The sequence below is a fragment of the Malania oleifera genome, chromosome 10 (genome assembly GCF_029873635.1).
Source record: "Malania oleifera isolate guangnan ecotype guangnan chromosome 10, ASM2987363v1, whole genome shotgun sequence".
Classification (NCBI taxonomy): domain Eukaryota; kingdom Viridiplantae; phylum Streptophyta; class Magnoliopsida; order Santalales; family Ximeniaceae; genus Malania; species Malania oleifera.
The window spans coordinates 71,852,146-71,924,234 of record NC_080426.1 but is presented as its reverse complement, the minus strand read 5'-3'; the positions used below and the strand labels follow the sequence as shown (position 1 = coordinate 71,924,234).

At 35.1% G+C, this 72,089-nt stretch overlaps 1 protein-coding gene and 1 pseudogene across 8 annotated transcripts; one reads left to right on the top strand and one right to left on the bottom strand.

Annotated features, from left to right (window-relative positions):
- The first annotated feature begins 36,086 nt into the window (after positions 1–36,086).
- LOC131166021 (uncharacterized) lies at positions 36,087–69,146 on the top strand. 8 transcript variants are annotated; one of them, XR_009139711.1, is made up of 3 exons: positions 36,087–36,711; positions 37,751–37,852; positions 68,833–69,146. XR_009139711.1 is itself a non-coding variant. In XM_058124240.1 (2 exons), the coding sequence occupies exon 1, from the start codon at positions 36,164–36,166 to the stop codon at positions 36,695–36,697; it is 534 nt and encodes a 177-aa protein (XP_057980223.1). In that variant the 5' UTR covers positions 36,087–36,163; the 3' UTR covers positions 36,698–36,711; positions 52,434–52,789. The 8 variants fall into 8 exon arrangements, 2 of the variants coding, with proteins under 2 accessions (XP_057980223.1, XP_057980222.1); XR_009139712.1 differs by having other exon boundaries at positions 68,811–69,146; XR_009139715.1 differs by having other exon boundaries at positions 37,737–37,852.
- LOC131166727 (uncharacterized) lies at positions 55,972–63,770 on the bottom strand (annotated as a pseudogene).
- Positions 69,147–72,089: the final 2,943 nt, after the last annotated feature.

Genomic DNA, 72,089 nt, shown 5'->3' with positions numbered 1-72,089 from the left:
GGCAAGCCTTTAACTAAATTCTTTTTAGAGTGCTTGGGTATAAGATCCATATTTGCATGTCCTAACCTCCTATGCCAAAGCCAACTATTCTCCCTTATGGCTACTAAGCAACTTATGTCTTGAGAGGTTAAGCTATCAAGGTTTATGCAATATACATTGTTCATTCTAAGTGCAGTGAATAATGTCTTTTGATCCTTAGAATTTCAAATTATGCATTTGTCTCTCTTAAACACTATTTCAAGTCCTTTGTCACTAAGTTGACTAATGCTTAGTAAATTATGCTTTAGACCATCTACTAACAAGACATCATCTATAGTAAGCGAAGATTCTTTACTGATTTTACCTATTCCGATGATCTTGTCTTTTGCATTGTCACCGAAGGTAACAAATCCTCCATCCTTTTGAGTAAGAGAGGTGAACTTAGATTTATCTCCTGTCATATGCCTTGAACATCTACTGTCCAAGTACCATTTATCCTTAAACAGTGTGGTCCTAAAGCAAACCTACAAGAAAGGATTTAAGTTGATACTTTTGGAAACCAAACCTTCTTAACTTTCTTTAAATCTGTTCTAGTCTTGGCATTTATCTTCCACTTATCTTTTACTTTAATGTACATTTTCCTAAGTGAACAATTAAACATTATGTGTCCTTTATTTTTACACATCCAACAAGTGGTGTGCTCATGAATATTTGTTGATGAAGTGCTTGCATAATGTCTAGATTGATTTACAAAATATCCCATAAACAAGTTTTTCTCTCTTTTGTTTGGTGCTCCATTATAACCAATTCCCTCTTTTTTTGTTTGCCATTCTTTGTTGTCCTACTATCTTTTTGAAGTTATCCTTACCTTTGGTAAAGTTGTAGATGACCTTTTCTTTTTCTTGAATTTGATTCTTAAGATCATTTATTTCTTACACTTTCTTACTATCTTCATTTACTTGAGACTTAGTTAATTATTAAGATAAGTTATCTACTTTCTTCTCAAGTTCTTTAATCTTTAAGTCTTTTTCTTCTTCAACAAGTTTTGAAGATTCAAGTTGATTTCTAAGTGCTTCATTTTGTTGTTTCAAGCTAGTGTTCCTCTTTGAGACTTTAATAAATTTGTTATGTAGAAAGAGTAATTCAGCTTGAAGTTCTTTGTAAGATGGCATACTTTCACACGAATTACTACAAGATTCATTACATGAATCTTCAGAGAGAGAATAATAAGAGTTTACCTCTTCGTTATGTGCCATGAAGCACATGTTTGCTACTTCTCAATCACTTGGCTCACTCTCCAATTCACTCAAACTAGTGTCATCCCAAGTTGCCTTCATTGCAGACTTCTTTTCCTTATTTTCCTTCTTGAGTTGTGGGCATTCCGATTTGATGTGCCCGACCTTTTTACAATGATAGCAAATGGGAGGATCATTTTTGTTTTTGTATTCTTTTTTATTGCTTTCTCCTTTTTCAACTTTTGATCCTTTAAATTTTCTAGTGAACTTTTTGTTTCTTCTTAAGAATTTTCCAAGTCTTTTAGTTATGAAAGCTAACTCCTCATCTTCTAATTCACTAGATTCATTATCTTCCTCACTTGAATATTCTTTCAAAGCTTTTAGGGCTATGGACTTCTTATTTTTGTTTTCAGTGCTTCTTTCTTTTAATATCATTTCATAGGTTAGAAGAGATCCTATAAGTTCATCTAAGGAAGTTGTTTTAAGATTTCTTCCTTCTATAATGGCTGTGGCTTTTGGTTCCCAAATAGGTGGAAGTGATCTTAGAATTTTACGGATCATCTCATGGGTGGAATAAGTTTTTCCTAAGGCACTTAGTTAGTTTATGATATAGGTGAACCTAGTGTAGATGCTTGTTATACTTTCATCGGAGTTCATCCTAAAAGCTTCATATTCACTGGTTAACATATTGATTCTACTTTCCCTAACATCTACCGTACCTTCATAGGTTACTTCCAATTTATCCCAAACCTCTTTGGTTGTTTTACGCGCCATTACTCTATTAAATTCATTTGCATCAAGTGCATAGTATAAGGCATTTATTGCAATTGAATTAATTTGCAACATTTTGTAATCTAAGTCATTTAGTTCTTTACCTTCTTTAGGTATATCTTTTCCATCAACTAGCTTAGTGGGAATTAAATTTCCATTTGTGACAACATTCCAAGCCTTCCAGTCCATCGTTTGAAGGTAGATTCTCATTCGTTGCTTCCAAAAGGTGTAGTTTAATTCTCAAAAAATGGGTGGCCTAGTTGAGGATTGACCCTCACCAAAGGGAGCTACTCCTATTTGTGCCATTTTGATCTTTGTATAACAACTTGTTAGGTTTTGCTATAACCGGGCTCTGATACCAATTGAAACCTAAGGTGTAGTCCCAAGAGGGGGGTGAATTGGGTTATTTAAAAATTTCTTTGATTCTTTTTTTAGAACTCTTGTCTCTTTTCACAATCTCTTAAGGATTACTTGTATTTTTGTTAATGAGGCAATCCACACAGACTTGTATTTTCTCTAATCAATCTACAATCAACAAATACAATCAATTAATTTATTATTCAAACACAACAAAAATCAATTGGAATATTTAGAGTCCCCGTATATGAATATACAACTCCTATTGCTATCTTTTGAATTTGAATATTACAATGACATCTAAACACTTTTTCAATATTAGAACTTAATTAAACCTTCAGCTAATAAGTTTTTGGATGTTAACCAATCAACGTACTTCCTTTCGATTTCCGCAAAAGATTGATTAACCAACGTACTCCCTTTAGGTTTCCGCAAGCCCAAGAACAATATAGTTTTTGGGTTTACTTAATTTCTAATATGTGTTTGCTTTATAATTAAAAGTATTAAAACATTCATGTAGGTTATATTGTTGCTGAAATTAAAAGAGAGTAAGGAAAAGAGAGTGACACTTTTACGAGGTTCGGCTTATACCCAGCCTACATCCTCGCCTTAGGTCAACCACCTAAGGAGTTTACAATATCTTGTTCCTTCTAGGTGGAACAAAAACCTTACACAATTTACCCTTTTTTTTAGGAAGAGAAACCTCTCCAAGCACCGACTTGTGCTCGGTCCAACGATCCAACAAACCTTTGAATCATTCAAAGTACAAGAAGATAGAAGTAGAACTATGTACAAAAAGTACTCTCAAAATTCAGAGCAGGTTGTACAAATTAAGTTCAAAATTGTACTTCAAAAAACAAAAGCAATATAGAACATGTAAGCTCTAAAGTTTTAGAAGTCACTGATGGTTCTTTAAAAAAAATTGAATTACAACCCGAAACCAAGTTTTGATATTTTCAATCTACCAAAATTGTAAAATTTCTCTCTAGCAAAAGATGTGAGCAAACGGAACTCAAGGAGAACTTCAACACAGGAAGAACTTCAGCGTATTGACTGTTTGATCACTTTTCTTGTGTATTCTATGTCTTATTTTTCATTACCCAAAGAGGTATTTATAGGCTTTTTCAAAGAATAATGTCCTCATTAAAGTAGGTAGCATTAAATTATTGAATTAATTTTGAAATTCAAAATTTTTCAAAAAACAACTTTCTTATGTAATTAGGTAGCATTAAATTATTGAATTAATTTTGAAATTCAAAATTTTTCCAAAGAACAATTTTCTCATTTAATTAAATTATTGAATTAATTTTGAAATTCAAAATTTTTCCAAAGAACAATTTCCTCATTTAATTAAATTGTTGAATTAATTTTGAAATTCAAAACTTTTCCGAAGAACATTTTCCTCATTTAATTAAATTATTGAATTAAACTCTTCTTTGCTTAAGTAATCTTGGAATATTAACTTGTTTAACTTTGAAAAATGTGTTCCAAGACTTAAACTAAGGTCTCTAAGTCTCTTTGTCTAATGAGCTTCAAAATGAAAAAAAAAAAAACATATTTTAAGCTCTTTTAACAGGGTGTTTCTTAGTTTCTTTTGATTTATGAGAGCTTCACATATCTAAATAGTATTTGGCTTTGAAGTACTTGCAACAGTCCTTCTAATCATGGTCTTCTTTAAGCACTAGGTCCTTCAGCCTCCTTCAGCCTCTCGAGGTTCACTTTTGACTTTAAGGTTTGCTTGCCCTTTAACTTCTTCATTTGTTGTTCATTGACTTCAATATTCTAAGGAGCTTCCACTAGATTAACATTGAACTTCATCTTATCAACCTTGAGAGTCCTTTTACCTAAAACACATCACTCAACACCACATGTTAAAGCCTCCTTCATTTTGTTATCATCAAAACAAGATTGAAAAACCCAGTCAGACCAACACTGTATGTGATGAACAGCTTCAAAAGATCTCTCAAACTCTATTGCATTTAAAAAAAAAAACATTCCAATCATTGCAGAATTTCACGACACCTTCCCTGGTCTGTCATTCCCAAAGGTATGATCTTGAAGAGGTTCAAATTTAGAGAATCTTTTCAATCAATATTCACTATCAATAACAACCCTTCATATTCTTCTTCCACTATTCTAAGTACAATCCCAATACATGGCTAGACATATAGATCATTCTGCTTTAGAGTTTGAGAGATGGGTGCTAGTTCAATAGGGTGAGGTGTTTGGCCCAACTCATCAGCTAGGTCAGTTTCCAAGTATTTTGCCAAGGCAAGGCCATTTCTATGTTTGCATTCGCTAATTGCACTTGACGACCATTTTTGTTGCTCCATTAGAAGTTTTTTTTTTAATTAGTCTTGATTTTTCTCCTCATCAACAAATGCATTATTAGTGACCATTTATGAGAACCGTCACTAGCTAATATGTAACGACCTGAGTAATAATGATATTTAAATAATAAAAAGAAAGGGAAATGGAATCAGTAACAAAAGGAGGCAATTGACTTCGTCGATGAACGCGACATTGTAATTTGAAGATAATAATTTCAAGGAATTTCCAAGCTTCGTTAACGAATATAGGGGTTTATCGACAAAGGTTCTTCAGAACCTCGCTGACGAGGGCTAACTTTGTCGACGAGAAAATAAAGAGAGAAGAATTTGGGCTACTCTGAATTTCGTCGATGAAGGGTAAGGTTTGTCGACAAATTTACTTAACGACTCGTCAACGAGATGACCTGGCTAGTTGATGAATCCCACAGTATAAATAACCCTAAACTAATTTTAATTGTAGAAAATCGGCCGCAAACCCTCTCCTCTCTCTCTCCTACGGCCCTTCACTCTTCTCTCTTCGATTCCGGCCCCATCAGTCACCGGATCGATGATCTGAGGTCACCACAATGCTCCTGGTGGAGTTCTCTGCAAGTCTACCGGAGTGGATCGTCGGTGGAAAGAAGTTGGAATTCATCACAAATCTAAGGTAAGGTATTTTATTCGAAATTTGGATTCCTGGCAGTTGTGAGAAATGTAATAGACATAGAAATAGTAATGTTTTGTTCTAAAATTTATGGTCTTCAAGGTATTGAGTGGAGAGCCTTGTGGGTGTTGGACCCATTATAGTAGGGGATTTTTTTTAGCAAGAATCAGGTAAAGGAAATATGCTATGCTAGGTTATTTGAGCATGATTTCAGTATAAAACTGTAAATGTTCCACCAGAGTATTATTCACAGTAGAGACTTATACAGTTTATTAAGTATGATTAATATGTTTTAAAATTACTGTGTGACTTGAAAATATAGATATAGTATAAAAACATACTTTACATTATTTTTTAAAGATGTGTTTTACAGAATATACAGACAATGAATGTATTTTACAGCAACTACAGAAATACCATGATTATACAGTTTTACAGTACCATGACACACAAATTTACAGTTAATTACAGAAACACAGTTGATATAGATATAGTTTTTTACAGCGTCATGGTTTATACAGTTATTATGGAATCATGGTAAAACAAATAGTTATATATGGAGATGTATTATATACTATCAAACCCTGTTGGACCATACAGTTTACAGAGCACGGTACCATAGCTACATACAGTTTACATAGTGCAACCACCTATTTAGATAATACGTGGTAGTAGGTCGATCGTATAGTGCCCTAGACATGGACAAGCTCCCCATCAGAAATGGGTTGAGGAGGGCAGATCAAGACGAGGGAGTATAATGGTTTACCCTGGTCAGCCAACCAGGGTAGATCCTGCCTACGGGCCGCACAGCCCTGTTATGAGGAGTTAAATCATGACACACAGTTATCCACAGGGAAGATTTCAATTATTATTATGTATATACAGATTTACAGAGACGGAGAGTATACTTATGTACATTAGAAATATTTTAAATAGTACCCTAAATATTGATATGTTAAACAACATGGAAATGGTGGTGGTTTCTATTACTTGTATTGTATTTACAGATCCAATTATACATAATTTTACAGAATCAACTTTTCATAGTATTGTAACTCATCTACCACATACTAGCAATAGCATATTTCATCTTACTAAGCGTTGGCTCACCCCAATTACTTTAACATTTTTCAGGTGATCTAGGTAGGCGAGCAGATCAAGCTTGCAGATAGAGGAGCCTCGGTTTTGCCCTAATATTAGAGTGAGTATTTTGGGAGTACTATTGTATAGCCCTAGCCAATCATGGGTATTTTGGGGAGCTATCATATATGTATGTATTGGGAAACATTTTAGCACTATGGTATTGTATATATTTACATATCCTTATGTTTATGTGATTTCTACTTCTCACTGCTTAGGTTGATGATTGGGTGTAATCCAGTATGGTATCAGAGCATGTTAAATGTCGTAGTATACATAGTATAAAAAAAATCTCATTTAAATAGCATATCGTTACATAATAAAAGACTACTAGTGATGGTCTTTGTCTTCAAGCATTCTACTTAAAGACATGCTCTTCTCATTGTATTTTATCTTCAACTCATCCATATTCTTATTTTTATGTGGTGTCAAGTTGCTTATTGGACAATATCAGCAACTTTTTTTTATCTGTCCACTGCTATGAAGATAGCCTCTTAGCTTAATAGCCTTGCTGAATTGTAATCATCTTCACAAGTAACCCACCTATGCAAAGATATTTAAACAAAGTGCATTGTTTCTCTTTCGTGCATCACATTCCTTTTTACTGTACGTGATGAACAGCCTCTAAAGATCTCTCAAACTCTATTTCATTTAAAAAATCATTCTAATCATTGCATAACTTCACGACTCCTTCCTTAGTCTGTACACGGTCATTCCAAAAGGTATGATCTTGAAGAGGTTAAATTTAGAGAATCTTTTCAACCAATATTCACTATCAATGACAACTCTTCCATCTTCATGGTCCACTATGTTAAAAACAATCCCAGTCCATGGCCATACATATAAATCATTCTACTCTAGAGTTTGAGAGATGGGTGCTGGTTCAACAGGGCGAGGTGTTTGGCCCGACCCATCAGTTAGGTAAATTTCCAGGTATTTTGCCAAGGCAAGGTCATTTTTATGTTTACGTTCACTAATTGCACTTGATGACCATTTTTTTTGCTTCATTAGAAGTTTGTGTGAATCAATCTTGACCTTTTTCCCCGTCAACAAATACATTATTAGTGATGGTTTGCGAGAACCATCACTAGCTAATATAAGACTATCAGTTACGGTCTTCCATCTTTTTCATCCACTATGTTAAGAACAATCCCAGTCCATGGCGACATGTTTGGTCTAACTCATCAGCTAGGTCAATTTCTCGGCTCGTCAACAAAAGAATTAATTATTAGTGACGGTTTTGTAGTGGTGTCAGTCAGACTGGCTAGGTTAGCGGCAAAAACATTATTTCTATCATGTTTTGCTTCCTAGACAATATCAGCAACTATTTTTATCTGTCCAGTGCTACAAAGCCAGTCTTTGACTGACCAACCCTTCCAAATTGTAATCATCTTCACTAGCAACCCACCCATAGATATTTGAACCAAGCGCACTATTTTTTTTTTTTTTTGTGCATAGCTCATTCCTTTTTACTATGATGAATAGCTTCAAAAGATCTATCAAACTCTATTGCATATAAAAAATTAGTCCAATCATTGTAGAACTTCACCACAAATACAAGACTCATACAAACTATTAGTGATGGTTTATAAAAATCGTCGCTAATAATAGACTATTAGTGACGGTTCCAAAAAACTGTTTCTAATAATAGACTATTAGTGACGGTTTCTGAGAACTGTCACTACTATTGTTGACCTTTTTCCCAAGTCAACGAATGTAATAATAGTGATGGTGCTATAAATCATTACTAATACAAGACTATTAGTAACGGTTCTAAAAAATCATTAATAATAATAGACTATTAGTGACGGTTTCTAAGAACTGTCACTACTATTGTTGACCTTTTCCTAAGTCAACCAATGCATTATTAGTAATGGTAAATAGAACCATTGCTAATACATGACTATTAATAACAGTTTATGAGAACCATTACTAATAATAGACTATTAGTCATGGTTTTTGAGAACCGTCATTGCTATTATTGACCTTTTCCTAAGTCAACCAATGCATTATTAGTAACAATTGATAGAACTGTTGCTAATAAAAGACTATTAGTAACGATTAATGAGAAGCATTACTAATAATGGACTATTAGTCATGGTTTTTGAGAACTGTCACTACTATTGTTGACCTTTTTCCAAGTCAACAGGTGCATTATTAGTAACGGTTGATAGAATCGTTACTGATACAAGACTATTCATAATGTTTTATGAGGACCGTTACTAATAATAGACTATTAGTCACGATTTCTGAGAACCATCACTACTATTTTTGACTTTTCCTAAGTCAACAAATGCATTACTAGTAACGGTTTATATATTCATTGCTAATACAAGACTATTAGTGACGATTTTTTAATACCGTTACTAATAATGCACTATTAGTGACGGTCCATAAACCGTCACTAATAAGGGCATATTAGTGACAATTTCAAAATGTCACTAATACCTCAAAAAAGCATTGCTAATATTTTTTCAGAATAGTTCGAGTGCGAAAAGTGGTTTTCCGCAATTGTTTGAGCGGGAAAACTGGTTTTTAGTGACAAAGTATTAGTGACAATTTGAATTTCGCCACTAAAAGTTTCCTATTAGTCACGATTGTTAAAACCGTCACTAATAATTACAATATTAGTGACGGTTTGTCCAAATTGTCACTAATACAACACTTTTAGTGACGAAATGCAAACTGTCACTAATACTTTCGTCACTAAAATCCAATTTTTTTTGTAGTGAAGATCTGAGAGCAAACTTAGACCTTATAGAGGAAACAAAGCAAATAATATCTATCTAGAATGTGTCACGTTAGTAAAGGACAACCTATTTTGAGAAGAGATTTGGTGCTCAGAAAGTCTCAAGCATTTTTTATTGGAGAATTGAAGGAGATGAGAAGTTTCATGTCAATTAGTAAGGAGCACATGTTTTGAAGGTTTCCTACCAGCAACCTAGGTTAACCATGTCGAGTGGAAAAATGGTGCCTAGGACTTAGAACCACTCTGAAAAACTTTATAAATATTTCTACTAGTCTAAAGTAGAATGCTATAAAGGTGATATCTCAAGGTGGTAGCACACTAAGTTTATATGCAAATATGTGTTAAAGATATAATGTGAATGTTCGTTCATAGTTTCTTATAAGAATTTATGTTGTGATCATCCTAATTCAAGGCATCTTGATCCTTATAAAATCCCAAGGGAAAAAGGCCAATTAGGGATTAAGAATCACCTTATGGGACAACAACCCAGGGGTACAAATGATTAAGACTTTGAATCCTAATAAAATCCTAAGGACGAAGAGCTTGAATAGACTAGGCATGAACAATCACCCCAACGCCCAGTGGTGTGTGTGTGTGTGTGTGTGTTGGGGGTGTTTAATCTAGTTATGGCCTTTTGATCCTCGTAAAATCCTAAGGGCAAGGAGCTAGGACATTGATGAAAAATAACCTTAAAGGTTGAGATCCCAAAGAGGGGATCCTCATAAAGTTCCAAATCCTAGGAGCCAGAGAGGATTTCCAACTAAATAGATGAAAAAAGAAGAAGAAGAAGATAAGGAACACTAACACAAGAGATTTAGAAAACATATGTATATTAATACTTCAACATGAAGTTACAATGTTAAACAAAAAAAAGGAACAAATAGGACTTAAGGCCTGTTGACCCTATGGGTCATACCCTATTTTGAGTATAACAAATACTCAGGTATTTAATGTCTACCGAGCTGATGTGCAGGTTTATTTTGGCAATATCATATGATGGCACTCGGAGACCCGGAGGAAAATGAAGACCCTAGTTGAATATTCATTGTTGTAATTTATATTAAGTTCAATTCAGGTCTATAATATTTAAATAGGACTGGTCTATAATAATTGGTGCATATCATGCATGTAGAGCTTGTAAGCTCGAGACCATAGATGGACCTTAGGGAGACCCTTCGATCGACACTGAATTTTTCAATGTCCTAAAAATGACCTAGAATAACCCTAAGACACTTATACACGCGTGCGCGCACACGCACAAACACACACACACATAGATATATATATATATATGGTTATATGGAAAGGGTGATCGTATAAGTGAAAAGAACTGAAATGCACTTAAGTTGCAAGTTTGGGCAACCGTACTGTTCAGTACAAATCCTCTCAGTCGACCGAACCGGTGCCAAGTCAACAATTTGACCACTGCCCGATCGACCAAACGTGGCCAGTTCATTCTCACATGGTCAACCGAACTCCCTCTAGGTCAACACTTTGACCACTATCCGGTCGACCTAACTTGCCAGTTCATTTTCACCCGATCGATCGAAGTCCCTCTGAGTCAACTATTTGACTATACAGTCGACCGAGCCCAAATTGTATGCCAACGCCTTGGTCGACCGAGTTCCCATGTGTGAGAACTCAATGCTCCGATTGACCGAACTACTCAGTTCAAAAGCTTCCGGTCGACCGAACAGCGAAGAAAAGAAAATTTGCCTTTGGGACACCATGTCCAGTCGACCGAACTTCTAGTTCAATTTATGCCCGATTGACCGAACGTGCACAACTCGGTCAACCGAACCTTGCTTCAGTCGGGCGGTGCTCTCGAGTTGCCCAAATATTTTTACCATGGTTAAAATAATAAAATGGGGTAATTATGCTAAAATGATTTTAAACAATCCTAATAATACCTTACATGTCATAAACAGTCATAATTTGTCCAACTTCTATATGTAGGGGCTCATTTGTGCAAATTAGCAAGAGATTAGAAAAATCATTAACGAAAAATCCTCTCAAATTTAAAAAGCCTATTTTGCCAAATACTATCCCAAATACTCCTCTACTTCATTCTCTTTGATCATCCAAGCCTAGAAAGAGTGTTTAGAATATTAGTGTTTCATTCTAAATAGTTTTATACTCTTATTGATATTTGTATTGTTTGATTTTTGTTGAGAGTTTGGCTAGGGTTCTTCCCACGAATTTAACTTGATAAATCTTGTGTTGGGAAAACTCTTTAGCTTAAGGATCTTTGCATTGTCATTGCAAGATTCCTTAAGTAATTATTTTTGTGTGTAAAATATTTTATAAAGCTTGTTTTCAAATAACTCTTGTGCTTGATACAATTAAAGAAAATATTTTTGAGTTCGTTTGAATAATATTGCTACCATCTTTGAAACACTAATCTGATATTGAGATTTCATATACTTTGTTTTCAAAGATTAGCTTGCTTGAACACTCTTGTGCTTGACTGAGTATAATCATTATATTGAGTATAGATTGCACTAATACACCACTGAGCTTACAGTTCTTACATGATTGGTGTGGATTAATTATTACTTGCGCATATTGTAGTGCATATCTTCTTAGTGTGAGAAGCATATTTCCGTGTACTCAAAAATTGTATTACACATTTGTTGTATTCCAGACACGGGCTTGAAGAGGGAGACTAGCCCTGGTAAATAATCCTTGACTGGCTTAGACCCGGTTAGGAAAGTTAGGTGCGCCATCCAGGTAAGGTGTGTTGGTTGAGGTCAACTCCACTAATTTACCTAATTGTAATCGGTGCCACTCCACCCATTAAGTGAGCCTTTAGTGGAATCCTCAGGCTTGTGAGCTAGAGGCGGGGACGTAGGCACAGTTGGTCGAACCCCGATAACATATCGTGCATGTACTTTATATTCTCAGCATTTTATTTTCCTGCACATGTATGTTATAACGCATGATTTAATTTCTGCACATTATCTGCGCATTTGGGTTTATGTGTATATAGAAAGATCCTAGGTTGTGAAACACTGTTGTTGGATTAGCTAAACTTAGGAATAAATTTTAAATACCCAATTCACCCCCCCCCCCCTCCCTCTTGGGAATACACCAATTCCAACCAAACCCTTTAAGTAAAAGGAGATTTGGGGTTAGCCTAAGGACAAACCTAGATCCCCCTTGAAATAAAAGGAGGAAAAGACCACTACTATAGGAACTGGAGTAAAAATGGCTTCTTTTTTTTTTCACTTAAAGGGGATAATTAACATTTTCCATGCCAAGTAGTATAGGATTAATACTAGCTTGAATGAGTTTTAACTCAGTGACAAGGATAACAAGGGAGGGGATGTGTTGTCACAAAACACCTTGAATTTCTCCTTCCAAGCGTTGAACCATTAATTTCACATCTTTTACAAGTTCCCTCTATCAGGTTCCTATGGGTTACTCCCTATTAGAAACACCAAAGACATACGTACTTTTCCAATCATGAATTGCAAATAACATTGAGTTTGAACTTTCTATTGAATTTGGAACAAAAGTACCATGGACTAGGAAGGTGGGATGCTATTTTAGGGAATTGGTAGCCAAATTCCAATCCAAAAAGCATATTTTTAAATGAAGATCTCCTTAAGTTAGGTAAAACTACCTTTATTACAAGGATCAAGAAAGTAGACATGAAAGTTCAAAGGGATGTAGTTATGATGGGAGAGAGGAAGGTCCTTTGATCCAAGCTTAGGGGAGCTTGTTTTAGATAGAGGACCCTCAAGCTTTTTTAAGCAAAGCTCCTTAGTGTCTAAGAAGGTTTGACCTCCTCAAAAGCCTAGTAGTCCTCCTTAGAATAAGAAAGAGATCTCTGTACTTCCTTCAGCAAGTCTCTAACCTCATAAGGCACCCTCTTACAAGAAGGAGTTCTAAAGAAGTGGAAGTTAAGATAGAAAATGACATAATTTCAACAAAGAATATAGAACATAAAATAAATAAGAACTTAAAGGAGAAAAACCATAGAAGAAACCCTAACAAAAATAATGGGTGGAGCAACAAAGTAAACTAAGGGTGTATTTGTTTGATCTAAATAGGCTATGAAGAAATGAATCAATCAAACATCAAATTGTTTGATAGAATCTCTTAATATTTCAAAAATTGGTCTGACATAAATAGGCATACTCCCATGTGATTTGGTAAGTGGGAAAAAATTAGCAGTTATCTTTTTCATTTGTACCTTCTGTGAAAAAAAAAAGTACTAAAGAAAACATCACACAAATGAAAACATATATTCACAAGGTTAAAATTGGAAAATAACACATATTTAGATACCACAAAATTGAAATATTTAAGAATTTAGATCCAATGATTGATTTGAGTACTAAAAATTAAAGTGGTTCTCAAGGTATAAAATATTATATTTGAAGTAACGACCTGCTTATTTTACCATAACTTTTGTTTTTTTTTTTTTCATAATAATATCCAATATAATAATCCTAGCAAATCATAATCAACTTGGACCCATGGGTACTAGGGATATACCCGAAATTCAACACGAAAGCCTAAGCAGCAGGATACGTAAAATCATATACACACCAATTTACTAATCAACACAATACCAAAGTTTACTTCAACTGTCATATACATACACGCATCCCAAAATATCCAAAAGTGGCCTAGGGTCACCACCCAAAAATCTGACAGACCTTAGCACAATAACTTATCCTTTAGACAGCGTAGAATGGTTGAACTCTAATGCTGTGGAGCTCTATCCGCTGTTCTATCTGGGGCTCCTAAAATATTTATATAGCTGGGGTGAGACACCTCTCAGTAAGGGAAGTAAACTAATATCAGTGTGTGGCAACATGAGTATTTTTATGTTATACATATAACGATACATAACATACTAGATAAAATTGTATCATATCTAAGAGAAACATGTTTTATCATATCATGGTATAACATACTAAATTTCTATGCACATAAATCATCTCATATAACTGTTCATAGAAAACATCCTAGATGGTTAGCTGGCTGGTGTCATGTCTTACCCTCATATGACTGGGTTGTCCAGCCCGAAGGCGGGACCTAGCAATGGCTGGCCGATCACGCTAGATCAACATAAGTCTATAAGTACGATGGCTCTGCCTCTCCTGGTCCAGACACTAGAGGGACGCTTGCACTACAATAAATCATATTGACTGCCGATCTCCTACTGCCCTGTACGGCAAGTGATAGCACTAACATAAACATGATCGTGATCATATAACTATGGTACCGTGCTTCGTGAAAGCCTAAACCAAGCCAACTAGGTTCTAATAACATATAACATATTTCTAAATAATGATACATAGCTATTTCATAATAATATCTGTCATGTTAATATCTTCATACAACTTTGCATAACATATCATATAAAATTTACGGCCCTTACGCTGGCATTTTGTATTTTATAAATCACAGGTCGTACACCAGTATTGCATATCATAAAAACCTTCGCCCCTTGCATTGGTATTTCATATAAAAGCTCAGCCCTTATGTCGGCATATCATGTAGAATCCTCGGCCTTTACGCCGACATATCATATAAAATTCCTTAGTATGAAAAATCCCTATATCATTTTAACATTTTCCTAAAAGCAGTAATAATATACCTATTTTGTAAACATAATATTTCATCACCATAACTTTCGTGGTAAATATTACTCATGCCACACAAAAGAGATAATAAGCTTATTTTTGATATTATACATGAAATCCATATTTCTGATCAACAACATTATTTACAACATAATTCTACAATATACATAATTATCTGAAATTAAATGTTCTAAAATAGTAAATACATTTTCATAAAAACCTAACTTAGTTTATCCCCTTACCTGACTTCTGGAAAGCCCCTAAAATCACTAGTCCTACACCCACAGGATTCCCCGTTTAATACCTTGAAAATAACATTGCTATGAACAAAACTTTAGTATTTCTTCGAATATTACATTTTCTACAACCATAGGGGAGCCAAATACTAAATAAAAAGTCTTGCCTTGAATTCAGGATGGAGTCCAAGTTAACCCCACCAACGATCCACTCCAGCAGACTTGAAGGGAAACTTCCCACGAGTGTCGTGGCGGCCTCAAATCATTGATCCGACAAAGAATGGACCCAGAATATTATAGAGAAGGGAGAGGGCATGAACAAGAGAGAGAGAGAGAGAGAGAGAGAGAGAGAGTGTGTGTGTGTGTGTGTGTGTGATCCTTCGTGTAGTTTCTGTATAAAAAGTTTAGGCTATTTATACACCTGCACTTGTCAATGAGCCACGTCACTTCGTCGACAAGGCCACGAAGGAAGTTCGTCGATGATTGCTCATTCCTCATTGACGAAATTCGGAGCTGAAAATAGCCTCTCGGTAACTTCTCATCGATGAGACATGTGTCCCTAGCTATGATCCCAATATGCCACTTCATCGACGAACGCGAGGACCTGTTGTGACTCTCTTTACAATTTCCTTTTTCTTCCTCTTTATTATTTAAATACCATAATTTTTTGGGTTTCTACATTTGAAACCAAATTTTAACACTCTGCACTTAATTTTGCCGAATGCTCCCTAGAACTAAAGCAAAGAAAGTGGAGATCGAAAGCTTGAATACACACATTAAAACCTAAAGAGGCAAAGGGTGTCAAAGACCCAAAGGCGAGGGTGCAAGGTTGTTGGAGAAGAATGTAGTGAAAGGTGAATGTAGGTGGAGGGAAATTAAGAGAACCAAATATTTTAGGAAATAATTAAGGGAAAAGGAGACAAATGAAGAAATTCAAGGTTTAATTATGTAAAGGAAGAAAAAAAATATCTAACATGAGGAGACACATGGAGAATGGAGTTGGCATGGGGAATCCCAAAGATAACATGCGTTCTACATATGCATATGTGAGCCTTGGGATTCCAAAAGGTGTAAAGGACGACCATGTAGATTTCGGGGCATTTCTTGCCAAGAGCCTATGCAGACATCATGCTATGTGTTGGTAATCATGGGGGTTTCTCCAAACTAAATCCAAGACTAAGTAAGAGTAGCCCAGAAGCTCACCACTATGGAGAGCAACACCATAAAAAGTGCGAGGTCCAATCTCTACCCAGCCTAAACTACTAGAAAGAATGAAGTCCCTTCTTCTGCATCAAGATATTGAATTCAATATTATTTTAGCCTAGAGTAGGGTTGGGACAACTAATAATGGGAAAATACAAGGGTATATGTACCCCCCCCCCACCTCCTAGGGCATTCGAAAGGCCCACAAGGGCTACTACTTCAATAATCATTATTCATTGATGTTATTGCCTAACACAAATGGAAACCTACAATCAATGGCTTTGTACCAAAAATCTCAAAGTTAGAACCATTTGTGTAACTATTGGCCTGGGAGCCAAAAGATGCATAGTAGAAGAGGGGAAGGAGGAGAAGAAAAGGTAAGTATGCCAACCATCCTTCTTGGTATTTTATTCCTTGCAATCTATATTGGCTTAAGTACTGGAGGGTTTTTTCGAAGATATGCAATCACCTAATATTTTCTATTTTTCTAGATGCCTTAATCTGAAAAAGGCCACTACACAAACTATTCTACCAAAAATTATTTTAATAAAACATAATGTTAATGTAACGCTGACTCACTCGAAAAATGAGCAGCTCGAAAGCTATCCCAAGTATAGGAGTTATGTCGTGTAATATTAAGCCCAAAGGCTAGATCATCTCCTCAGGGAATGGGTTTTAATTTTAATTTCACGTTCTTCCAATCAAAATTAAATTGCACTGAACTTGATTCAGATTCGGGATTTCAAGATTGTTTGATTTCATTCTTAACAAATTAAATAACATGCACATTAAACCCTAAAAACTAGCATTCATTACATTAAAAATCAAAAAATGGAAACCCTAGCCGACTTAAGGAAATACCGGAATATGCACTAATTAAAGATGGTAACTTTGGACACGAAATTAAAATACGCAGGAATGGAAACTTAATCAGACACAAACATGCACTAAAAACCATAACTTTAACACAATTCAAGAATTCAAACCAAAACTTAGTACTTTAAACACTTCAACAATATCCAGACGATATAAAAACACTAACTTTAACATGAAAGAACCTAAACTAAATCAACCGCAATTAAAAACTAAATTTTTAAGAAAAGAAGACAACTAGTTTAATAAAAACATTTTTTTTTTTTTTTTGCAAAAAATTAAAACAGAATTTAAATTAAAAGACAAATAAATAAAAGACAAACAATTTAAATCCTTTGCTGCAGAGCAAGATAAATAGAAAAAAACAAAATTAACCCTCAATAAAATTACTTAAACAAGGATTCAATACTAAAGTGTGTTAACAACTTTAATGAAGAAATAATCTAAAATAAAAAAACATTAACCAGCTGTAATAAAGTAGAGAAATTAAAAGAAAGAGAAAGAGAAAGAGAAAGAAGGTTGGAGGGAGCCTCGGGTGGAGCAGAAGTCTTCTCAGCTAGTCGTGGATGGTGTTCGAGCAGCTGGTCTTCTTTGCCGGAGTTGCTGTTGTATAGGCTGCTACAGGACTCGTGTGGGGTTTCAGGGGAGCAAAGAAAGGGTCGAGGAGCTCTGCTGCTATATGGCTGTGCTGGTATGGTCCTCGGGTGGCTGGTGAAGGAAGGAAGATAGTCGGTTGCTTGTGGAGTCTTGGACGGTGGCTGGAGCAGAGGGTCTGATGGAGGACTGGAACAAAGGGGTGTGGAGAACTGGCCGAAGTTACAGTGATTGGCAGAGAAATAGAGGAAGAGAGAAAAGAGAATTGGGAAAGGAAGATAGGGAAGAGGATGAAAGAAAACAAGAGAGAGAGCAAGGAAGAAAAACAAAGTAACAGAGAGGGTGAGAGCAAGAAAGAACAAAACAAAGTAAGGGAGAAAGAGAAGTGAAGAGGGAGAGTTTGAGGGAGAGAGAAGGGTGCCGGAGGCACACCCTGCGCAGGAGAAAAGGGGAGCTTAAATAGGAGGCACTGCCCTAGACCCGGATGGAGAGGATTGACCTGGATGGGAGACCCGACCTGGATTGTTATATTTTTTTTTTCATTTTTTTCATTTTTTTTATTCTCTATTCATCGCAAATCTGACTCTTCTGGAACCCATTTCTCACAAAACTCAAAACATGGAAGTTGTAGATAATCCTTTTCTATTTCTCCAGAAATTTGAATCAGCTCGATCGGAGCTCGGATGGAAAAGTTATGCATGAAATACAAATAGGTGTCGATTTTGGTTCCCGGGAATTTTTTTGCGACAAAAAATTACCAAAACTTCATAAATAATGCAATAAAATTCAAGAATGATGATTTTGGCACTTTATTAAAATATTGGAAAATTTTGGACATTTAATTAAATATATAAACCGTAAAGCCCGAGTTAAGATGCCCAATTACGCAGTTTTGACGCGTAATCAAACGTCTCGAAAATTTAGCTATATTTTTTTTCACATAATAATAATAATAACAATAAATATGATACTAGAAAATATAAACTAAATCTACCTGGACCCCAATGGACATAGGGATATACCTGTCCATACATACATGACAACTATGCAGCGGAACCCATGATTTATTCAACCTTATATACAATACCAGAGTTCTACCATGGCCATATATACACATATACATCCCAAAAAGGACCATAAGTATCCTAGGGACATACCCCAAAAATCTATCATGTTTTCAACCCAATTACTTACCCTTCAGCTAGGGTAGCACTATCAGCCTCCTCTATCTTGGAGTTCACTCCGCTCATCTGTCTAGGTTTCTTGAAATGTTTGTACTGCTGGGGTGAGACACCTCTCAGTAAGGGAGATAGACTAATATCAGTGTGTGGCAACATGAGTATTATTATGTTATATACATATATTGTACATGATAAACTATATCTGATAAGTAAAGAAAATTTGTACATAGTTTAACTGCATTTGACAAGTCAGGTAAAATTGTTATATATAATTCTGAATATGTCATATATCAACATAACATATTGTATCATACTAAATTTCTGTATATTACTGAAATATAACCTAGATGGATAACTTTATATCATGAATTAACCCGCATGGCTCAAGTTGTGCGGCCCGTGGGCTTGATATAACCATGGTTGGCCTACTAGGTTAAGTCAAATATGACATAACTACGCACGATTACCCACCCAACCTGGTCCGCCCATCCTACTCTCCGCAACACTTCTCGAGTCGGCACACAGGGGTACACCATCTGATCTGCCTAGCTAGCTATGGTACTGTGCTCATAACATACTTAGTCCATCAGGGATTCTGATATCATATAGTACATTTCATATAATATACAACTGAAACATATCTCATTTCATATTTCTGCATAAAAACTATCATATCATAATTTATGAATAAACTGTTATATATATAAATCTATTCACGGCATCTGGGTCGGCTGAATAATTACAGCATTTGGGCCAGCTGAATAACCTCGGCATCTACGTCGGCTGAATAATCATGGTATCTGTGCCAGCTAAATATCATAATATACTGAAAATATAATTTTCTGTACTATTTATAAATTTTCTAAAAACATTCATCAAATCATGCTTGTACTGTGAATTCATAAAATATTTTGACACACCATTATTTATAGTAAAATTTATACTCATGCCACACTCAAGTGAGTACCACTCTGTAATAAATTATCTGGTCTGGGAAAACATATTTTGCTGACAAAATAATATTAAATCTTTTTTCAAAGTTTCCTTAATTCAACATCAGTATTTCCAAAAACTATACTAAATCATATATATATATATATAAAATTTTGAATCAAATAATGTATGTTCAATAATTAATTTCTTGAAAATACCTGACTTAATCTATCCCCTTACCTGTTTCCTGAGAAGCTTGTTGAAAAAACCCTAAACCACGCCTGCGGCGTTCAGAACTCTGAATCCTGAAATCGCATTATTCCCAGTTCAATCAACTCAACCCCAGTATATTTTTCTTCTAACACATTTCTTGGGTCTACATATGTTGGAATTGGTGTATTCCTAAGAAGGGGGTGAATTGGATATTTAAAATTTTATCCTAAGTTCAATTAATTTAACAACCAGTATTACACAAACCTAGGGTTTGTCTATGTAGTTCCAAATGCATAGATAAATATAACGTGCGAAAATTAAATCATGCGCAACATTCACAATATAACATACACGTGCGGAAATATAGATTGCAGAAATATAAATAGTGCACATACGATATGTTATCGGGGTTCGGCTAATCCTGCCTATGTCCCCACCTCTAACTCGCAAGCTCGAGGATTCCACTAATGCTCACTTAATGGGTGGAGCGGCACCGTTTATGATTACGCACTTAAATTACGTAATTAGGTGTTTTAATTCAAGCATTACGAATTATATTTTTAATTAAACATCTAATTACTCTCAATATTTTAACATTGTTTGCTATTTATAATATTTGGGTTTTATTGAGTAATTTATGAATTTTTGGTATTTTTTAGTGTAGGGCAACTATTGGAAGCTAAAAAACCAACGTTACTTCATAATATGTGCGTAACTCTCTCAATCGACCTTCGATTTTGATGATTCAAGATGCTGTAGAAAGATAAGAAAATGATCTACATCTTTCATGTTTTTTGTTTTGAGAAATACTAGTTGCATCAAGGTCAAAATCAGACGTGACGTTACCATATGCTGTTTTTATGGACTGCTTCGGCATTACTCTATAATCTGTGTGTAACTTTCATTTCCGAATTCCGATCGAGATGATTCAAAATTTTAAGGAACTTTGAGAAAGAGCTCTACAACTTTTGTGTTTTGAGCTGTGAGATATATGGATCTTTATTAGGTCAAAATTGGTCTTGAAAGTGTAAAATCGATTATGTGTTAACAAAAGAAAGAAAGAAGAAAAAAAATACAAAAAGTGAGGTGACCACGTGATGGCCCAGGGCCCATGCGCTGGAAGGGGCATTTTAGTGCTGGGGGCAAATTGTAAAAAGGTAGGGGGAGTTATGAATTTATTTTTGAAAAGTCAAATGTTAAATAAATAAAATTGTATTATTCTGGAATTGATTACAAAATGAATATACAGTATCAATATTTATACCAGTACATGAACTAACTCAACTAAAAACTAAATTAAGAACTGAATTAACAACTAATCTAACAATTAGCCAAACTAACTAAAATAGGTATCTGTTAATACGCCCCCTCAAGATGGAGATGGTGAATAATGATTTAACATCTCCATCTTGGAGTAAAAAAACTTCCATTGATGAGAAGCATGAGAGCAGCAAAGAAGGCAACGGTGACGGAGATGATCCAAAGAAGATGCCGATGCATAGAGTAGGTGAGACGTGCCGATGAAGACGAAAACAAAAAATATGGCCAAAAAACAAAGGAAAATCCTGTAAAAAAATTCCTTAAAAAAATCAAGAAACTCCAAAAGATCAACTCTCTCTGAGAAGGAGTGACGAAACACGGCATAGCTGTAGTAGGAATGGCTAACCAGCATATCAGACCCAATATGAGTGAGCCGGAGACAAGATGGAGACAACGACACAAACTAGCAAATCAAACCAGAGATGAGAGTGGAGAGCTGTGAAGTCACTCTAAAGTGCGAAGCTCCTGACCAGCAATCACTACAACTAAAAACAAATCAAAGAAAACAGAGATATACCGAGCCGCATTCTAACACGGGTGCTAGAATAAAGACACCGGAGCCAGAGAAGTAGTCAGAAAGCTTGAAGTCGTAAGAGAATCTTGGCATTGATGTCTTTTTTGCGAGAAATCAAGTAAAATTACCGGGAATCAACTTCAACTGAGATAATGGAATAGCAGATATGGAAGGAATTTCCTAAAGACCTGTTTCAGAATTCCATTGCCACCAACTTTTTTTTTTTTTTTTTTACTAATAGCAACAAACAACATCTCTGCTCAATAATCAGCAAGAGATAAAACAAAATTCCATCCGAACTTCAAAGAAAAACCAAACAAGACCAAGAAGCCGATGACTGGATTCACCCATGTACTTGGGTTCACGAAAGTATATCCACAAACTGTTGGAGGCTTGCAACACCCAGACTTATGATGGCAAATAATCATTACAAGCACCAGTTTCTCCAGAAGATCTTAAAGTGGCAGGAGCAGGAAGGCCAAGAGAAACACCTCCACTTGCACCTGCACTTTGGCAACGAGCATTTGATGTAAGAAGGGCAATTGCAAGAATTGTAGTCGCAAAGGTTTAATGGATTGCAGCTACAGAGTTGCAGTCACAGCAAATTGGTCTTTCTAGATGAAGAGAATAACCGGCACAACAACAAATCCATGAGGATTTGAAACAGGACATTCCCCAGAGCCACTTACAGAAGCAACAAGCTTTACGGCTCTCATGATTGTTTGGGCACTAAAGGATCTAGGTTTGGGACCACAAAATCAACAACCTCTTTGCCAAGTGTTGAAGAAGGTGGAAGGCTTTCAATGGATTTTAATTCCTCCTTGAGAAACCCAATCTCTTTTTCCAACATTTGAATCTTGGTGAGCTCTCAATGCTTGCCGTACAAGTCGGGGAACTCCAGCGGCGACATGGGGAGGGGCGGCTACAGCGATGGCACCGTAGACGAGTAGCAGCCGGAAGCATACATCAAGATCTGCCGGTGGTTTCCCGAAGCAAAAGGAGAGATGAAGAAATGGCAAATGTGATGGCTAATGACGGTACTCAACAAAAATGAAAGTAAGAAACAAATAAAACTGGCAATTGCAGCCCAACAAAGAACGTACTCCCAAAAGAAGTAAATAAAACATAGCAATAATGAAGGTGCTCTCGTCGAAAGATAGGAATTCCAATCCACCATAAGAGACGATGAAGATCCCGTCATCTGCTAATCGTCGCCGCCAGAGCCCTTGACGACCGGCGAGTACTTGTCGTCGATGTCCAGATCAGTGTTGAGCATCGGCAGCAGCGCAGCGTCCATGTACTCGATCTCCATTCTAGAGTTCGATTCTTTGCACAACTTCATCACAACTCGAACAAGACCTTGATTGAAAGAAGCTCTACGAAGAGAATCACAGAGAGCCGCAACGGAAAATGCTCTGATACCATGTTAAATAAATAAAATTGTATTATTTCAGAATTCATTACAAAATGAACATACAGTATCAATATTTATACTAGTACATGAAACAACTCAAACTAAAACTGAATTAAGAACTGAATTAACAACAAAAACTGAATTAAGAACTGAATTAACAACCAATCTAACAATTAGCTAAAGTAACTAAAACAGTATCTATTAATATCAAAGGAAGCAAGGATGTAGGGTTTAGCTAGTTTTTTTTAATCTTTCTTTTGGGGGCGCATAGGGGGCAACAAGAGAGGGCTGCTACAACTAGGAGTTTTTCTCTTTTCTCTTGTCTCCTCTCTCTCTCTCTCTCTCTCTCTCTCTTCCTTTCTTTTTCCTTCTCCTTTTGTTCTTTAGTTTTTTTTTTTTTTTCTTGCATTTAAATACTTGGTTATTCATTGTTAATTTTCAGTTAAATTTTAATTAAAGTTTTGAACATTTAAATTTCTGTTGGTTCTTATTATTAGATTCAATTTTTTTTTTCTCTTCTTATTTAATATCATTATTAGAATTAATTTTGGTTGGGTAATTTTTCATTGTTAAAGTTCACTTTGGTCCCTCAAAAAAAATTCTTTAGGATTTAAATTTTGTTTGGTTCGATTTATGTTAAGTTCAGTTTCATTAAAGTCTAAGTTTTTATTGCGTTTTAGTTTATTAAGTTCGATAAGTTTTTCTAATCTGTTATTTAAGTTTAGGTTAATTTATTTTTGTTTGAACCTATTATAGGATTAAGTTTAATTTTGTTTACGTTAATTAATTGGGTTAAGTTCAATTGTTTATTTGGTGTTTAATTTTATGGTTGAATGCTTCAGTTAATTAATAAAGTTTTTATCTTTAGGCTTTTGTCTGGAATTTCATACGTAGCATTTATTTATTATCTAAATAGGATTTAATTACTGTCATTTGTTTTTTGTTATTCAAAGCGTATTAGGTTCTTATTTTAGGTTTTAATTTTAAGTTCATAAATAAAAGTTCACGTCTTTTTAATTTCGTCACAAAATTCTCAAACATCCTAAGAATTGAATCTGAACTATGTTCAATAAAAATTTCTTTTCTTATTTTCTTTTGGAATTACAAAAAATTTGAAACTAAACTGCATTCCCTGAGGAGACGATCTAACCCTTAGGCTAATTATTACACAACTGAACTCCTATACTTGGGATAGCTTTCGAGTTGCTCATTTTTAGAGTGAGTCAATTTACAACCAGGTCAATTAACGGGGCTGACCTTAACCTACAATCGCACCTTACCAGGATGGCGCACCTAACTTTCCTAACCGGGTTTAAGCCAATTCGGGACTATTTACCAGGGCTAGTCTCCCTCTTCAGGCCATGACCTGTAATACAACAATCATAAAAATTTACGTATAAACAAATGCTTCTCACACAAGCAAACATGTACCACTATGCACAATATAATCAATGCACCTCAAACAAATAGGAACTATAAGTTCAGTGCAATTTGGGTGCTAACACTCAAAGTAACATCTATATTCAATCAAGCACAAAGAGTGTATCAACAAGATAATCTTTGAACCAATGTGTAGATGCAAATCTCAATAACGATTTAGGGTTTCAAAGATTTTCACCAAGGTAATCAAAATATCTTTAAAAATATTTTCTCAATATTCAAGCATAAGAGATATTTGAAAAATGAGTTTGTGAAAAAGATTTTACACACTCAAAAATCACAAGCTCAATGAGTCTTACAATGATGATGCAAAGACTCACTAGCTACAAGATTTTTTCCCACACACTGATTTATCAAATAAAATCAAGGGAAAAGTCTTATGCTCAACTCTCAATCTGAAAAAAAAATACAATGAATATAATGAGAGTATCCTAGTAATATAGAATAATGAATAACTACTCAAATAACTCTCACAAAGATTGGTTATGATTGTATGAGAGAGTATGATACGGAACCCCAAGAACAAACGTCCGAAGACCCCAAATCAGATTTATCAAAACCCCAAACCCAAAATAAGATTCGACATGGTATAGGATCCTTGACCTATTGCTTGACGTGAAGCACAAACCAAGAATATCAAATTAATGGATGAACGCCACAAAAGTAGCACCTTTGATAAGTTCAGTGAAAGTTCAATGAAGAACTTGAAGAGAAATAAATCTCACTTGTAATTCTATTCAGCAAAAATAATCATCATTTAATACAATAGAGAGTTGACTACTTATAGAAAATAAAAGAAACCCATGACATCAGTTCGGCCAATAAAAATAAGCTATGACATCAATCTGGCCAATAAAATAATCCCACATAACCTTAAGCATGCCATGTCATTTAATGAAACAAGTGCAAGTCACATGACATGTGTCATTTAATGAAACATGTGCAAGTCACATGCCATGTGTCATGTCATTTAATGAAACATGTACGAGTCACATGTCATGCTTAATTCATTAAAATTCCCCAAATAGCCCTTATTGACTTAACGTTCCAACTTCACACGCCTTTAGACAATTTAGCATCTTAGGCTCTTCAAGAAAGTCTTTTTCTTTAATGTCCATGGCCCTCGTTGACTCTTGCTCAAACAACTTCTCGATTAGTCCTTGCATAGCCTCCTTGACCTTCTTGGCTCTAGCTCTTGTGATGGGTCCACTTGGCATGTGCAGATCATCGTGTGCAATCGGAGCTTGTGGGCTCATATCAGAGTATCAGAAATTTGGCTTCAAAATGTATAGTATGAGCAAATGAGAGTATAAAAGGTTTGAGAGGATTTTAGTTAATTATATTTGCTATTATCTACTTAATTAGGGTAAATGAAGACATATATATAAAGATGCCCAAAATTTTGACCGATGTGGACATAGAGGTAATTATTAAATTTGTTTTAAAATTGTTTAAGAAAATTAAACCCATTTAACTCGGTAAAAATTTTGACAACCCGAGACGATCAGTCGACCATTTTAAGGTTCGGTCAACCATCTCACTAAGTTCGATCGACTGGGGGATTTTTGAACTACAGGTTCGGTCAACCGTTTAATGGCTATCCAGAACCCTCCGAGGTTCGGTGGACCATACATGAGTTTGGTTGACTGAGCTTGGGCGTTTGGTCGATGAGGTCAATTTTCTATTGAAGGTTTGGTCGACCAGGGCATGGGATCTCCCCACGTGTTAGTTCGGTCGACCAAAGCGTTGCAGCTCATTTTAAGGTCGGTCGGCCGAAAGGTCAAACTGTTGACCCTAGGGAAGTTTGGTCGACCGAGGTCCTCTGTGTATTAGAGTTCGGTCAACCAAACATGTCAACTTTGGGCATTTTGGTCCTATTCCTCTTATGTAATGTCTCTAATCACATGATAATCAGTTCTAAGTCAATAGGAAACTTTTTTGTGCAGAATTATGGATCCTACGTTCAGTCTAAGACCTTTGATCTTATCTCTCCTATCATGCATGCAGTGCATTAATTATTACAGACCATTGAACTTTAATAATATTATAAACCCGCATATGAAAATACAACAAGTAAATATGCCGGGGTCTTCATTCTTCTTCAAGTTGCCGCACGCCATCAATATGATATTGCCAATTGATCCTACACACAAACTTGGCAAACATAAGATCCTTGTGTTTCATCAACATCAAAACTAGAGATTGGACTCAAAAAGTTAACAATCTCCCCCTTTTTTATGATGACAAACATGCATGAGCAAAATGGGGTTTAGCCTAAGAAGGTTTCCCCTAAGAATGTGCATAATATTTAGTTTATGAGTTGGAAAGATATAAAAGATATGTAATCATTTTGCTCAAACAATTTTCTCCCTTTTGACAATAGAAAAAAGGGCATGAAAACAAATATAATTGTTTTTGAAAAATATGGCAATTAAGCACACCAACAGTACAACTGGCCATTAAAATATTTAAATGACATGAAAAACATAGTCAGGCCAGAAATATACACAAACCATTGCAATTGAAACATATCATAAGACCCATAAAATATTTGAGTTTAAAGCATATGACATATGATAACAAAAATTTAGTTTGAGCACAAATACAGTCTAACTAGTTCGCATGCATTTATATATGTAGTTATCGAACCAGTTATACAATTTAAAAACATATAGTATATAATAATAATAAGGCAAGAGATAAAGAGTGTTTGATTTGAAAGAATATCTTGCCAAAAGTACATGTAAGTAAATAAATATGAGTATATATAACTATATATCCCCCTTTGATGTTTGCAAAAAGGTACTGGGGTGTGCTTGCTAAAAAAAAATATTTTAATTTAAAACAAGTAAGCACAGATTTTTTGGTTTGTCAATTAAGCACATACTAAAATATAACTAGAAAAATACAACCACAATGATCCTGAAGATTGAACAATCACATGCAAGATTATATGGCAAAAACGGATGATTGTGGCAAAACTACATATTTCAACTTAAGATTTTCAATATAATCATTCTATTCAAGCACATGCCACACAAAATTCATTTAAGATCTAAGCTAAAACTATTTGAGAGCATAATAAGATGAATATTTTAATTTTTTATGCTCTCCCTATCATTTGGAATCCTAGCTTAGATGCAATAAACTGCTTATACTAGATAGAGGATTATTTCATTATACCTACAGTATAAACCATTCATTTTAAATCCTTTAACCCAACCATACTAATGATTTATCAACTATATTATGATTAGTATGGTCATCCCTATAGACCACAGATCTTAGAAAATATATTAAGGCGTGAACTAATACTCATAACCTAGAATAATCCATATTTATTCATAGACTTTAAGCACTAGATATGAAGTTCAAGGTTCTTAAAAGACCCTCAATAAAAAAGTAAAGCATGATGCATATGAGTTCTTTATGCTCTTTCTCTAGGAATGAAGCTAAGCTCCTCTAACTATTTGATGATTATGTTAGGATGAAATTTAATTATTTAATTGATTTTCACTCATCCTTTCAAAAATATTTTAACTTTCATTTTATTATAATCATTTTTATACAAGGTTTTTTTTTTTGGGAAAATTCCTGTTGAAATTTCGGCAACATGTTGTCTGTAAATCAGACATTTTCCCATAAAACCTGTACCTAATAGATGATTGTTTTCAACAAAATATTTATATAAAGTATGCAACAACCTAAATTCCACTAGCAGTATACAATTCACATCAACTGCATCCTCCATGCAGGAGGCTTCTAATATAGGCATGCAATCCAGTAGTATAATCAACTCAAGATATTCAACATAGCTCAATAGTAGTTCGTGCTAGGAAAAGACATACACTATCCATCAAAGAAATTTTAATCATTTATTGAATCATGGATAGTACGGCAATGCTATACACATATAAGCATAAAGGCATAAACGATATAAGAATATGAAAGGATTTTAATTTATATGACTATGAAAAATATATGCTACCCCTCAATTATGTACTTTACTTATTTTGTTGACTCTATGAGTCTGATCCCATTTTGATTATGACAAAACCAATGTTTCTCACCTGTGCACTGAGCTTCTTGAACAGGTCTATCCTTAGCATGCATTGTTGGTAGGAACTTAAACAAGTCATATGGACTATGAAGATCAAGCTTCATTTATGGTGTCTGAAGAATCAAAAGAATGAAGACCTATTCTCTATTGTATTTGCATTCCTTTTTAATTGGTCTATAATAATTTATATGGTCTGTAATAATGCATCTGCATGCATGATAGGATTTAATGCTCAACAAGACCATAGGGACCGAATGACCTTAGGGCACCCTTCGATCGATCGACGCCAGGTTTTTGGGCATACTTGAAAAGATCTTAGGTCCCAACACATATACACTAATAAGTCCCCATTATCATTCACAATCAAGGGATCAAAATTAAGATAAAATGAACTTAAATTGAAAATGTTGAGAGTGCTCGGGCAACCGAACCCATTGCGTTTAAAACGCTTCGGGTGACCGAACCCTGGACAAGTCAACTTGTTGACTTTTTTTGGGGCACCCGAACCTTTTTGAATGCATCTTCCTTGGGCACTCGAACCCATGTCAGGGCACTTTTCACCAACCCAGCCGGTCGAACCTTCACGTTCAAAAAGCCCTCGAGCGACCGAACTTGTATCCGGGCACCCGAACTGCGGACAAAAATCTTATATCTTTTGTTCAGCCAACCGACTCTGACTTTGGGCACCCGAACTGTTAAAAACAGATTTTCTAACTGAGTCTATTCGGGCACCCAAACCTCAAACTGAGCACCCAAATCTCATTAGAAGGGATATATCAAACTAGTAAAATTAATTTTTACTGAAAAATTAAAGGGGTTAAAAAGGGTTAAAATATTAAACTCATTTAAATTTTTTTAATAATGCCCATTAAATCCCCAATGGTCATAATTTTTCCCTTACCTATATATATCTTCTCATTTGCAAAATTAAGGATAGATTAGCAAGTTCATTAAGGAAAAACTCTCTCAAATTTTCAAATCCCCTTTAGCTCATACTAGTTCCATACTTTCTCTACTTTTCTATTCCCTTGATAGATAAAGTTTCCAAGAGTGTTATTGAGTGTTCTATATTGCTAAAATATCCTTGCTTATTGATCGATTATTTTTATTGAGAGTTCTTAACTAGGGTTTTCCCCTCGATTTAAACAATAAATCTTTGAGCGGGAATACCCTTATAGCTAATGAGTCTTTGCATCTTGATTGCAAGACTCATCAAGCTTGTGGATTTTGATTTGCAAAAATATTATTTTATAAAAGCTTGCATATTATCTTTGATATTGTTTTTGCCAGCTTCAATCCAAAATATCTATTGTGCTATACATTTAGAATATCCTTGAGATATTTGATTTGGATTGTGTTAAACTTCCTTTGATTATTTGTGTGTTGTATATCTTATCTTGAATCAAAGGTTGAACTCTCACATATACATATACTCACACATCTTAGAGAGTTTACATATTGGATATCGCCTAAGCATTAAATCCATATCATATGTGAGTGCATATTTGTTTGTGCTGTATTTCGGTACATATCTGCTTGATTGAAAAGCATAATCACTGTACCGGTTATATTGTGAAAATACTGTTGTATTCCAAGCGTGGCCTGAGGGGGCAGTAATCTAGTCCGGTAAGGATTTTTTGTAGAGGTTGAGGTCAGCCCTGTGCTAATTAACCTGGTTGTTTAGGTGCTGCTCCACTCGTTAAGTGAGCCTTATTGTAATCTTAGTGTGGGTGTGCCAAGGCGGGGACGTAGGTAGGATTGGCCGAACTTCGATATCATATTCGGTGTCACTTTTACATTTCCTACATTATATTCTGTTGTATGCTGGATTTAATTTCCTTACTGAATATGCTGCATATCTAATAGAAACAGAATTGCATTGAGTTGAGAAATACTGAAATTGTGTTGTATGCTTTAAATATTGGTAAATATTTCATATCTGCAATATCATGTATACTTAGACTGCCCTTAGGTTGTGTAATACTGCTACTAAACTGATTGACCTTTGAAGGAATTTTTAAATACCAATTCACCCCCCCCCCCTCTCTTGGGATTACACCAAAGCTAACATATTTTATGCCATCATATGCTTTAAGTTTCTTGGCCAAGTAACTTAAGGGTATTCAATGATATAAACTTGGCATTTTGATTATAGGCTTGACGGACCAAAAAGTCACAATGAATATCTTTTCTGTGTGCTAAGCCTATCTTGCCTCTTTTCTTATGAATCTCAATATGTGTGAGAGACACAAATTTTAATGGCTTTGAACTTTTAGTGACCATGCATAGGTTTCCTTTAAAATATGTTTCTTCTTCTAGATTGAGACCTAGGCGATCATATTAGCCATTCAACTCATCTCTAAGTATATAAAGCTCTAAAGGATATGACTTAATGATTTGAGAGCTTGTGAAGGGAAGATAAATAAATACTCTTTGAAAATTTAAATCACTAATGGGTACAAAAGAGTATTTAGGAGAGGTAGAACATTATTCAAAATGTATTCATGCTAGCTAATATGTCCTAACAGTTAGACTAAGAGCACCTAGGAGTATATTATTATTTATGGAACAATGCTTTTTGGAGGATGGAAAGTACCTTTTAGATATGATCACAATTTAAAGCAAGGATATGAACCAAGGAATGAGATGAAACTTTACCGAATGTGATTGTGGTGTGGTAAAGATTTCCTATGGAGGAGATGATGACTAAACTTTGATCCAGGCTTTTAGGTTTAAAGATAAGCTTAGGGAAAAAAAGGATGTATAGTGTGAGATGGAACCTTAAACCTTATCTTTATAAAATGGACAAAGTATGCTTAACTTAAGATGTTTATATTTAAGTATGAGTTAAGTAGTGGGAAATATATACCGGGCACAATTGCCCTATCCATTTGGAAGTGGATATGTATACTAAGCTTCTATATTTTGAACCAAAGCCACCTCCCAAGCCTATTGACATTACTAACCCCTAAATCTAATCCTAAGGTTTAAGGGAAAATTAGCTAGTTTGATAAATTTAATTTAAATTCATTTTTCCTTAGGTCCTACGGGGTTTGCTTTGCTGATTATCCATTTCATTTCTTTTTCTAAACCTCTGGCACTTCTGAGTAAACAGTTAAACCATACATGCCACATAGTTTTGCAAATAAGCAGGCATTGAATATATATAAAAGATTGTGCTTATTTATTATGTTTTTTCTTAACGAGGCATGACAATAAGTTTTGTAAGATAAACCTTTTTTGAAACATTCACTTCTTTTAACTCCTAAGGGTTTACCATGATTATTCCTTTCATTTTTAGCTTTGGTTGTTGTGCTAGAATAATCATCCTTTACTTCTTCCAAACAGATAATTTTCAATATTTTCTTAATCTTTTTATTTTCAAGAGTGGCATAATATTCTTTCAATTGATTTGCCACTTTCTTATTATCATTTTCAAAAATATTTTCTGTTTAGATAACTTAACTAGAAATTTATTCATTTTCAATAAAGTCTTTTCTAGTTTTTCACGCGAAGACATGCTTTCATTTATCAACTCAGCACATGATTCATTACAAGAATTATTATAATCATTAACAAATATATCATTGCATGCAGCAACATCAACAGAGACAATGGATGATTCATCATAAGTTATATCACAAAATTTTTCAAAAAAATCATTGCATGCACCATTAACAAGACTATCAAAATATTCACTAGATGATTCAACGCATAATATATTCCCGTATTCTACATGAGAATTATCAAGTACATCAATAACAGGATTACCACAATATTTAGCAAATAAATCAGCACATGTAGCAACACAACATTCAACACATGAATTATCAATCGAGCTAGAGTAAGAATCATATACTTTTTCGTTGATTTCTAGCTCATGATTTACCTCCTTTTGATCATATGGAGTTAAAGTGCTTGGAGTAATGGACTCATCCTCTTTGCCTTCTCCATATCTCCTGTCCAACTCTTCCCATATATCTTTTGCACTAGAACATGCCATAATTTCAAGAAGAATATTAGACTCTAAAGCACAATACAGTAAATCCATGACATGTGAATTTGCATGCATCACAATAGTATCATTTTCGTTTACAGACATACAAATTCCTTTGACAATCACCTGCCAGACCCTCCAGTCCATTGATTTTAAAAATATGTTCATTCTAATTTTTCAAGCGGTGTAATCAACACTACAAAATAATGGAGGACTGAAAGGTGATCATCCCTCTCCGAATGGGGATACACCAATGTGAGCCATCCTGATTTTTAGAAAAAACATTTAAGTCAATGCCACGAGGCTCTGATACTAATTGTTGGAATTAGTGTATTCCCAAGAGGGGGTGAATTGGATATTTAAAATTTTGTCCTAGGTTTAACTAATCCAACAACCACTATTACACAAACCTAGGGTCTGTCTATGCAGTTCCAAATGCGCAGATAAATATAACGTGCGAAAATTGAATCATGCACAACATTCACAATATAGCATACACGTGTGGAAATATAAATTGTGGAAATATAAGCAGTGTACACACGATATGTTATTGGGGTTAGGCCAATCCTACCTACGTCCCCGCCTCTAGCTTGCAAGCTTGAGGATTCCAATAATGCTCATTTAATGGGTGGAGCAGCACCATTTACAACCAGGTCAATTAATGGGGCTGACCTCAACCTAAAACCGCACCTTTCCAGGATGGTGCACCTAGCTTTCCTAACCGAGTCTAAGCCAATCCAGGACTATTTATCAGGGCTAGTCTCTCTCTTCATGCCCATGCCAAAAATACAACAATCATAAAAATTTATGTACAAACAAATGCTTATTACACAAGCAGATATGCACCACTATACATAATATAATCAATACACCTCAAACAGATAGGAACTATAAGCTCAGTGCAATTTGGGTGCTAACACTCAAAGTAATGTCTATATTCAATCAAGCACAAAGAGTGTATCAACAAGATAATTTTTGAACGTGTAGATGCAAATCTCAATAACGATTTAGGGTTTCAAAGATTTTCACCAAGGTAATCAAAATATCTTTAAAAATATTTTCTCAATAATCAAGCAAAAGAGATATTTGAAAAATGAGTTTGTGAAAAAGATTTTGCACACTCAAAAATCACAAGCTCGATAAGTCTTGCAATGATGACGCAAAGACTGACTAGCTACAAGATTTTTCCCACACACGGATTTATCAAATAAAATCAAGGGAAAAATTCTATGCTCAACTCTCAATTTGAAAAACAAATACAATGAATACAATGAGAGTATCCTAGTAATATAGAATAATGAATAACTACTCAAATAACTCTCACAAAGATTGGTTATGATTGTGTGAGAGAGTATCAGAAATTTGGCTTCAAAATGTGTTGTATGAGCAAGTGAGAGTATAAAAGGTTTGAGAGGATTTTAGTTAATCCTATTTGCTAATCTCTGCTTAATTAGGGCAAATGAGGACACATATATAGAGATGCCCAAAATTTTGACCATTGGGGACATAGGGGTAATTATTAAATTTGTTTTAAAACTATTTAGGAAAATTAACCCCATTTAACTCGATAAAAATCTTGACAACCCAAGAGGATCGATCGACAATTTTTAAGGTTTGATCGACCATCTCACTAAGTTCGGTTGACCGGGGGATTTTTGAACTATAGGTTCGGTCGATCGTCCAATGGCGATCTAGAACCCTCTGAGGTTCGATCGACCATATATGAGTTCGGTTGACTGAACTTGGGTGTTTGGTTGACCAGGTCAATTTTCTACTGAAGGTTCGGTCGACCAGGGCATTGGGATCTCCCCATGTATCAGTTCGGTCGATCAGAGCATTGCAACTCATTTTAAGGTCGGTCGACCAAAAGGTCAAACTATTGGCCTTGGGGAAGTTCAGTCGACCGAGGTCCTCTGTGTATAATTAGTTCTAAATCAATAGGGAACTTTTTAGTGCAGAGTTATGGGTCCTACAGTCAATCTATGGCCTTTGATCTTATCTATCCTATCATGCATGCAGTGCATTTATTATTACAAACCACTGAACTTCAATAATATTACAGACCCGAATATGAAAATACAGCAAGTAAATATGTCGGAGTCTTCATTCTTCTTCAAGTTGCCGCATGCCATCAATATGATACTGTCAATTGATCCTGCACACAAACTTGGCAAACATAAGATCTTGTGTTTCGTCAACATCAAAACTAGAGATCGAACTCAAAAAGTCTACAACATATGCTAAATAATCATCTAAACCTTAAAATAACTCACTTACCCTGATTTTGGAGTGGTGCCCAAGGACTCTAAATCAACAATCCGCTCCGATCAACTTGCAAAAAATAACCCCTAAATCCTTGTGGCGGTTTCTGATCGTTGAAACGGACTAAAACGGAGCTGAAAATGAAGAGAGAAGAGGGAGGAGCCGAAAGTTAGAGAGAGAGAGTGAAAGAAATCTATTTTCTCGTTGAAAATCCAATTTGAGCCTTTATATAGACAGCTGTTCACGTGGTATTGTCGACAAGATACGTATACTCATCGACGAGTCATCGAAAGACGTTCTTTGACGAAGATAATGGGTTCGTCGACGAACCCTTAATGGCCAGAAATTCTCTGCTCTCGATATCTCCTCGTCAATGAGACATGTATACTCGTCGACAAGACCAAGAATGACGTTTGTCCACGAAGATAATGGGTTCGTCGACGAGTCCCTGCTGAAGCCGCTTTTTAAATTTCTTCCCTCCGCCTTTTTTTTTTTTTCTCTCGCTTTCCTTTCCTTTTTCCTTTTTCCTTTTTTGCCTATTTTTTTTCCATAAATTAAATTTTTCGGATCTCTATGGTTAATGTTACCACAAACTTTCATAAATGTTAAAAAATAGTAAAAATAATTTTAGATGTTTTTTATTCTTTTTTTTTTTTCAAAATTTTATCAATTTTATTCTCATATTCACATGCTAATTTTATTTTAATATGTCTCGTTAAACTAATTTTTTGCACACTAGTATAGTTAACAAGAAAAATATTAAAAAACCCTCAGGACGTGGTTCATGTGGTAGTGCGGGTTGCGGGAGTGCCTCTCACGAGGTCAAGTGTTAAAACCCTCCCGGGTTCGTTTCCGCCCCTGAATTCCTAAAATTTCCTTCCCTTTGGAGTTGTGGGATCGGCTTCAAGGGGCGCGAGATTAGTCACGTGGACCGTAAAATGAACATGTGGAAATTCGGTGCGTATTCCAAAAAAGAAGAAAAATATTAAAAATACTATGACAATAATTTAAATAAAAACAAAGGACAAAGACTAGCTATCTCCACCCTTATCTTGGCTTATTTCCGTTGGGAGTTAGGTGCTTGGTTGGGGGGTGGTCCAGTATCAAAGCTCGAACACCATGTGGGCTGCTCAGACGGGATCACCGGGGCTCCCTGTCACCGTCTTCTCCACGGCAACCACACAATCTAAGAGGATAACTTGTGCCATCGCCGTCTCAGCCTTCTTGCGGCAGAGACGGCTGCATCGATTCGCCTTCTCGCATCATCATGACATCGCTGCACAGGGCGCCGGGGGCCTAGGCCGCGTTATCTTCTCCGCTTCTAAATCGAGCGGCAACTCACCATATTCGAAATCCACCCCGCCAAATCCAACTCCAGAAACCGAACTAGAGAGACAGCTCAGAGGCTCAGATGTTTTGTGGGCTCTACGGAGAGCCGCTGATGAGAAAAAAAAAATCAGTGAGGCCAAGAAGAAGAAGAAGGAGGAGGAGGAGAATGAGAGAAGGGGCTCTTCAACCTCAATGGGCAGGAGGGAAATGGAGGACAGTGCTTTGGATTATCGCGAGGTGAGACCTTTGCGTATAAAGAGCGATTGGAAGACTCGGTTGGATGAGTTGGGGAAGCGTCTTCAAGAGCTTTCTAGAGTCGCTTGAGTTAGGTCAAATTGGTATGGACACCTTTTTGTTTCCTTTTGAGCTTCAAATTGAAACACATTAATGTTTGGTCTATCGTCAGAAATGCTTATTAAAACAATGTTGGGAAATTATTCATTTGCCCACAATGTTATAATAACTTCCAGGGAAAAACTGTAGTCTGTAGTTTGTATCATGGAAAAGTATTTACAGGATTTGGTTGCGTTTATTTCTGTCATTGGGCATTATACAAATGTCCCTTAAATTGTTTGGAATTTGAAAGGTGATGCGCCATTCAGAGAAGTTAAAAAAAAAAAAGTCTGATTGCATGTTTGGTAGATAGGAATGGAATGAAATCGGGTGGAATAGAATTGAATTTATGACTTAATTTCTTTAATTTTTCTTCATTCAATTTTTTATCACATTCCATTCCTATCCCATTCCATTTTGCAATCCAAATGTGACCTAAGGTTACATTTGGTTAGTGGAATGTCTATGCCTAAGAATAAAGTGCTCACAATAGCCTATTCTTACTAGAAAACAAATAATAATATAAAAAAATTTTATGACTCCATAACAAGGAATAGATAAGGAATAACTATTCTTAAGTTTCACCATAGGATTGCCTACTCCTTTCCTATTCCATGATGGACTGAATAATAAGGAATAAACAAGAAATAACTATTAAAAAAAAATAAAATAGGTAGCCTGGAGCACAAAGCTCCCATGTATGTGGGGTTTGGGGAAGGGATAGACCACAATGGGTCTATAGTATGCAAACTTACCTTACATTTTTGTAAGAGGCTGTTTCCACGCCTTGAACCCGTGACCTCCAGGTTACACATTGACAACCTTACTGCTGCGCCTAAGCTCCCCTTCACAAGAAATAACTATTACCATGTGAAAATATTTATTCTCAAATTTGTATTCCATTCCATTTTATTTATAGGAATAATTATTCCATGGACTAAATGTAACCTAAGTGATAAATGTATCATGGCATTAGTACAAAAATAAGAATTTTGAATACATGTGAGTTCCTAAAACCTCTTATAAATAGCTATCTCATTGTAGAAAGCACTATTCCTATGTTGGAGACTAACATTAAACCCGCAAGAAAGGAGAAAGGCGAGATGGTACAAGTTTGATCTTAGACTTTTGAAGGCTTGGCTTAAGGTTAGTCTCATACATGTTTTTGTTTATTTATGGTTACAATTTCATATATTGCATTTTCATGCTAGAAACCTGGTTGTTAGATTTGTTCTTTGGCTATAGTCGCCACTCCAACAACTTTCTAGTGACCAAACTTAGAAAGATTCTCATCATTCATGGAAAACTAACTAAACAAGGTTTGTGTCATTTGGATATCAATTGAAGGAAGTTATGGATGATCCAAAGTTAGAAATTTATGTTTTCAATAGTGGTGGGTGACCATTTTGAGCCCCAAAAAACATGTCTCCGTTTTTTTTTTTTTGGTTAGATGTTTGATGGTTATTGTAGTATGCCTTGAGCTCTTTGTAACAATATATAGATGTCATTTTAACTCTTCCATATATTAGAGAATCAAAGGCTCAAAGTGGGTATAGCTGTTATCACTGATTTGAAAAAAAATTGTTCAAGATGATGAAATGGCCAAGCTCATAGTTGGGAGTCGGTTGAGTAACAGCGAGGGAGCAGGGAACCTACATGGGTCCTTGCCATGGATTTGTATGCATATACTTTTTTGGAATACATGTATTAGGAGGTATAGCGTTCAAAGTCCCCCATTCATCTATTGTGTTTTCCTTGTTATCGAATTCTTTGAGAAAATGCAGCTAAATTCCAAAAAAATGTTCAGGAATTGTTTTGTGTTGTTTTGGATGTTAGAGACCCTTTAGACCTTTGTTTATAAGATAGATTGTGCATTGTGCTCCTTGAATTATTTTCTGAGTATTAATTGTGGCTTTATATATATTGTAATGTTTATGGGTTTAAGTTTAAGGACATTTTCTTGGTTTTATCTTTTGGAAATTGTGTGCTAACTTTAATGCAAGTGACTAAAGCACGATTTTAGAAAACAATAATGGTCTCAATAATGGTTTGAGGTGCAGTGGTCATGGCAATTGTATTCGTGATTCATTTTTTTGCTTTAGCTAACTTGTTAAAAACATATAGACACACATGTTTTGATCCAGAATCCTACATAATAATGCTCTAAATGATATATATCTATATATATATATATATATTGTAAATTTTAAATATAACACATACTGCAAATATTGGATGTCATCTTGATTGATTTAATTTTTATTGGCTAGCAAAAGCATGCATTTGCTACTTTTCACCACTTTATTGATTATAATGTAGTTTAAACTAAGAAATCACAAATATAGAAAATATAAAATATGGAATGTTCATATATCTAACAAAAACACATAGCAATTGAACATATTTTTGTCTTAGGCATAAGAAAAAAACAAAAAAAAATTTGAAAAAATTTACAATATGCAAATATGTAATTTTAGTCAGACAGAAAGTTAGATACTTGAATGCTAGTTGTTAAAGAAATACATACTAAATATTGAAGAAAATAAGCCCAAAATTGTTCTCGTTTAAAAATTACTAACTAAAATAAACCGACTTAAAATTGAATTTCTAAGGCTCACTATGGGGAAATGAGCCAAATGCAAAAAAAAAATCAAACCTATTTCAGTCATTTAGAACCAATATGCTAATGTAGTAACTTTTTGTAGTGCTCCGACTATTGTGTGATGGGTTGTCAAAGGACCTCCATGATATTGGAAGCCACTGATACCTCTACTTAATGGCTTATATGCATGGTTTTAAATCGCGGTAGCGGGTAGGGTAACATAATGGTAACGGTTGTAATAGGAAGGGGGACTAGCGGATGTTACATAATGGGAAGCGGGTGTAATGGCCGTGAATTTTTTTGAAGCACACAACCTAATGCATGTTAGTGTACTTGCATGTTTTAAGCTTTTAGCCCTTCTTAAAAAGAGTTTTAGCGTATTTTGAATCCTTTAGTTTGACTAACTAAGTTATTTGGTAAGGGCAACAAGTTTACATTTGTTTTAAACCAAAATTAATATAAAAAATTATGTGCGTGTGCGTATTTATATTTCTCATTGTTCTTATTTATGATAAATTTTATGTGTGCTAAATTAATTAATAAAACAAAATACATTATACATCCCATTAATCTATTAGATATATAAGATATATGAATAATACAAATATAAAAAACTAGAAAAGAAAGAAGGTTGAAGTTGAAAAATATAGAACATAAATATCACATTACTAATATTGTAAAAATAAAATATTTTCCTAACAAATTAGTATTTTCAAATTGTTAATTAATGCATCTCTTGTGAGTATTTAAAGAAACCGTAATTTTTGTATCATTGTCATCCTCATTATAATCTTTCCGCCCTCTCGCCACTTGGTATATATTGAGAATGATTATGAAAGAGGGAAAAAGTGAGAAGAAAAAGTAAAAAATAAAATAAATAGTCCTGTAGCAGTTACGTAATGGCTGTAGCGGCCTTTACGTAACGGTTGAGGTCTATAATAGCCGCTACAATTGTGATTTTTCTTCCCACCGATTTCAGGTGTGTAAAGGTATCGTTAACCCAAAAAACCATTATGTAACGGCGTTACGTAATGGTCGCGGCCGTTATTTAAAACCATGCTTATATGACATTGATTTAAAACTATGCAATAAAATTTAAAGTCACCAAAAAGAGCATAAGGGTGTTTGAACCCCAAGTCTTTTTTTTTTTGGTTGAAACCATTTTTATTTTTGGCTTCTTTGAAAATTTGGGTTTGGCATGATTTATGTATTGTTTCTTTGGATTAATTTCTAGAATTATGTTATGGAAATTTCTGTTTATTTATTTGCTTCAAAAACAGGGAAATTTTTTAATTTCTCATGTTTGATAGCTAGAAACAAACTATCTATTTGTGAACTATTTTTATCTCTTAGTATGGCTACAATGTGATCACGTTAATGGGTGTTAAACAATGTCCATGTCAACGTGTTACATTTGAATGCTCCTTTACTCTTTAATTTAATTTTCTCCCTTTCTTTCTTTGAGATTCCAATTCAGATTGTAGTTCGGTTGAAGAAGATTATGGGGGGATTTTTTGTGGTCAGGTTGGGAGAGAGGGAGATCAGCTTGTGAGTTGAAATGTTAAATGGAGGTTGAAGAATGAGGGGGGCTTGGGTCTTGGTAATCCGATGTCTAAAAACATTACTTAGGGGGGTAAATGGCTGTGGCATTTTCCTTTGAAGTTGAATTCTTTGGCATAAAGTAATACAGAGAAAATTTGTCTTGCAAGCAAATAGTAAGATGCTATTAGAGACCAGAGTTACTCATGAAAGCCCTTGGAAATCCATTTCACAACTATTTCCCTTTCATTCCATGTACATAAAAAAGTGGGAGATGGTTGTTGGGTTTGTTTTTGGGAGGATCTTTAGCTTGGGGAGTAGGTTTTTTTTTTTGAAAGTACTTTTCCTTCTCTCTTTTGTCTTTCATTGTGTCATGTTGCATCTATCTTTTCGTTGATGACACATTATTTCTTGGGTTTTTCATTTTCTTGGAAATCTTATGATATAGGAGTGGAGGAGCTTTATTTATTTTTCATTTTGTTGGAGTCTTGTTATCCTATTGTGCAGATGGCAGTGTTTGGGGTTTGGATGCTTCTGATGTTTCTCTTGTTATTCCTTTTTTTTTTTATCAGTAAAGGGTAAATATATTGATCAAAAATGGAATATATAAAAACATACATCGATTGAGGAAACAAAGTTCCCCCATCCAAGTAACACAAGTAACAAGGAATACATCAAAACCTGGGCATACCCAGGGGCACGAGGCCATTTCACATAGAACTCAACAATGCATCAATACAATCCAATGGAGACCTACACAACTGAACATATTACAATCAAATCATGTGTAGGTCAAATTTATCAAACATGGCTCTGTAAGTATGTCTCTAGATAACCTCAGTCAACTCCTCAGTTCCAATAGCCTTATGTTCAAATCTCATCTTATTCCTGAAGTGCCATAGGAAAAAGAAAGTAGTAGCAAGACCAACCCTTTTCCCCACTGCACCGATACCATTTCCTTTTACCTCTTTATGTAGCCACTTCACTGCTGCTTTCAGTGTAGACATGGACCTCTCTATTCCCAACCACTTCTTGATATCGTCCCAAACCTGTGAAGAGAAGCTGCAACTGAAAAAAACATGATCAATAGTCTCAGTTTCATTTTTACAAAAAAACACAATTATGATCATCATTTCCCCAACATATCTTATCACTCGTGAGTAGCTTCCCTTTGAACCCCAGCCATAGTGTGAAGGCATGCTTTAAAGTGCTTCCGTTCTTCCATACCTCTTTTAAACCAGGGAACTTTACCCCTTTTTGCCTCCAGAAGTCATAGTGTGAAGACCCCTTGTTATCAAAATCCTTCTCCTTCAACAATCTCTCAGCATCTTCAATTTGATTCCCACATTTCAGAAGTAGATGGTTTTTGATATCAATCATTTTTTTTTAAAAGAGGGGAGTCATCATGCTTCGAGTTCATTCCCCAAATATTTGAACCTTTTAAATAAAACTGGTTAACCCACCTAGACCTTAATGAATCTTTCTTGGCCTGTATATTCCAAAAGGCTTTAGCAAGGAGAGTCTTGTTCCAAGTTCTGAGATCCAAGTTCCCCAACCCTCCTTTAGATTTTGGGAGGCAAACGTCCTTCCATGCCACTAACAGTTTCCTCCTTCCACCCCATAGGAAAGCCCTGCAAAGTTTCACCACATGCTCAAGGACATTATATGGAATGGGGAATATTGCCAACCAAAAACATTCTATACCCTGGATAACAGAGTTTATCAATTCCAGTTTCCCCGCATAGGATATCGTATGTCCAGGCCACTTCTTAAATAGATTGGCAATTCTATTTACCAGTGGATGATAATGAGCAGCAGTGAGCCTGGAGGCAGCAAGTGGGATGCCAAGATATCGAAAAGGAAAAACACCTTCATTAAATCCAGTTATCTACTTGATTTCCCCCAGATCATACTCCTTGGTTCCAGCATGATAAAGGTTAGACTTGAGGCAATTTGTAGATAGACCTGAGCATTCTGAGAACTTTTCAAGACACTCCATAAGTAACTTAATTGAATGACAGCCCCCTTCTAGAGAAGAGTATTAAGTCATCAGCAAATGCCAAGTGTTAATTCTCAGCTTGTCACATTTCGGGTTAGAGTTAAAGTCTGACTTTTGCTCCATATCCTTCAACAGCCTTGATAAGTATTCCAAGCATAACACAAACAATAAGGGGGACAAGGGGTCACCCTGTCTAAGGCCTTTCCTTCCCTTAAAAAAAACCATGAAAGCTTCCATTTAGGGAGAGGGAGAAAGAAGTGGTAGAGACACACTCCATGATCCAATCAATCATGATACTTGGAAAGTTTAGGTGCAGCAGCATCTCTTTTAGGAAGCTCCATGAGACTAAGTCATATGCCTTTTTGAGGTTGATTTTGAGCATGCACCTTGGAGATACCCTTTTCCTAGCATACTTCCTCACCAATTCTTGAACCAGATAAATATTTTCCGCCATACTCCTTTGCTGTATGAAAGCAGTTTGAGCTGAATTGATGATCCCTTCCAATCCTTGTTTAATTCTATCAGCTATAATTTTTGCAATCACCTTATACAAAACATTACAGCAGGATATAGGCCTATAATCTCCAACTGATGTAGCATGATCAGATTTAGGAATCAAGTTTATAACAGTGTGGTTGGTTTGCTTGAGTAATTTTCCAGTAAAAAAAAAACAGTGTGCTCCTTGCTTTTTTCCTTACTAACCGTTTGTGCAAATTTAAGAATCCTTTAAAGGTTAAGGATTTTGTGTGGATGACCACTCTTATTGGAGTTAACACCAACAATTTGTTGTTGTGATTGATGAGATGCCCTTGTAAGGCTCTGTTACCCAATGTGTTTTTGATGTGTTACGCAAGTGGTTAGACTCATGTCCATATCTTACTTGCTTGAATTTTATGGAATAGGCATTTTGGTTTGTTTGGAGAGTGTTGGGCTTGTCCTTGTTCTTGAAGGATTTTTAGGGGGTTTGGGAGGTATAAGGATGTGAAGAAGTTATGGCGGCCTGCAGATTTTGCTGTCTTGTGGGTCATTTGGTTGGAGAGAAATTCTTGTAGTTTTCAAGATCAGGTTTCGTTTGTTGATTTGATCTAGGACTGTACTTTCATCTCTGCTTTGCTATAGTCATGGTTGCTTTGGGAGTGTGGGTTTTTATAATTCACAGGAAGATTCATTCTTTCTCTTGTTTGTGTCTGATGTATTTTTTGCTCATTTAGTTATTCTATTTTGTCTAGAAGAATTTCTTATCCTCCATGCATATATATTTTTTTCTCTTGATGAGTTTCTTCTTCTATCACCCCTCTTTTTTTGTAGGAAAAAATAAACACATTTTATGTTCTTAGAAGTTGATTTCAATACCATGTCAGGGGTAAACAAATTGTGGCTTTCTATGAGATGTGTAATTGTGATTTATTGACTTTCAGCTTCATTGTACTCCATGTCAATGATGTTATGTGATACGATCATTGTCATGGGAGTTAATAGCGAACATAGCATTAGTATTGGAGATCTTAGATTTGTTTCCAAATATGAAACTCATTTATGAAATTTCTGAGATATGATATTTTGTGATTTGTGTTTTGCAAACTCACTTATATTTTAAAGGGAAAAAGACATTGACCTCCCCCTTTGAAGTTGGGCAAAAAGACACGGACTTCCCCTTAGGATTCAAAAATCTCAGACTTCCCCTGAGGTTTCAAAAATTCCATAGACTCTCTTGACATTTGAGATACTTGTCTTTTTGCAAATAGAAGGGGAGGCTTGTGTCTTGTTGCCAAAACATAAGGGAGGTCTATGGAGTTTTTGAAAACTTAGGGGAAGTCCTTGGTATTTTTGAAACTTCAGGGAAGGTTCGTGTCATTTTGCCAAATCTTAGAGGAGGTCAGGATCTTTTACCCTATTTTAAAACAATTTTTTGTTTTATCTAGCAAAGAAAAAAAAACAAAACTTATATGTTTTACTTGAAACTCCATGCCTTTGTTAATGTTCGTAAAGATTTGTTTTTTGAAACATGTTCAACTCACTTTTTTTTTTAACTTTTTTTTTTATCAACAAAGAGAAATAATAAATTATATTAAAAGAGCCATCAAGGGGATGACAGCCAAGTACAAAGTAAATGGTGAGAGAGAAACATCCCTTGCTAAAAAAAGTGTCAAGAAAATCAAGGAGTAAACAAAGGGGTCTCATTCAAGCAGCCCATAATGCCAGCTACAGATCATAGCAATCCAATGGTCCATGACAACCTGAATAGGAGAAATAATTCCTTCAAAGGCTCTTCTGTTCCTTTCTCTCCACACCGCCCAAAAAGTAGCAAGGGGAATGGGGGTGAGAGATCTTCTTTCTTATTTGATATGATCCCTTTCACAGCCCACAGTTCACCTCTTACCATAATTGCAGTGACCCTGTTCTGATTTACAACAGAGATGGCTAAATTCCACAATTTCTTGGCCCATGAACAATGCACAAGGACGTGATCAACTGATTTCTCATGCTCAATTCACAACAAGCATCTATTGACAAGAGAGAAACCTTTTTTTTCTGAAGATTGTCTAAAGTAAGGATTTTTCCAAGAGTTGCTTCCCATGTGAAAAAGGCACCCTTTGAAGGGGCTGTCATTTTACAAATCAGCTTCCAAGGGAAGTTAGTGCTACGCTCAGCTAGGGAACTAAGGTGTTTGTAGAAAGAGCTAACAGTGAAGTTCCCATCTTTTCTCAAAATCCATTTGGGCTCATTGGTATTGACCTGACAATGAGACTTATAGAGAATGCTGAAAAAATATGTAAGAGCATCAACTATCAAGCTCCTAATCGAAAGCATTTCTATTCAAAGGAATATCCCAAACAATCCCTAGACTGGTGAACTTTATGTGTTGGCTAATAAGAGCATCTTTGTCACTTACAAGTCTAAAGGTGGAAGGGAAAGAGGAGCTCAGTTGGGAATTACCGCACCAAATATCATGGATTCATGCTAGAAATTCTCCCATCCTCTTCTGATATATCTCCAAACACCTGTACCGTGAGCTTTCTTTGGTCCAACCATTATGACGAACATACTTGACAGCAATGGCATCCCTCTAGAGGTGATTTTTCTCAATCATGAATCTCCAAAGCCATTTCCCCAAAAGGGCTCTATGAAAGATAATGAGGTATCTGAGGCCAAGGCCACTGTTTTGAAAAAGTTGTTTAATTGCTCCACATTTAACAATATGATATTTGAAAACCTCACCAGTGTTCACCCAAAGGAATCTTCTTTGGAAACCCTCCAATCTCTTGGCAACCATTCTAGGGATAGGGAAAAGAGACATGAGGTAAATTGGACATAAATACTATTAATGAGAGTGAGTTTTGTTGGGCTTTTGTGGAGCCTAGTTGTGTTTTAATTTGGATGCCGACCCAACCCCTATTTAATTAGAAATTTCTATCTTAAGGCTTAGTCTATGGAGCGAAGGCCCAAGCCGCAGCGCTCATGGACTAAGGGGTACAAGCCGTACTCGTGGGGGTCCGGGGGCAAAGCCCTTGGGAAAATTTTGGAGCCTATTCGGAACGGAACCCTAGGCGCAACATATAAAAGGATTGCTTTCGGGTGATTAGGGTTGGCGTGGTTGTACCTGCGAGAGAGCGAGAGGGAGAGCATTGTATCGCCGCACTCTCTGTGTTTTCTTCCTGATAATATTGAAATCCTTGCAACTCTGTGGACGTAGGCAAAATTGCCGAACCACGTAAATATTGTCTTGTGCGTGTGATTGATTTTTCTTTGGCGTTATTTTCTCTATTTTGTTCTATATTGTCTGTACACCTTTGCCTTACATTGATATGGGCAGTGCTGTAGATGTTCCTTTACATATGGTTATCCTTACACTAGGCAAATGAAGAACTTGACTTGTGTGAGAACTTGTGTTGAGGTTAATCTTTCAGAGGATATATCTAACTCTGTTGAGATTCTGTCTCCCGAAGGTGATTTGCTGTAGTAGGAACTGAATATCCTTGAAAGCCTGCTAAATGTTCAGTCATTATTCAAAGCATTATACAATTAGAAGTCGGTCATATTCTAAAATGTGTTCAATCATGATTCTAATGCATTATTCAAAGCTAAAATTGAGCATTATTCAAAGCTACAAGTCAGGCAAATAAAATGATCAATCATGAGTCTAAAATTGAGCTTTATTAGCATTCAAAATTAGACATCAGTGGGTGGAAAAGAAACAGGATCCCAATTCCTGCTTTCTGTGTTCTTAATAATATTGATGAGGGTGTGGTGAAGGGCAAGATTGTTGAGGATGTTGAAGAAGGCTGTAGTGCTGACTGCTGAATTTGTAAGAGTTCATGATTTTAATGGCTCAGTTACTCTTTAGTGACATGGTCAAATGGAAAAGAATGAAATTTTTTAGCATGATGATGTGTCAGTTTCAGATGCTCCTTAATTACATTCTGCAGGATCTGATACTCATACTCATACTCCTCCTAAACATTCATCACTTTCATCAAGGCATAGAGCAGTTCTGAGTGGAGGCTTAATTTCTTAGCTTCAGATTCTTCTTCTTCAGGTTCTGATACTTACTCCTCTTAAACATTCATCACTTTCATCAGGGCATAAAGCAGTTCTGAGTGGAGACTTAAGTTTTTAGCTTCAGATTCTTCTCTTTCTAGTATTCCATCACGTTTTGCAGGTTCTGTTACTCAATTCTTCTTCTATAATTTAATTAGGGCATAAGGCAGTTTTGAATGGAGACTCTTAATAAGCATGCCAAGGCTTCCTCTATCAGGATGACAAGTTCAGCAGTGGTGGAAAGAGCAAAGCAATAATAGTTGATGATGGAAATGTTATTTTTCTGTCTGGCGGCAGTGTTCTGCAGTGTAATGGAAGCTTGAAAGGCATCTCCAGCAGCTCTTCTCAAGATGAAACTTCTAATAAGAAGGCACAGCACTGTGTGATTAAGAAAAAGAAAAAGAAAGGTAGGGCTCCAAAGTCAACTAGCTCTCCCTCTACCCGTAAACGATGAGTGTTAATATTGCAAGACGGAATATTAGGGGTCTTAATGATCCTCTTATAAAATGAAAGGAAATTGCCAGGTTCATTTTGAGCTCTTCCCTTGGTATGTTGGGAATCCTAGAAACTAAAATTAAAGTTGCAAACTTCTCTAATTGTGTTGGGAGCACGAATTTCAGGCTTTGAATTTGGATTTGGGAGGATTTGGACAAAACTCAATACAATTTGGTATTACATATTGTCCACATCCACATAAATCCAAATCTAAGGCCTCTCCCAAACATAGGGTAACAGTATTTCCTACATATAGAAGTATTGGATCTTTTACACAATTATATTAAAGTTTCTTTGGGTAGAAAATAGGTGGTTTTACCTTGCTATTTTTAATATCATTTAGGTAAACTCTAAACCTCACAAAAATAGTTTGAACATGTCCTCTTTGGTGATGCCTACACATTGAATCACTTTTCTGTAATCCCTTAATAATGTCCAAGAAAGGAAAATGATTTGGTAGGATTTGCTATCCTTTTCTTGAGGATCTCAGGGCTCTTTTTAGCTTGTTTTGTGGTGATTTTTATATTGTTAAAGATCTTCTAAGAGTAACAACTTTATTCTCCTTCTAGTGTGGTACTCTGGCAAGGATGAAAGACTTTAGACATATTCTTGATAGCTTTTCTTTGGATAATATCTTGTTTATTGGGCCTTATTTTACATGGTCTAATAGAAAAGAAATTCTCTTTATCTCCATAAAGTTGGATAGATTCATTGCTTCTCCTACTTGTAGTTAGATTCTTCACTCTATTTTAGATTAGTGTTTTTATTTTTTTATTTTTAAATTTTTAGATGTTTCGATTTGTTGTATAGCTGTGCCTCTTTTTTCTCTGATGAAGTCTTACGAGGCTCTAATTTTCCATTTAGATTTTTGGGCTGTTGGGTTGATTGTCCTAAGTTCTGGGAAACTATCAAAAGCTCTTGGAATCCCACTTGCTCATGTACTCAAATGCTCATCTTGTGCTAGAAGATTAATTTTTTGAAGAAAAAGTTAAGAAATTTTCACAAGCTTCATTTCTCCTACTTGAGCAAGAGAATAAAAAATTGCTAAGAATGCTATGAATCAAACTTAGGAACAACTTTGTTCTTTACATTCTTGTCTTGATGCTATCGCATTTGCTATCGCTAGACAATTAGAGTGTTGACGCCAAAATCGTATCCGATCTCTGCATCCATAGATCATGATGATCCCTTGCAATGAAGAGAAAAGAAAGTTTGGAATACCCCTAGTAGCCTCTAGGGGCCGCCTTTACTCATTCTCATGTCTGGGATGGAAGAAGTAAAAATGAAGTAAAAATAATATTTAATGAGATCAATTGTTGTTCCTTACCTCAACTAAGAATCCTATTTTATAGATGAGGCTTTTTGGTATTCAATGTTGATTGCCTTTAATTTGTAAGGAGTTATAAGGTCTTATAGGGTTATGTTCCTTTTGTTTCCCTCCCTTATTTAGGAGTTATAATCCCTTTATTTCCCTAATTTAATTATCTTAGGTTACTCCTTTTATGTCAAGGTACCTCTTAAGCTTTGAAAATTATCTTCAAACTTAGGAGTACTTATTTTTCACATTATATTTTTCTTGGATATTAATTATGAGGAGAGCTCATCTTTCGATTATGTTCGAAGCTTTTGTTTTATTTATGAGTAGAGCTCGTCAGACTATGATCATTGCTCGTAGCAGAATTCGTCTGTCACAGTTCATCTGTCAATTATGGGCATAGCTCACTTATAATTTATGAGTAGGGCTCAACTGTTATTTATATGAGTAGAGCTTATTTGTCAATTTAGGAGTACTACTTATTTGTTAATTATAAGTATAGCTCTTTTGTATCAGCAAAATTTTGATCACCTATTATGAGCATAGTTTGACTGTCTATATAAGAAGTGCTCCTCTATCAATTTACTAGTAGAGCTCATCTAATACTTATGAGCAAAACTTATCAACCAAAACCAAGCGGAGCTCAATTGTCTATTATAAGCAGATGTCAACTTATAAACATAGCTTATCGCGTGACTCTATGAGCAAGGCTCTATCAGTTCATGAGTAGGATTTAGTTTTTGCATTCGAGCTAGAGTTCAGTTACTCCATTCGAGCTGAAGCTTAGGCTTTTTGTCCTTGGTCATTTTGTCAAGTGGACCTATTTCATCAGGCCTATTTGTCCTTTTGCGCCTAGTCATTTGTCAGTTTTATTCAAGTGAGCCTATTTGTTTTTTTTATACTTGGCCATTCTACCAAGAAGGCCTATTTGACGTGCAGGGTAGGAGAATTCTATTCAAACTTGACTGTCCTTGTAACTTGTGCAAAAAGGAGAAGAAAAAGAAAGAGGTGGGAGGAACCTTGATTGGCCCCTAGACTGAAGAGCACCATGACCCTAACACGTAAGGAATCCCAAAAAAAAAAAAAGAAGAGGAAGTGAGGTGCAACTTGATCAACCTCAAACCCAGGAGAACCTTGGCTCCAAGCACGAAGAGGTTCCTGCAACAAAAAAAAAAAAAAGCAAAAGACAAAAGATAATCAACACTAGGCTGACTCCACCTAGGACCCAACTTTGATTACCCTAGAAATCTTTGGCGATCACCTTGTAGGCAAGACCAAGAGCTCCTTGATACTTGAGCTTGGCCTCTCAAATCTCAATCCTTGGACCACTTGAGGTGCTTCTCTCTCTTAGCCAATTCCAACAACCATGTTGGCCACTAGTTCCAACTTCCATGGGAGATTTGTATGGACTTTTGTCACTCATGGCTGATAAAAGTCATCACTGGCCTTTGTTCAATTTTTCGTAGGTGTACAAAAGAGTAGATGGAGAAGTCTTGGATTCATTTGCTAGTCTAGTCGTGTAATTTTCCTCTTAATATCCATAAAAATAAGCATAAAAATGGTCATATGATTTTCTCTCATTTGAGTCTTGAGCAGAAGTAATTGATTAAATTGCATGGTGATCAAGGACCATAGGTATGTCCTCCATTTCTTATTTCCATGTTCCCACCATTAGTGGACATTAAGTGTTTGTTAAAAGGCACAATGAAGAGGCCTAGGGATTTGCTAGATCCTATGCCTCATTTGAAAGTAATGCTGTTTTGGGATTGATTTGAGGCAAAGTGTCCATCCTATAATGGTGTCCCTTAATTGTTTGCTAAACGTTCTCTAAGGGCAGCTATTGGTTCACCATGCATAACCAACTTGGACCCACATGTTGAATGGTTGTGCACTAAGCTTCTAGTAAGGCATCAGCTTAAGTAACATTAGAATATCACATCCTCAATTCCCATTTACAGTTGTCATCTTCATTGCCTAGTTCTCAATTATGAGGCTTGGGCTTGATGGGTTTTTTCTCTACCTTAATCAAGTTAAACCTGATAATTTAAGAATATCTTATACTATAGGTTCGTCTGGTTAGATTGATGACTGCAATAATTTCATAAGCCTTTGGAGTATTTGAATTATTCAATGTGTTTGAATTCTTTCCCTAATTTATTTATTGGGTTGCAAAGCATTTGGTGATTCCTTTTTAGTATTCTAAATGGACCAATCATAGAATATTTTTCATTTTAACATGATACAAAAAATTGGATAACTGTAATAATATGGTTCGATCTACAAGAGAAGATAATAAAAAGTTATTGATAAATGCACATCAAGTAACATGATTATAATGTGACAAGATATTCTCCTTTTAGTGCTATCTGTATGCAGGAAAAAATATTTCAAAGAATAGTCCAAAATGTCTGGAAGACTAACCCAACAAGCCAAATAGGATTGCATGAAGAAAACTAACATATTAGGAGCAAAAGCTCAAATAGGCCCATTTGGCAGAATGGCCAAGGACAAAAGGCCCAAGCTTCGACTCAAATGCAAAAAATGAGCCCTACTCGTAAACTTATAGATGAGCCTTGCTAATAGAGTGATAGATGAGTTTTTATTATAATAGACATTTGAGCTTTGCTTGAATTTAACAAATGAGCTCTGTTTATAATGGAAAACCAAGTTCTGTGCTTTGTTCATAAATTGAAAGATGAACACTGCTTATAAGTGATATACGAGCTCTGCTCATAATCGATAGTTGACACATGAGCCCTGCTTATAGATTGATTGATGGGCTTTGCTTATAATCAATTGTTGAGCCAAAAAAAAATGTGAAAAATAAGTACTCCTAAGCTTGAAGGTGATTTACAAAGCTAACGAGTAAAGGGCAACTAATGGAGAATAAAATAATATCTACAACTAGGAAGACAAAGGGGCACCTGGACATAAAGGTGTAACCTAAGCCAATTAAGGGAAATGAAGAGATTGTAACTCCTAAATAAAGGGGTATGACCCTTTAAGACCTTATAACTCCCTACAAATTAAAGACTCTCAACATTGAATACCAAAAAGGGTGTCTCATCAATAAAAGGGGATTTTTGGGGTAGGAAAGGGATGACAATTGATCTCTTTGAATACTGATGCAACTTTATTTTACTTCTTCCATACCTGATTTGAGCATCGAACTCTCAGAGGCTATGGGGGGATCTACCAAGTTTTTTATTTTTATTTTTTTTTTAATCTTTGGTTGCAGGTAATCGTCATGATGTGTGGATATAGAGATCGGGATAATCTTTGGCTGCAAGTAATTGTCATGATGTGTGGATATAGAGATCGGGATATGTTTTTGGCTTCAACATAGAGTATGTCTTTTTGCTGAAGGCTGAAGAAAGTTAGTAGAACAAAAAGTTTAGAATCTTTGGGCTTCACTTGGAAGGCCAAAACATCAAGATTTATTCTTTTTCAGTCGATGCCAGAAAGCTCTTAAATTAGGAATGTAGAATAAGGATGGTGCAAGGATCTCTTATGTGTCCCCAAGAACTAATGGGTTTAATGCTAAATTTTGCAAAGTTTGTTGGAACCTTATAGAGGCTGATGTAGTTGCTGCCATTACTTCTTTTCTCCTTCAATACTAATCCCAAATAGGTGATGCCACCGTGTTGGCTTTAGTTTTCCAAATTGAAGAATCCTTAATCCATTAACTTCTACAGACTTCAGACATACAGCCTACTGTAATATTCTTTACAAAATATTAAAAAAATTCTCTCCAATAGACTACAATCTTCTTCAATCTCCTTTGTCTGTCCCACACTCCCACCAATAACTGGTTTATAGAAGGAAGATCATATGATATTTATCGGCTTAGAGAAAGCATATGATAGGGTATCTAGGGAAGTTTTATGATGGATTTTAGAATAAAAAAGGGTGTATGTAATAGGTATACTGATGACATTAAGGATATGTATGATGGAGTAATGACTAACATTAGGACTATAAGTGGAGAGACTAGAGAATTTCCAATCACAATAGTTGTACATTAAGGATCTGCTTTGAGCACTTGTCTTTTTTGCTTTAGTGACGGATGAACTGATTAGGAGTATCTAAAATGAGGTTCCATGGTATATGTTGTTTGCAGATGAGATTGTCTTCATTGACAAAACTAGGGTTGAAGTAGAATCTAAGTTAGAATTATAGAGAGAAGCTTTAGGATAAGTAGAAATAATATAGAATATATGAAATGTAATTTCAGTAATAATAGGAGAAATATTGAAGACAAAGTTAAACTTGATAATAAAAATATTAATAGCACTAGTAGATTTTGATAGCTTGGATCTATTATGCAAGCTAATGAGAAATTTAAGATGTAATACATAGAGTTAAAGCAGTTTGGGTAAAATGTAGAAGTGCTTCGAGTGTTTTGTGATTGTAAAATATCCTTAAAATTAAGGGAAGTTTTATAGGATGATTGTAAGATCAGTTATGCTATATAGATTAGAATGCTCGACGACTAAGAAACAACATATCCAAGAAGTAAAAGTTGCCAAAATGAGAATGCTTAGATGGATGAATGGTATAACGTTAAAAGATAAATTAAGAGGGGTAGCTCCTGTAGAAGATAAGGAAGGGATGAGTTTGGGCATTTGTAACATAGACCACATAGTGCGCCAGTGATGAAGAGTGAATTAGTTACTATGAGGAGTAGTAGAAGGGATAGACATAGACTTAAAAAAACTTGGAATGAGATAGTGAGTAAATATTTAATAGCCCTAAATTTATTGAAGGAAATTGTCCATGATCGCATAAATTGCCTAAAAAGAATTCATGTAGCCGACCCTACCTGGTGGGACTTAAGGATTGATTTTGTTGTTTGTTGTTGTTCTTGTTTCCACCTTGCTCAAGAACTACTTCTTAACTACCATTCTAATATTTGATCTCTTAATCTCTTAAATTTTCTATTAAGGTGTGCTTACAGAGCTTTTGACTCTATTTGCTAGAATGTCATTATTATAATCTTGGATACACTAAGGTCCTCGTAAAATAATTGATTTTGGTCTTTCAATCAATGAGAAGGTTGCTCCTATGATTACTAATAGCTTTTATGTCTGGCCTAGGAGACAGTTCAGTGCAGTTGCAGAAATTAAATCTTCACTGAACTTTGTTCCTGATGTCTCAAAGGAGGAAAAATATTTCTGGAGCCTGAGTTTGATGTTTCTTTTTCATTCTGTTATGTCTGGAATCAATCAAAGCTAAAGTTCCTGAGGTCAATTGGCATTCTGTAATTTGGTTTAAGCTTCACATTCCCAAACATTCTTTTATTTCTTGGTTAGCTGTAGGAGACACACTGATGGCTGTTGATAAGCTTCATGCTTGGGGATCAGTTGATAATCTCTGCCATCTTTGTAAGGATGAGACCAAATGAAAAAACCATCTTCTCTTTCATTGTAGTGTCACAAGGCTCATCCATACGACTACTTTTAGCTCTTTTGGCATCTTTAGAAGTCCTTTGAGCTGGAATGATGGATTAAGTTGAAATGTTCTCAAGGTGCTAATTCTTTAGCCACTATTTGCTATTTCATGTGAAACCATTTATCACACTTAGAAGAATATAAATGACTCCATTTCAGTCATTCTACTTTATATGTTGACACCATAGTTTGGAGACCCTCGTTTGATTAAGACGTAAATGTTGTAATTTTTGTAAATTTGATAAGATTCTTCTTTAGACTTTATTTTTTTTGCTCTCCAGACTTGCTTAAGCCTATTCCTGTATTTCAAATTGAGCTTAGTATATGTTTCTTATTGTCTAAAAAACAAACCTAAAAAAAAAATTAAATAAATAAAATAGACACTCAATTTCTAGTTGTGATTTTCTTTGATGATATATTTTTTTTTAAAAATATGCTACAATGTATTTGAGTTATCCCAGGAGACCACAGTGCACTAAGCAATTCTATCATTTTTAGTTTGTGGTTAGGGGTGGCAAAACAGGTTCACAGATCGGGTTCGGGCGGGTCATAAACGGGTCAGGATTAAATGGGTTTAGGTTTGAATTGAGGGTCACTACCATGTAAACCCTAGTCCTTCTCGTTTAATGAACGAGTTACTTATTTAAAAAATATAATTTATTTATTTTAAAAATTATTAAACATTTCATATAAATTGATATTTTTTTAAAAGAAAAAAAACTCCATTTTATTTCCTAATATCTAAATAAAAAGAACATATAATGTAAAAAATTGCTAGGTTGGTCTTGCTTATGAAACATTAGGACCTCAGAATGAGTTTGGCTTATCCAACTTTTTACTTGTTCTCATTGGGGATAGGGATGTTTGTTTTGAAATGATGAGACTGCAGTAGAAATTTGATGCATCCCTCTGTTTGAAAGGGTTCGAGTTGTTGGCAATTGGTTCTTTTAATTCATACATTATGCGTGCGGCTTGCTGGGCAGCTAGGCAAGGGAGATGGCGAGCTTCTCTAGAATGCCCCTAAGCTAAATACAGGAATTTTGTTGCCTTCGTGCTCCGAACGATAGCAGGGAAATATTGCTCGAAGAACAGTTCTTTGAACCGACTCCATGTCACCGGCACGGGATCAGGCCTCTTTTCCTCAATCAATCACGCTGATCTCCACCAGCATTTTACCTCTCCTATAAATTTAAATATTGCAAATGACACCTTCTGTTCATCAGTACATGAAAGCATCGCTAATATCTCTTCAACATCCTGAACCCAATTTTCAACTACAATCGGGTCAGCTCCTCCAGCAAAAGATGGAGGCTTCATCCATGTAAACTACTCGATCATGCAGCCACGCTCCCTCGTGCTCCTAGCCATCTCAACCATCACCTGTTGGGTGATGCTACGCAACACTACATGTGTATCCTCACCTCCCATATTGGAGGGTCCTGCTTTATCACCTCCAGCATTCGTCCACTGCTCCCTGGATCCATTCTGGAAAATACAAAGAACACTATTTAAGGATCCTATTTCCCGTACAGATCTAATATATTTCATAAACTAAAACTTCAAATTCACTATTAACTATCCCCTCTATTCCTAACTCAAAATCCAATCCTGCAACCTAAGCACACGACTCGTTAATAGTTTACTATGACTTTCCTGAAATCATCACCCTAGAAAAAACACAGAAACCACCATGAAAATCTTGTATCCAGACCACAGAACAAAACCTCAAATCCTTTTCCTATATTCTGGTATTATTTCCGCTGCACTCTAGGGTCTACATAACCTAACAACCTAGGCTCTGATACCAAACTATAACGACCTGTTTTTTTATGCCACTTTTTTTTCCACTAAAACTTATAAAATATATATAGCAAATCTCTCTGTATTACCTGTTGAAAACATCTCAGGTCCCAAGGGAACACTGAGGAAACTTTGTTCATATTACATTTCTAAGCAGCGGTAAACATAAAACTATAAACAATATTTACAATACCAGAAATCTAAAAAGTTCCAAATTATACATCACAAAGTACCCAATGACATCATCAAAAATCGTGGGATCTACCCAAACAACCAACACCTAGGAAACACTCACCCTCACCCTTCAAATAGGGCAGCGCAAGAACCTCTCTACCTATAAGCTTGATCTACTCGCCTAACTGAATCACCTGAAAAATGTTAAGTTACTAGAATAGGATGATGTTCAGTAAGAGAAGATATGCTATCACTAGTGTGTGGCAACTAAGTTACATATTTAATATACTGATATAATACTGAAACTATAAAACTAATAGTCTAGTATACTCTATAGATTACATTTATTATAGTTTAAAATACAATTGTATATCTGAGTTTTCTAGTTACACATAATTCTAGTAATATAATAAAACTGTTGTTGCACTGTAATCTGTGTATATATAAACAACTGTGATAATACCCTATGAATTGAATGTCATGATTTAATCCCTCATGACAGGGTTGTGTGACCCATGGGCGGGACTTAACTCTGATTGGCCTACTAGGTAAGTCAATATGAATCTCTACCAATTAACAATCTGGCCCACTGCAGTCTCTCCGGGCACAATACTACTCTACCTCGTCAAACCAGCCACCTCAACCCAGCTTTCTAGGGAGACTGCAATCTCTCCTGGCACAGTAGAGGGAATCCACATACTATCTGAGATATGTGGTTGCACTCTGATTTGAAATAGCAACGGTACTATGCTCTGCTATCTTAATCTAATCAAACATTTCCTGAGTGATCTGATACTGTATAATTTTAATATATATAATTATCTTGCTGTTTTATCATGATTTCAAAATAACCATAACACTATAAATTTGATTTGAAATACTATATTATCTATCTAAAATGACTGTAATATCTGACTGAAATAACTGTAATATCTGATTGAGTAATCTATAATGTCTAAGTGTTATGGTTTTGGAAATCATGGCATTCTGAAAAATACTATAAATCATATTTTCTAAAAACTGCATATTGATATTTTCTACTAATATGTTGTATAACATGATATCAATAAAATTGTATAAATATCATACTAAATTGCAATGAACCCATGCCACACTTTTGAGTAATTAAAATCATATGCTCTAAAATCTGCATCTTCTAACACAATAATAATATTCTGGAGAACTAATTAATAAACTAATATATATATATATATATATATATATATATATATATATACATACATACATAATTTTCTGGTAAACTTTTAAAATTTCTAGCATAGCATATCTCTCTTACCTATTTGACTGAGAGGCTAGCCTCCACTTTACTCCACTCTCGCACCCTCGGTGTTCCAACCTCAAAACCTATATTTACATATACAAATTCTCCAGTAAATCAATACACCCATAATTCCCAAAATTGCCTACTCATAAATTTCTTAAACTATGATTTACCTAGGTTCCCGAGCAGATACTTGTTGGGGTCCTCATGCCATGACTATGGGGGCCCAAAACACCCTATTCCTGAAAATATGACACTCCAAATTTATTCCACAAAATCCTAGTATATTCTCATGGTATACAAAATCTGGCCTCAAATAATACTGTTAATACTAAAAATACAATAAAATCTACTTACCCTAATTTTAGGATGGTTTTCAAACTGCTCAAATTGAATTTCTACTACAGCTAAGTTGTGGAGAATCTCCTTAGGATCATTGTGGTAGCTTTTGATCATCGAATTGGGGAGAATCGGAGCCAGAAATCTAGAGAGAAGTGAGAGGGTGTGTTTTCTAGAGTGAGAAAATGAGGGAGAGAAAAATTTCTCGCTAAAAAATTCGTTTTTGCATATTTATAGGTGGCTGGCCATGTGGCCTCGTTGATGAGCCACATCACCTCGTCGACGAGTCCATGAAGGCTGTTCGTCTACGAAGACAGTGCCCTCGTCAACAAATTTCAAGCCCTAAAAAACAGCCTCTTGGTAAATTCTCGTCGATGAGACACGCGTCCACGTCGTCGAGGCCTTGCTATATACCCCTTTAAAATTCTTCTCCCTTCTGTTTTCTTTATTATTTAATTCCAATAGTTATACGGGTTATTACATTATGTGTATCCGATGATGTTGGGATGAAAAGGACAATTCTAAAATAAGCACATCACTCTCTTTATACAGTGCATCCAAGAAGCACTAAGATGTATAGGGATCTGCGAGAATCTTTCTGGTGGAATAACATGAAAAGAGAAACTGCCCAATTCGTGGAGCAGTGCTTAACATGTCAGCAAGTGAAGGCTGAACATTAGAGACTAGCAGGGCCATTGCAATAACTTCACAATTCCGAGTGGAAGTGGGAGTACATTTCCATAGATTTCGTCACAAGGTTGCCACAAGCACTGCATGGGAAAAACGTCATTTGGGTAGTAGTAGACCATTTAACAAAAACAGCCCATTTTCTTCCAATCAAGGTTAACTACTCCATGAATAGATTAACAAAATTATATGTTTAGGAGATAGTTAAACTACACAGTGTGTCAGTGTCCATCATATTAGATTTGAAACCAATGGTTCACATCTCAGTTTTGGAAAAGTTTGCAGAGAGCCTTGGGATCTTAACTGACATTTAGCACAACATTTCACCCCTAGACTGATGGACAGTCAAAAAGAACAATTCAGATATTGGAAGATATGTTGAGGGCTTTTGTGCTTTATTTTGGAGGTAGTTGGATTCAATATTTTCCACTGGTTGAATTCACTTACAACAATAGTTACTAGGTTAGTATCGAGATGGCACCGTATGAAGCGTTATATGGTCAGAGGTGTCGAACTCCACTACATTGGGATTAAGTTGGTGAATGACAAATTTTGGGGCTAGAAATTATACAGTAGCCTTTGAAGAAAATCATACTCATCCGGGAAAGAAAAGTTATACTGATACTTGCCGATGAAAGCTAGAGTTTGATGTAGGGGATATGATATTTTCGAGAATTCTGCCAACAAAAGGATTTATGAGATTTGGGAAGAAGGGCAAGTTAAGCCCTAGGTATATTCAGCCAGTCAAGATACTGGAGAGTGTTAGTCCAGTTGCTTACAGGATAGCGTTACCCCCGGCATTGTCTAGGATCCACGACGTGTTTCACGTGTCTATGTTGAAAAGTACGTCTCAGATTCTTTGCATGTGATAAGCTACGAGTCTTTGGAAGTCAGAGACACATCATATGATGAAGTGCCAGTTTAGATTATAGACCAGAAAGAGCAGGAACTACGTACCAAGAAAATTCCAATGGTGAAGGCACTCTGGTGCAATCACAAAATTGAGGAAGTTTCATGGGAATTAAAGGAGAAATTACGTCGGAGGTACCTATACTTATTCATCGAGGCCCAGCATTAGTCAGATAAATGTGACAGTTTAGGTAAATATTTGGTTATTTTGGTTATTGACTTGGTTAGTGTAGGTTATATAATTAGTTTGATTAGTTATGATCTATAGGTTTTTGTTTTAAGTTATGAGTGGTTTTTGGGAGAGTTTTTATATGTAATCTCCCAGAGGTCATATATGTAACCACGATATTTCTCCGCCATAAGTGAAGATAATCAATAAATTTGGGACGAGACCGTTATGTGAGTGGTCGCCGGCTCTTCCTAGAGTCGGTTGATCATTTGAGTAAAGTCCAGATGTTGTGATAAATGTTAGTTAGCAAATTTTGAAGATAAAATTTTTATAAGGAGGGAAGAATGTAAGAACCCGGTTTAGCTCAGGACCAAACCATTAACGGTTTGGAGAGGCTCAAAAAAATCATCGAAGGTTTTATCAAGAAAATGGCTGGATAAAACCAAACCATCGATGGTTTCACAAAGCTCAGGAAAATCGTCGACAGTTTCCAACGGGCCAGCAGCCTATAAATAAGTGAGCAACTCATTTTTTTTTTAGAAAATTCCTCTCTCTCTCTCTCTCTCTCTCTCTCTCCATTTTCTCATGTTTCTCCCTCTCTAAAGCCCTCCTGAGCTCTCTCTCGCTCTCTGATCGCCTCTCTCCCTTCTCTCATCTTGTCAGCTCCTCTTTCCTTGCTAAGGGTTAAGGAAGCCAAGGTTCGTTCCAGGGAACGTAGCAAGCTTAGCTTCAGGAGTAGGTAAGGGGAATAGATTATGTTAGCTTAATTTTAAAATTTAACCGAATAAACTTGGGTTTGTGAATATTTTTTGTATTATACATGTTTTTGGAGAAAACTAAAGTGGGTAGGGTAATCATCTCTTTTTCCCTATAAAAGATATATTTTGAGTTAAACAAAATCATAGAAATGATCATACCCTTATTTTTTGCAGATATATATATTGTTTCCCGGGTAGATTATTATATTATGATTTATCACTCAAATTGTGTGGCATGAGAATGATTTATTATTGTTGTATAATTAACCTATTGGATTTTTATGGTATTTGTACTGATTCGGGAGTTTTTGTGAATTTGTGAATATTGAGAAATGATTACTAGGAATTCTGTGTTGAGAAAGAAATGAGATTCATTTTGGGAACACTATATCGAGAAAATGGGATTGTGAATATGACGGTTTGATACTGATTTGTGAAACTAATGATTTGATATTGATCATGAGAATGTTTGGAAAGATTGTTTTGAAATGTATGTTGAGAATATGAGTTTGTGTTGCTATTTTATTATATATATATATATATATATTGCATTATATGGTTTAAGAACCCTAATGGACCAGATGTATTGAGAGCTCAGTACCATAGCTAGAGAAATTGTTAGTGCAACCACACTGTTCTGAGAGTGTTGGTTAATATATAGTCGATTTTGCCAGCAAAGGGTTGTGTACCCCTTATGAATTCTAGACTAGGTTGTGGTAGGCAAATCGGACTTACAAAAGAGGTATTTTGACTTAGCCTGATGGTAGGCTAGTTAGAGATAAGTCCAGCCTTCGAACCGCAAAAATCAATCATAGGGATTATACATGATGTTATATGATTATCAAGTCAGGGAGGTTCTTTTATGCATATATGTAGATTTATGTAAACAGATAAATTTATTGAGCCAAAGCATGTTTTGAGAAGAAACTATGTATTTCCAAATTATATAGGTGTGAGTACAGTTTTAAATGCTATTTCATTTGAAGTTCAATAATGGATGAATTTTGGTTTGCACTAAAACTCACTGATAATAATCTATTCTGTCTTACTGAGAAATATCTCACCCCTATAATTTTAACATTTCAAGAAATACAAGAAACGAAGCTTAGAGAGCTTCGGGGCAGGTCTTAGATAGTTTTGCTTAAAGTAAGTGTTTGTGTGAAATATATATATATATATATATATATATATATATATATATATATATATACTTTTGTATATTTTGGAATGTAATCTTGTCTTTGGGAAATACTGATGTAATGGTGGTGGTTTAGTACTCTGGTATGGTGTTAAGGTTCAGATTATTTTTCACTGCTGGTTTTAAATTAAGTTATGGAAAGGCGTACCCTAGGCCCCACTAGGTTCCGGGTCATCAGTGATGTGGTATCAGAGATAGTATTTTAGGTTAAATATAGTTTTTTTTAGGGGCGTGACGCCTTCATTTTCCACCTCTTCATGAATGGTTGTCACCTTTTCATCTTTCACCCCTTCATCTTCTATGAAAGGGTCATCTCCCTCTCATTTTTGTAATACATAGAAAAATACGTGAAGAGAGTAGGCATATAGAAAGGATGAAAGAAGAAGAGAGATAAATAGAAGAGTGATATTTTTGTACAAGGCCGGTTACAAATCATCTTGTAATTCCTATTGAGATAGTGAAGTTTTTTATCTCATTCTCCCGTGGAGTAGGCATAGTCGTACCACATAAATTTCTATCTCATCTCTATTTATTTTCCTGCATCTTTTATAACACGTTATTAGCACGAGACTCTAACTATCTGAAATATTTCTTTAAATCCTATTTAATTTATTTCTTGTAAGTTATACTCCACACGAGTATAATATTCTCCAGAAAAGAATATGTATTTTAAAGTTTAAAGAGTACCAATCTTCAAAAGCGATGGTAAGATAATCCTTCCGAAGAGGTAATATATTTAAATATCTCATCTATATATTTAATCTCTCGTAGATATAGACCTCCTCAAGAGGCTATATATCTAGTCTCCAGAAGAGATAGTAAATATTTCCCTCCTGAAGAGGGTATATTTTTTTAAGGGACTTGTGGAATAGCCCTAAGATTTGCCTGTAGTGCATACAGATAGCAAAAAAAATCTAATCTTGCAAACCCTAATTACGTGATTAGGATTATACCTGCGAGAACTGTCTGGTTTCATCTCGAATCTGTAAGTATAAAAACGAGCTCTTGAAGACAACCTGGAATCCTTTACTATATTCCTTAAACACGGCTAAGAGAGTGGGCTCGTAAGCGGTTGCTAGGGTTTTCTTCTCTCACGAAAAATGTCTGCTTCTGTGAGAGTTTGCTCATCTCACCCTAGCTGCTGAACGGAGTGCGTGTATATAGGCTACAACAGGGACCTTTGGCCTAAAAGAAGAACCTTTCTCAGTCACAAGAGCAATAGTTGGCTTCTTGATGAGGCTCTCAGCTACTTGAAGCTCTTTAAGTAGTTTTGCCAATGAGTAAGAGAGTTTATCCATGTTGTAGTTTTGGAAAAATTGCTTGAAAGAGTTAGGCAGCGACTGGAGAATGATATCACCTTGGGTTTCCCCATCAACTTCAGCTCCAAAGATCTCTAGCTCATTGAGAAGACAAATCATCTTCAGAACATAATCCCTTACTGGGATCCCTTCTACCATAGTAGTATTCATTAGTTCCTTCATAGCAGTCTGCCTAGCAGCACAATTTTGAGCCCCAAACATTTCTTTGAGGTTCTGCATTATATCATAGACAGAAGGCATAGATTGATGCTGATGTTGCAGAACATTTGACATAGATGCCAAAATGTAACACAGCGCCATCTCATCAGTCTTAATCCACTTTTGATAAGCCTGGGTTTCCTTCATCGGGTTTTTGTGGACATACCTCTACGAGCACATACTTGTACTCCTCTCCAGTCAGTACAATATCCAAGTTCCTTTTCCAGTCAATATAATTAGCTCCAACTAGTTTGTTTTCTTTGAGAATAGCAAATAGGGGATTGAAAGTCATTTTAATCCTGAGAATCACATATTATAACAAAATATGATGAGCAATAATAAACTTTTAATTCAATTAAAAGAATATGTTTCCCTCTACCAATATTTTCTTTTAAAGAATCTATCAACAACCTAGCACTCCGTGAATAGTATACCTCGATGGGAGGTCGTCTACTATTCAACATTTGCGTAGACAGGTGACGACCTATTAATTTTACTATCTATGCAAGTAACTATGACAAGAAAAATTAAATTGTTGACTTAGCTTTGATCCTATTAACAATAGCAATGACTTAGATGGTGAGAGGATACTCTTATTCATAGCTAAGTATATACCATCACATAATACTAGACCTATTGTCCTGTAGTAAATCCCCAAATGGAGAGGTGACCCAATACTAATAATTACTAGAGTTTATACTTGGTGAGTCAGTAATTAATTCCATATGATGGGGAGGAAAATATTAATATCATCACGTAAAATTAATTACTTCACCTATAAACTAGTGATGGAGACCATGAGATTTATATGTAATAAATTCCCTCGCCCAGTTAGTTATTTAATTCACGAGGGATACAAAAACGTGTTTAATATTCCAATATTGGTAACTAAAATACACGCAACAAATAAAATTCCTCTAGTTGCACATGCATAAACGAACATTGAAATTTTAAATTTTACATGCTAATGACATAACACAAGAACAACAAACACACCAAACAAGCATATATAATCAAGAAATATGATATAACAAATATTCCGACTATTATGGTCTAGCAGCTTGCATCATAACACCGTGACTCCTTGTTTGCCATTACGCAGTGTCGGGGGCCCGAACTAGGGTTTCACCTAATTTTCGACCACTATTCACATGCCGCAACTATGCCTCCATAACCGGATTTCACATGCTACGGATCTTATAATAAATAATCGCAATCACAAAACATAAATTCGTATGACCATAATTGCCAGATAAAACGCTGCAAAACATAGACTAGTGCATACACACGTTCTACCCTAAGCATGCATTGGTTCAATTTTCGAAGAAGATGGTATTATTATCCGTATACAGTATCAACCAAGGCTCTAATACCAATTGAAGGGACTTGCGGAATAGCCCTAAAATCCGATTGTAATGCATACGAATAACCAAAAAAATAATCTGATCATGCAAACCCTAATTATGTAGTTAGGATTATACCTGCGAGATCTATTTGGTTTGATCCTGAATCTGCAAGTATGAAATCGAGTTCTTGAAGATGACCAGGAATCTTCTACTGTATTCCTTAAACACGCCTTCCTCATGAGAGAGTGGGCTTGTAAGCGGTTGCTAAGGTTTTCTTCTCTCATGAAAAATGTCTGCCTCTATGAGAGTTCGCTTGTCTCACCCTAGCTGCTGAAAACGCGTATATATAGGCTACAGCAGGGACCTCTAGGCAAAAAATAACTAGGGCTCCCACGTAATTAAGAATTCCTAATCCGACCCAAATTCATCCTTAATTACTTTAATTATAATTCATACCACTAAAGAATTATAATTACACTCCCTGTCATATTCGAAATTAAATTTCGAGCTCTTATTATTAAATGCTTATTTATCTCCCCATGTAAAAATCACAGATACCTGTCTATTAAATAAATTACTGACAATTTAATTAATTGACATATTAGATCCCTAAGATGTTTCACTTAACTTATTTGATGTGTCGAATTCAAAATCTACCTGCAGGGTTTGACACAATCAAAACTTATAAGCTTTCTCAAGAGGGTATCATCAATCTCGATACCGGGACGTGGATTCCATCAATAATTAATATTTACTATACACATAATGTCATCACCCAACTCATTGAGTTTTTTTTTTTTTTTTTTTTTACCCATAAAGATTCTCACTCTTCAATGAATCAAAGTAATAAACACTATATGCACGTGTCTAATAATCATATCAGGATTAAGAGCATAAGCACTCATAATAACTATGAGGTATTAATTGTTTTATATAGTGAGTATAAAAACAATTACCCGAAGATGATCCTGTTCAATATACACAAAGTGTACTAGCACAAGGAGTTAGAACTGTAACATTCCCAATAGTTAAGATAGACCTATTAAAACTGTGTGCAACAGTCCTACTAATGGTGTGTCCAATTTCATTTAAGACTGTGAACAATAAATTTATATTCTATAAGAACTGATGATCTAATCTTTTGTGTATAAGTCGTACTTTACACACTAAATCACCTACTATATAGAATAAAAGACACATATGCATAATTATTAAAAAATAATGTTAGGCAAACATTGCTTACAAAGGTTCTCATTAAAATGGAACAAATGAAGTTATTAATAAATATTAAAATCGATTACATAAAACATATCTTTCAATATAAATCCCTAACAATTTTTAACCTCTCGAAGAAATGTTCAAATCAACCTCTTGAAAAGGTGAAACGTTTATCTTTCAGATGAGGTAGTATATTTAACCTTTGAAAGATGTGGTAAATTATTACCCAATTTAATATTGTAAATTGGAATCATACTCCTGAAGAGTACAAATTGAGAAAAATAATATAATGTTCTTGAAGAAACATATTTAAGTACCCTAGAAGAGTGGAAATAATATTATATTATTATTTCAATTTTATTTCAGTTTTTACATTTTTTTTTTCTAAATTTCCTTATTATTGTTAAATTATTTAGATGTTGAACCACCGTGAATTGTCTTTAAGCTTTGATCGATTATAAAATGTCTATGGAAGAAGTTTGTTTAGCTGATAGTGCTACAATACATACAATTCTTCGAGGTAAGAAATATTTCCATTACTTGAATATATCTTCAACAAATGTTAATACAATATCTGGATCTACAAATTTGTTTGAAGGTTCCAGAAGAGTTAATATAAAGTTACCCAATGATATTTTATTACAAATTGATCTTTATATTCCAGCAGATCCAAAAGAAATCTATTAACCTTTAAAGATTTAAGACTCAATGGATATCACATTGAAACTAAAAAGGAAGGCAGTAAAGAATTCATTATATTACTTCTATTGTTTATGGGAAGAAACAAATTTTAGAAAATTCTCAACTTTATCTTCTGTATTGTATTATACAAAGTTTAAAGCAGTTAAATCATATAATGTCTTGCACTAGAAGTGTAATGATCCAAAGTTATTTATACTTTGGCATAATCATCTTGGACATCCTTGAGATGTAATGATGTGAAGAAACATTGAGAATTCACATAGTCATCCACTAAATAACCATAAGATTCTTTTATCAAGTGTGTTAACTCCACGAGTCCAATCTTGTTTTGATAATGACAAATCACTTGATATTTGATCTGTGCATTGAGATCATGAACAGGAACAATTTTTAGTATGCACAGAAGGATAACAAGTCATGGAAGCCATGAAGATTAAAGCATACACAACTTGGCACAATTCATGGAACTAGAGTTGAAGAATGAAGAAGCAAGCGACAAGTTCAAGATCATCATGGGAATGGTTATTTAGAACTAATGTATTCACATATTTCATATGATTTAATTTTAAGCTCAAAATATACCCTAAATTGGCCTTAGGATTCATGCATCCCATGAACATTCATTAGGGGATATTTATGGACTTAGAGATATTTTTAAAATCTTAGAAAATATTTTATAAAAGAGCAAAGAAAGATTGTAAAGCAGATTTTTGAAACTAAGAAGGAAAAATCTAGAAAATGAATAGTTCAGAAGACCGAACTCCATGTTCAGTCGTCTGAAGATTTAACTTCAGAAGACCAAAGTTAAGCTCAGTCGTCTGAAGAATTTCTTTAGAAGACCAAAGATTAAGTTTAGTTATCTGAAGAATTAATGGTGAAACACAAAACCTGACAGAAGCACATCAAAAGACTGAACTTAGATTTCAATCATCTGAACCCGACACTTCAGAAGACTGAACCCCAACTTCAGTTGTCTGACCTTGTGTCCAGATTTATTTTTTCGAAGCTCTAAGGAACTTCAATCGTCTGAGCCTTAACCCTCAGTCGTCTGAACCTACGGGAAAGTTAAAATTTTATTTTTTTAATGAGAGAACACGAGTTATTTTTTGATCCAACGGTTAAAATCATTCTAAGGGCAAGGTTACCTATATAATCAACATCTAAACCCAAGTGCCCCACAAGAGAAAGAAGAGAAAGAATTTTTAGCATATGATTGAGTATATTGTACGATTAGCACAACTTGGGAGAATACCCTGCTGAGTTCTTGATTGGGATTTCAAATCTTATACTTCGAATATGAGCTAAAGCTACGTTGATTTTCAAAAGACTTTCTTGTGATTGTCGTGCAATCAACTTTGTATTGAGGTTTGGTAAATCGATCTGCTTGTTAATAGAGTTATTCTCATAGAGTTTTTCATCTAAACTGATTTGCTTGTTAATATTTATTCGCACAGAACTTTTCATCTCAAAATCCATTATTGAATATAAGTTGAGTGATTGATCTTGAGTGTGCTTACATATCGATTGTTTTGACAAGATCACCACTTGAGAAAAGTTTTTGCCATTGGTTATATGGTTTTTGATGCAAGTGTGTTTTCAGTTAAAGACTCAATATTTTCTATATTACAAAATCTCTTGATTAAATATCCTTAGTGTTCATAACTATATATATTATTGAGGGATATTTTCTAAAAAATATTATATTAAGTTTTTGATCTTTGGAAATCATATATATATATATATATATATATATATATATATATTACAAAGATCATATTGTGGTTGAATATTTGGAAGAAAACTTATTGATTTTTATTGTTATAATATTCAAGACAAATCTTTTGAGAAGTTCACATTTGATATTTGTGCATTTAGCAAGTTGAACTCGAATTCTAATTTCTCCAAAGCTTTTACTTGTATCATTACTTAGGAGATTTGATAAATGGGAAATTGGCTGAAGCATATCATTTATACAACGATTGTATTGTTACATATATACTAAGTTTCAAGTTTCATCATATGGATATGTGTTAGGTTTCAATTGTACTCACTAGTTTTGTTAAAAGTGAATCTTGAGTTGTTTTGCAGATTTGACATTATATATTGTAATCACGATTCGGGTTGTGAACCGGGTGAGGAGGAAGTTGTGCATTTTATAAGCAGCGGATGTAAGGAAAGTTCCATCCCGGTTAAAGGAGCAAGGATTTAGTGGAGTCCTTGAGTGGGTTGCTCAAGGTGAGAACGTAGGCTGGGTTGACTGAACCTCGTAAAAATTTTGTTTGCCTTCTCTCTTTCTTTACTCCTTTTATTTTTCGCAGTGCATTTCAATATCTATTTTGCATGTGTATGTTGAATAACCCCACACGGACTTAACAATTAATTGAGGGAAAAGGATTCATTGATATAATGATTTAAATCAGTTTTAAATCTCTGCAATTGATTTGTTAAATATAGAAATAGGGATTAAGTGGTAAGTAATATTAAAGGTTTTTAAAAATACCCAATTCACCCCTCCCCCCCTCTTGGGATTACACCTGAATTTACATTTGGCATTAGAGTGGGTTTACATAGACTTAATTGTTCATTTATAAAAAGATCACATGACACGTATCGGTGTAACTCCATTCGGTGAGGGACACTCATCCACTAGACCACCAATTATCTGTGGTGTAAATTACACCTATTGGAAACGTATGATGAGCATGTACCTGTTAAATGTAGATTGGAAGGTTTGGAAAATAGTTATTAAGGGAAATCATGTTCCCATGAAAGTAATTGATAAGGTAAATGTACCTAAAACTGAAGATGAGTATACAGAGGAAGACTGGAAATTGGTACAAATAAATGTTATTATGATGAACTTGCTTTTTTGTGTACTAGATGTAAATGAATTTAATAAGATAATGACATGTAACTCTACTAAAGAGATTTGGGAAACATTAGAAGTTACATATGAAGGTACCAAAGAAGTAAAAGATAGTAGGATAGACATGCTCACCAGTGAGTATAAAGCATTTAAAATGACTGTTGATGAATCTATTCAATCCATGTACACTAGATTCACACACATCACAAATTCTTTAAATGCTCTTGGTAAATCTTACCCTACTTATGAGTTTATTAGGAAAATACTCAGGGGACTACCTCCAATGTGGGAAGCTAAAGCTACTGTAATAGCAGAAGGGAGAAATCTCAAGGAGATGTTAGTTGACGAACTAATTGGATCGCTCATCACATATGAACTTGCAATAAATGAAAGGAAGAATGAGCAAAGTAAAGCAAAGAAAGTCACAGCACTTAAGACATTATCTCACTGCTCCAGTGAGGGAAATGACTCAGAATCGGATGACAACATGGCACTTATCACCAAGAGGTTTGGAGAGTTCATGAGAAAGAACAAGAAATACACCAAAAAAGTCAAAGCTCAAAAGCAGAAAAGGGAGAATCAAGCAAAAGGAAGCAAAAAATGACCCCCTCGCCCCATGTGCTATAATTGCAGAGAATTTGGACACATCAAGTCGGATTGTCCCTAGCTGAAGAAAGTGTCTAAGAAAAAGAAGTAGAAGACTCTAAAAGTGGGTTAGGACACACACAGTACCAATAGTTCGGAATCTGAATCCAGTGATGGCAAGATGACGAATCTATGTCTGATAGCACATGATGACCACGAGGTACAATCCTTTTGCTCTGTTTCATATTACTATTCAAGTGATTTAGAAAATGAAAATAGCACGCTTTCATATGATGAATTGCATCAGGAATATTTGTACACTCTTAAAATGCTTGAGAAAATGAATAAGAAAAATTCTGGTTTTAAATTAAAATTGAAAGAATTTTGAAAGTTAGTTGAACGTCAAAATGAATCTCATGCATTTCTCATGAAAGACAAGGATTTGAAAATTGAAGAGTTAGAAAAGAATTTGAAAGATAAAACTAAGATTATTTGTAAATTTAACTCCTAAGAACTCAAAGAAATTCCCTAGAGAATGAAGGTCTTGGTTTTAATGGGAAGGATAATCTAAAACAAAAACATCTCTACATGAGATATTTTGTAAGAGAGTCAAAATCGTATGTTCCAACTAAAGACTATCATAGAAAGATTACATATTTTAATTTAGAGGTTGGGTCACATAAAATTTGATTGTCCTTTCAAAAATAAAGATATCAAACCTAAGAAAGTCTGGAAAGTCAAGGGAGAATCTAGTACTAATCCCCATGGACCCAAGAAAATTTGGGTGCCAAAAGTAGTTATTTGACTATGTCTTGCAGATGTGCTTGAGATCGTCCTCCTCGAAGGACAAGTGGTATATGGACAGCGGATGCTCGCGACACATGAAAGGAGATAAAGTTAAATTTGCATCTATCATATCCAAAGATGAAAGATTCGTTACATTTGGGGATAACTCTAAAGGTAAAATCATTGGAGTTGGTAAAGTTGGTAAGGAACCTTTACTTGTCATTGATAATGTGTTGTTAGTTGATGGATTGAAACATAACCTATTAAGTATAAGTCAACTATGTGATAAAGGTTATAAAGTCTTATTCGAACATGACAAATGCACTGTAGAGAACAAATCTGAAAACAAAATATTGTTTACTCTTGATAGTCATGAAAATGTATACATCAGTAGTCTTGATAATCTTGCTTCTCAACATGTTACTTGTTTCTCTGCTACAAATGAAATTAGTTGAATTTGACATAGGAGACTACGACACGCAAACATGGATTTAATATCTAACTTGTTAAGAAAAAATTAGTTAAGGGATTGCCTAAAACTAAATTCGTGAAAGATAAAATCTGTGATGCATACCAACTAGGAAAACAAGCAAAAACGAGCTTTAAGAAGAAGAAACAAATCTCTACTACTAGGTCACTTCAAATGCTACACTTAGATTTATTTGATCTAAACCCATTTCAGAGTTTAGGAGGAAAATCATACGCATTCGTCATAGTTGATGATTATTCAAGATATACATGGGTCCTATTTTTAGGTTACAAAGATGAAGCGTGTGAACAATTCATAAATCTGTGTAAGAAAATTCAAAATGAAAAGGGTTATACTATTACTAAAATCTGAAGTGATAGGGGTAAAGAATTTAAAAATTAAAGCATGGAAGACATCTGTAATTCATTAGGAATTGCTCATAATTTTTCAACTCCTAGAACACCACAGCAAAATGGTGTAGTTGAAAGGAATAATAGGTTTATACAAGAAATGGTCAGAACTATGCTTAACGAACATAAACTATCTAAGTACTTCTGGGCTGAGGCAGTAAATACTGTCTATTATGTTCTAAATATAGTTTTGACTAGACCATCCCTAAATAAGATTTCCTACGAATTA

Excerpts from the sequence above, each read along its gene's own strand:
- LOC131166021 (XM_058124240.1), top strand. The coding sequence starts at position 36,164 with ATGTGGGCTGCTCAGACGGGATCACCGGGGCTCCCTGTCACCGTCTTC.